The sequence below is a fragment of the Oenanthe melanoleuca genome, chromosome 6 (assembly GCF_029582105.1).
Source record: "Oenanthe melanoleuca isolate GR-GAL-2019-014 chromosome 6, OMel1.0, whole genome shotgun sequence".
NCBI classification, from domain to species: Eukaryota; Metazoa; Chordata; class Aves; order Passeriformes; family Muscicapidae; genus Oenanthe; species Oenanthe melanoleuca.
The window spans coordinates 28,965,167-29,037,255 of NC_079340.1; the positions used below are offsets into that span (position 1 = coordinate 28,965,167).

The 72,089-nt window shown below is 38.2% G+C and overlaps 1 protein-coding gene across 1 annotated transcript; it reads right to left on the reverse strand.

Annotated features, from left to right (window-relative positions):
- Positions 1-19,703: 19,703 nt before the first annotated feature.
- Positions 19,704-51,963, reverse strand: RAB11FIP2 (RAB11 family interacting protein 2). The gene is made up of 5 exons (XM_056494364.1): positions 51,332-51,963; positions 40,184-40,623; positions 39,039-39,498; positions 27,936-27,981; positions 19,704-24,306 (listed from the first exon to the last, which is right to left on the reverse strand). The coding sequence occupies exons 1-5, from the start codon at positions 51,682-51,684 to the stop codon at positions 24,073-24,075; spliced, it is 1,533 nt and encodes a 510-aa protein (XP_056350339.1). The 5' UTR covers positions 51,685-51,963; the 3' UTR covers positions 19,704-24,072.
- Between the last annotated feature and the right edge of the window lie 20,126 nt (positions 51,964-72,089).

Sequence of the window (72,089 nt, forward strand, 5' to 3'; positions counted from 1 at the left end):
CCAGCAAGGACTGTTCACCTCCTGCTGGAGGATTCCTGCTATTTGGGCATGTGCATTTTAAAAACAAATAAATGGCACCAAAATGCACTGCTATCCATGTTTCTGACCTCTCAGGATAGGGTCAGGAATCAGCTACACTGCATAGAATATTAGCTAATTAAGAGGTGTAAAGGGACATTCATTCTGTGTAGATTATAATATTTATTTTCTGAGCAGGGGGAATTAACAAAACCTCTTCATCTGCTATTGTAAAATACTCTGAATTAACAAATAAATTCTGCAGCAGAGAATATTTGCAGCATGTCTGTTCAAGTACACCATCAGAATTGTTGGTGACACACTGGTTGTGGGAGAGCTGATGGTTTTTCTGACTTTTGCTGGTTCCTTCAGCACAGCCACTCTGCAGGCCCCAGATGTTCAGTCTAACAACTCACAGGCCTGATTTGTGTTTCAAGCCCCTCACTCCTCAGGACGGCTGTGCTTATTCCTGTAACGACAAAGTAGGTATTTCTTTCAATAACATTCACTTGCCATTAGAAAAATATCCTAATTATGAATTCAGAAGTGACAGATTGTGAGATTCAGTTTGCAAAGATGATGTCACTGGTGGGGAATTGGTGGGTAACCTCCAATTACCTCCTTGAATAAAGACATCAGTGTTGTATCTCGAGAAATAATGGCTAATGATATGTCTTCCAAAAGGAAATAGTGTTATTAATTACCTTACTGTGAACACACCACTTATTGACAGCTTTGAAGGCCATTCATCCAATTAAGTATAATGACTAAAAGCTTCATTTGGCCTTCATGGTTATACAGATGGGCTAAGAACAGAGAGCAAGATTCTGATTTCATTTATAACCTTCATAAATATTCAGAGAAAGTCACAAACACCCATGGAGCTCCCCTGGTTTCTATTGCTGTGATTAGAGTCAGACTGTGGCAGGTAATGATGGCATAGAAAGTGCTGTAAATTGATACCTCTAATACCTTGAAGACTTATTGTTGTGCAATAATACAATCTGTCATCTCTTCTGATTGTTACTAAGCACTTTGCTTCCAAGTACTTTCCTATCAACATTTAGAGGGTTTTGCTTTCCCCAGCTATCGTCCAGGCCTGCTTACATTTCAGTGACAGATGATTTAGTTGCAAACACCTCCTTGTATAAGTTACTTCTTACTAACTGCAATTTCCACATCTTTCCCCTCCCTCAGATTAATCCAGCAATCATTCTAAAAATCATTCATTGGCATTATACTTCCCCTCAGTTCTACAGATCTGCTTCTGATTGCATTCACAGGCTGTTAAGAGTAACACGACTGAAGCCAACAGAATTTCCTTGGAGAGCAGAATCCAGCCTCATGTATAAAGGATCATTTTCATGGGCCCATCTAGGCATCTCTAAAGTCCTCATTAACGTGGCATTTTGCTGATTAATTGTTTTCAAGGGTGGCAGGACAAACCCTTGTGCACAGGTGGTGTGTCCCTGGGACAGCAGTGTGGCTGCTCACCTTGCTCCTGCCACCACTGCCTTTTATCTTTGAGCAGCAACAGGTTGCTAATGACACCTGGTTATCATTTTCACATTTTGGAACATCAAAAATTCTGGCAGACTAAGGTGGCAACAGTTTGCAAGCACTCAGGTAGAACATCAAAGACCTTACTAAAGGTTTAATACACACCAGCACCAGCAACAGTTTTAGATCTACCTGTACCACGGGTCTAATCGCTCAGAAATCTGATACTGATGCTCACATGACATCCAAGAATTGCTTTTTTTGTTAAATGGAAAGCAACATTACAGCCAAATGGCAAAGTGTCTGCGAGTGCTTTGTTTCTATGCAACACTGAGGAGCCAAGAAACTCACAACCTTGTAACAGCTGACATTGTAGAATAACTTAATGCTGCCAACAGGTCTTGGGAGAATGCAGAATTATATGTAAATATATCAAGTAAATGTTTTTAAGCAATAGGTCTTCACCTTGTGCAAACAGTTGCAACAGCAGTATTTATCAAAAGGGTGCCTGATGCAAAGAAGTCAGATTAATTGTTTATGCAGAGAAGCATTCAGTCTGCATTGTAATGAGTAGAAGCACAGAAAAGAAATGTTTCTAGAAACCACCTCCCTCACAGGAACAACTGTGAATGAAGTAAACATGGTGGCAGCAATTTTAAGCATTGTTTTAATACCTTCTGCCACTTTGCATCAGCTGTGTTCATAGTATTGGGTATACTTAGAGCTGACACATGAATAATTGCTGCTAAGCAGGTCAGAAATGTGACCACTTTGCAGATAAGTGACCACTTTGTACACAAGAAGGCACCAAATGGTGGAAAAACACACCCTTGCCTGAGGAGGCCTGGAAACCTCCCAGCTCAGGCACAAAATTCTTGGTTTTGAGCTTGAAGCCAGTAGAAATGAATCTGTTTCTGCTGTGTTAAATCATTTCTACTGCTAAGGTCTCATACTGTGTCAGACAATGCTACCTGCAGGATGGGCAGGGATCCCAAGGACTGGCCCACTTTGCTATTCCTGGCTATTCTTCAGAAGCTGCATCTGGCCCCAAAATTTCCATGGCAGGGCAACCACTTCTGCTGGTACATTAATGGGATGTGGGGATGGATAATGAAAATACAAATAGAGCACAAAGGAGGCAGATGGACCCAAGTGGAGCCTGGAGGTTGGAGCCTGGCAGTGCTGCAGGGCTGGTTCCTCAGCAGGTTCTGCAGCCTGGCCAGCCTGGATGGGGATTCACACCCTGCTCTGCTGCCAGAGCTCAGGGTTCGTTTGTCTGAGACATCTTCATTATGAAAGCAGGAGAGAATGCCTACCCTGAAACCTTCTCTGAGATTTGAAACTAGTTAAGGCCTGCCAAGGGACTTCACTGCCATGTGCCAAACACCAACAAGGAACAGTGGCTGCACCACAGTGCTGAGACATCCCCCAGCCCTGAGAGCAGCTCCACGATGGATCCTGGACACCAAAACCAGACAGGGACACGAGACATGGCCTTACTCAGCTGGCTGACACTGAAAAATGAGTCTGATCAGCATGACTGGCCCCCAGGGCAAACAGAAATGTCCTGACATCTCCATGTGTTATCCTGCTGCCCAACTCTTTCCACTCAGGAATATCAGAGGAAACTGAGGAAAGCACCAATGATGTCATTTCATCAACACTTTGCCACATTCAGTGTTTACTTCTCTGATTCTCTGTTTAACCCAGAGTGAAACAAAACCAATGACACCATTCCCAATTTTAAATATTATCACTGGATGGCAAAACTCACACCTGAGCTGCTTTTTGGGAGATGCAATTTTAACCATCCTGGAGAAAGCTTGAAGAGGACAAGGTTGCTGTCCTCCATAACTTGTGCCCTAAGCAAATCTGTCTCTTGATCCTGAAATTGGCTACATGCCAGTAGCTGCACATAATGAGGAAAAAAGGTTCTAAAGCCCCATAAAGTCATTAGGGGAACAGCTTTAAATGGATCATATTGCATAAAAAGAAAATCAAAACTTATTTACAAAATTTAAAAAAAAAAAAAAATTCCAACAAGGCCTCTAATTATGACAGCTACCATGATGAGTAAAATTAAAGTATATTGCCAATTAAGATCTAATTTCTTTACAGTATCTTAATACAGGGCCTCATTTTATAAACCTTTTTAATATTGAAATAGTAGTGCCAATTTCATGTTTTCTTTTTTTTTTTTTTTTTTTTTTTTTTTTTTTGTTATTAAAGGTTATCATAAATACAAGCTTTTTTTCAAGAGTAGAATTTAAAGTTAGCAAATAGGTGACAAAATTTAGGGCTGATTCCACAGTACAAAGAGAAGAGTGTAATAACTTTTTACATTCCACAATCCACAATATTAAGGCAAGCTTTATGTAGGCTTTCAATTTCTTAAACCAAGACACTATCAAAGTGCCTTTGGAGCAAAAAAGGATGGATTTGAAGAAAATATTTTAAGTGCCAATGTGTGTGAAGAAGAAATCATTGATAACAGCTAAAAAACAACTAAAAATCACTCAACTCAGTCTCTATGCACAAAGAAGTCTATCTAAAAATAAAGTTAGAAGCAAAGCATAGGAGAAAGAATCACATTTCATGTTATACCAGTGCATGGCATATTTATCATCTATGGCAGGTGTTAAAGCATGGCTGAAACAATAGTGTTGAAAAGATATTCCAATAAATTATCTCTACTGCATCTCTGAGGCAGAAATTAAAATGAAAAAAGAGAGGCAAAATTAAAAAATTTGTCAGAAACACATTAAAAATAAAATCAAATCAGTGTTCTGTTTAATGTTCTTGCCCTGAGAAAATCTCCCAGTGGAGTCAATGAGAGATTATCTTGGGCAGGGAGCACTGAGCTGGCCTTAGCACATTAGAAGATAAATCATATATAGCTGATGCAAGCTGGGGGAAGGGGGAAATGTTACGGGAAATGTTTATCTTCTCCAAATCTTTCTCCAGGGCAGTGTTAAAAAAAGGTTGATGTGATTGAAGCATAATGTCATTACTTGCCAGAGGAAATACAGGATGTTAAGAGGCTGATTAACCTGCCTTCACAGCACAAGCACGTGAACCTGAATTTGTATCATATTAACTTTTTGTCTTCTGAAGTTCTCCAAGTGCAAACAGGTAAACACAAAAGGTGCAGCCACTGCAGGCAGAGGGTGAGATGGGAGCTGTGGGACACACAGCCAGAGCTCAGAACTTCCTGCAAATACAAGGAGGGTCAGCTCCAGGAATTTCATTTAGACCCATGCTTAGCTGAAGGTAACTGAGGGCAAACTGTGGCCCCTTCAGCCAGAGAAACTTCAGAGCAATATTGCTTTTGTCAGCATTGCTTGGGCTTGCACTGAACTTCTTGATGTGAAGAACAGAAGCTGATCTAAAACATGCACATTTATAATCTGCTGTCTATTAACTGTGTGTTTAATTTTTTTATGCTCCAGGATAGACCTACTGCTAAATAACTCTTTTTCTGCTTTGTAACTAACACTTCTCTTTGGTTTACAAAACAAAGTTCTCACCCCTGGTTGTCAGCCTTTCTATTTCAGGCTGGGGCAGCACTCCTGGAATGCTGCAGAGCACGACTGGCTGCTGCACCTTTGCTCCATGAGTTTCCCAGGAGCAGCACCCAAAGGTTTGAGGAGAGCCCAACTGCTCCAGCACAAAGCACCAGAGGCAAAGACATGCCTGCCAGCTCATGTCTCTTAAAACTGTAAGAACAGGCTGTTCCAGACATATATCATGAGACTCCCAACCTTGCTGACACCTCAATGCCTGTTGGAACACCAATGAACAGCATCATTACTCTTAAATTCATTAATAAGGTCACTTATCTCAGGTGACACTGAAAAAGTGTGAGCTAACCCACCTGCTTCAGAGACAGTCCATAACTTCTCCCTGTGCCAGGAGGAAACAGCATTATGGCAAAATTATATTAATTTTTTGATTATAAACGTCAAGAATATAAGTTTATAAAGCCAAATGCTCCAAAGCTGAGAAATAACAGAATTAGTGTTGCCTTATTATTCAATCTGATTTTTTCCACAGGATGTACTGTGAAATTGAGAGCTGAAGTTGCACTTCTTGCCCCACCCCTCTCAGCTGGCAGGAGGAGATGAGCTTTAAAGTCTCATCTCTTGGAGACATTTACAGGTTCTCAGCTGTCTCAGTGTTTCACACTTGTCAACTAACTGTGTTACAACATGTGCATGAGTTGAATCAGTTCCATTGCCTCAGCAGTGGATGTGGAGGATGGATGGATGGATGGATGGATGGATGGATGGATGGATGGATGGATGGATGGATGGATGGATGGATAAACAGATTTTGCAGGGGAAGGAAAAAGGTGTGACACACCTTGGCACTGGGAGAGCATGGCTCTTGAGCCAGGGGACTCAGACTGCAGAGCACATTCAAATTTCATTTTACTTCTCCCAGTCCCCATGGCTATAACCTCCCCAAGACAGCTGTCAGTGTCCCTACAGCCTTCTCTGCCCTTTGCCCTTGCAGATTCTTACCCACCCATTTATAACACCTGCTTGGGCACACCAGTGGGTCCTAATCAAGCCTTTTAAAGATCCCCATTGCAGAGTCCCTGAGATCTGCCATGGAGAGGATAACTTACAAACAATCCTGATCCTCTTCATAGGGACCATCCAGACCTGCAGGGCCAGAGGATGATTTGCTAATTTTGTCCCCAGCCTGAGAAATGGTGGCTTTGGGTCAGTTTTCCTTCTTCATTACAGTTTTCTGCCTGATTTGTGGCAAATCCCCAAAGTCATCACCTGCCAAAGGATTCAAGAGAAGGATAAAATGCACTTCCCAGGTGACACGTGCACCCAGGTTTTCAATAGTGAGAAATGCTGAAGGTTTTCAGCCCAGCACCACCCTCACCCTCTGAGGGTTCAGTGCCCAGCTCCAATACTGTGCCAAAAAATGAGTGGCACTGCCTTTAGCACTGAGCATTCAGCAGAAGCTCTTGCAGCTCAAAGGCATAAAAAAAAAATTATCATTTCATTAGAGAACTGAGACTCTGCCTCCTGCCTTTACTAGCTTTAGCTACAAAGTGGAGAGTCCTTGTGCCCAGGACTACAACCAGTGACAAAAGCCTCTTCCAAAAGCAGATGGTTCTGGACTGCAACACAGTCATGCAGAACACGACAGAGAATCTGAATTTCTTACAGCTTGGCCAAGGTTCCTAATCAATAATGTAGCTTTTATCCTCCTCACATTCCCCTTTCTCTTCATTAAAATTAAATTTTAAAAAGGCCAGTATAACTTCCATTTTAAAAGGAACTACAGAATCATCTTAATTGGAGAAGAAGGTCTAGCTTTATTATTATTTTGTATGTTTGTGTAATTATACACAAAATAGTCATACACAGACACACACACATTATTTTGGCCAAATCAATCAAAATACCAGCTTCAACATCTCATGCTGTCCTTAAATTCATTTGCATCAATGAACAGTCTGCAGTGTATGGCAAAAGCACTTTTCCACATATGCCAGTGAATGTAAGAAAACTCAATAACCACAAACAAAGTGTGTGGCGCCGATTAAATACTTTTAAAGTGAATCTAGAGAAAGAGAAGTGGTGTAATTTTTGTGCTACAGGGTGCATTTATGTTACTTGATTATCAAACCCTTTATTCCATTTGCTGTAACAAAGGTTCCAAAATTGGAGTGCACCCAAGGGAACATCATTTACAAGATTCATTCGGAGATGTATCAACAGTTCAAGTCCACGAGGTAAAGGGGAACATTGTAGAACATTCACAGTTCATAAACCCTAATACAACAACTGCCAAGCCCCATAATATCTTGCTTTCAGAAGAACAATTCACTCCTTTATACATCAAACAGCAATTTTCCTAACTGCAGTAATTTTATATGCAATGATAAATTCGTGTGGAAATTAGCCCGATAGTTTCTCAGGAAATGTGATGCAAAGAAACTCCCTAAACTTACTGCACCTTTTTCAATATGCAAGTATTATTTGAATACTGAACTATAATTGCATTTCTTTGGAAAAACTGGGTACCTGTGCTCTTGACACCAGCACAGGTCTTTTTCTCCCAGGATTAGTCTCAGTGTGGTTTGCAGGATTTACCATGACTACTTATAATCACTGGTTGAAAAATTGACAGGCAAAGTGCTTTTCCAAGAAAAGTACTTTGTAGGGCTTAAGAAATAGATATCTTGGTAATCGAATTCAGGAGGGAATGCTCATACATGGAAAGAAAGGTCGTTGTTGGCTGAAGTGTGACAGACCTAGTCTGTATTAATTCACACTGACTTGATGAAAATCCATGACTTCCCCGAATTTTGGACAGACTCCTGACAATTGCAGATCCCAGCCAAACATAACAAGCTTTTACTACAGTGACTTTCAGGTTGACCCATTTGGGATAATAAGCTTCACAAAAACTGAGAGTGTAAAACTTAGGAGTTCTTCCTGGCTTAAACAGCCACAAGGAAGGAGACCAGCAGCAATTTGAACTCTGATTTGCATAAAACTTTGTGATATCTTGCAGCATCAAAATAAATCCTCAATTTTTTAATTACTGCAATGCTAAATGCCCTAAGTCTTCCTTAGGGATAATAAATTAGTGCATCAAATCCAAATTAGAGTCCATTTCAGAAGGAGTCAATTTTTACTGGACTCTCACAATTAAGGAATGTCCCAAAAACTGGATTAGATATCTTAAATTTCATACCCTTTGTTTTGTTTCCCACTTACCCACTACAAATTGGAATGAGTAAAGTAATTTAAATAAGTAATTTAAAATTTTTAGATTTTAAAAAAAGTCTTTTAAAGGCAGTTACATTTACTAAATTCATAATATTTTTTAAAATTTAAATTTAGGAAATGGTCACACAAGTTTTATTTAAACTTTGAGAAAAGTTAAGGTGCTAAGTTATTTGAAGTCTTGGCCAAATATCTGTATACATTACTCAAAGCCTAATCCACATTTTGACAACACTATGCATTACTGTTGTATAAAAATGCCTTCCTTTTACCACAGTTTATTCCACTAGTTCTGATCAGTAATTAGCTTGTCCACAGCTGAGAAAAAAATCAAACAGGAATTTCAAAATGGAAGAGATATTATTTTCTTCTTTCTGTCTGTGTATAACAATACAATGTAAGAGGAAGAGATTTATCATCTCTAAAATTATGACAGATAAGGATGAATGTAAGTAAATGGATTCAATTTTCTAATTAAATACAATATTCCCTTTGTTTAATAATTGAATTTAGATGAATTTATATTGTTTTCTTATATATCTAGCCTACACAGGATAATTTATTTCAGTAGCATTAAGATTAATTCTTAGATTTTATATCCACTGGAATTATAATTTATATATAAATGAGGATATAAACATAATCCAGCCCATAATAAATGCAAATTGAAACAAATCTATACAAGAGCCTAAATAATAAATACAAGATAAATTGTGGCCTATATATAAGCAAATTATTACAGCCTTAAAGGTGTTCTGCTTGTTTATTGATATTATTTAAATTACTTTTTTATTATTTTGGTTTAAATCAACTCAACATGGTTTGGTTTTTCTAGGCTGCATTGCAACCTCTAATAGCACATCTCCCTCCTTACCAGAAGATTGGGCTGGAGGAACCTCAGGGCTCCCAGTGTGCTGAACTCACCTTTTTGCTTCTGTTCCTGTTGCAGAATTCTCCATTTTTCCCTCTTTAACCTCATTATCTATCATGCTTTAACTATGCCATTCACACTTTGCTAACGAGCATTTGTACATCAAATTTGGGGATTGGTTCATAAGAGTTCAATAATGCTATTTCCATACACATTTTATGTGTCTGTGATTTTTGCCAGTCCAAGGAATGCATTGCTTATCTTACATCCAGAGCTTTAGGAGATACCAGAATGATTGCCCAATTTGCCTCCTGAATTTGTTCTTTCACTTGTGTACAAATAGATTTTAGTTAGACCAGGTCCCTTTGCATCCTCTGAATCTTGAGTAAACACCAATTAAATGCTAATTTCACAACATTTTAAATTATTTCCCAGATTCCAGATTATTATAATTTAATCTCTCTAATATCAGTAAATCAATCACTAAATTGAATATTCCATGTTGTAATCTATTTATAGGCCTTAGGTGATTTTTCATTTTTTTCTCCCTTATTGTTAATGAGAACTTTATTTGACAGTATACTTAAAGTTTTTATCCTTTTCACAAGTCTCCCTTTCTAACTTGAACCTTGAATCATCCAGGAATTGTATCACACAGAATCTTACAGGATTGCATTTTTTTAATAAACTAGCTGTTGTCTTTATTGCTACAGTAATAATTTTGCTGCTAATATTGCTTGATCATTTTTCATCAGACTAAAAACATAAAACTCAATATTTCCTGTTTTTAGAGTCCATATTAGCTTTTATTAAAGTTTGCTCTTAGATTTCTGGAAGTAGTAGTCACTTTTAACCTCAGCATAGAGACAATAGGTACTTTTACACATCTCTGGGAAGTTCTGCAGAGTTTGATTTGAGTTTATTATTGAGTTCATTATTATCCCCCTCTTGACAAACACAGTCCTGTTAACATAAATAGGTCATTGCAAAAGTAAAATGGATTGCAAGGGATTTTTTTTGTTTGTTTTTACTTCTTAAAAGATGTTACCCAGTGCAATTTTGCATTTTGAGATTAAAAAACCCCACAAAACATGAGAGCTGGTTATGTCCCTGTGAAGAAACTATTTAATTAGCAGAGATTTCCTGGAGAGGTGATGTTGCCTGAGGGTATGGGGAGCTGGACCAGATGATCCAGTCTGGGGTCCCTTCCAGCCTGAATTATTCTATGGTAGACATCCCATCCCAGTGACTCACCAGATATTTTTAAAACCAATTGGGAATGTCTTTCCCCTGAGTGCTTTGGTTATGAAGAAATTGTTCAGCTCTCCTGGTTAGACTTGCTAATGGTTTTATTGCACAAACTGGGTCTGAAGAAGAGAGATGCTTAAATTCAGCTTTTCCTCCTGTCTAGGGCTGTGTCCTTGTGTTCCCAGGGGCAGCTTTCCCCAGGCTGGCCCCACACGAGGCACAGGGAGTGGAGGGAAGAGATTTTGACCTGGCAGATCCTGAAGGGGAAGGAAAAGCTGCTGATGCAGGAACAGAGTGACCCTGCAAGCTGTGGAAGGCAGAGGAGATGCCCCAGGGGATGAACAACATGATGAGAGAAGATCCCAGAGGGTGACAGAAGGAGCCAGGGTTTGAATTTACTTCCTTTGTCAATGATTCAAAGGAATTTAAGCAATATTTACAAATGCACAGTCCTTGCATTAGAAGAAGTGTTTGGTGCAGCAGAACTCTTGCAGAATTAACTGGACAGCAAGTTCCCAGGCACTCAGCTGATTACATAAATGCACAAGACTTTCCTCCCAGGTGCCTCAGCCCTGCTTGGTAGGAAGCATCACTGTCAAAAACACTTGAATAGTTCCTGTAGCAAATTTGTCAGTTTTGAAACTCAATTTCTGACTTTTTTGAGAGAAAAGTGCTCTGCAGAAGCAACACATCAGGTTTTTATCTCATCTTTAAGATATTTACAATAACTTACTATTTGTTCAAATGACAAAAATCCCTTTTAATTACATATATTTTTGAAAAACTTCAGAGCTACACTAGTTTTGTGAGTCATTTGTTAGAAAAGACTGAGGTTTTTAAGAGGATCCAGCTGTAACTTGCCCTGAGCACTGTATAAATTCTTCAGTAAGTACTTGTGTCTGAGTGATTGAAAAAAATACCCAGTAGTTTTGTTTATCAATGCAAAAACTTGTTTAAACATATTCAGAACTGTGTTTCTGCTTTTATTGAACATAATCTCTCTGTTTCTCTTATTAAGGATGCTTTCATACAAATGATCAAAATTATGAAACCATACACTCAGATCCACAGAGAACTGGAGAAAATGTAATGGTGGTAAGTTTTGATGTTTTCTGAAGTAGGATGACTACAACATCTCTCAACAGTGTTTTGCTTGGGGATAAGTTCTTTAAAAGCATAGCACACAATGTTCTTCCACCTCCCAAAAAAAGAGAATAAAACGGACTTTTTTGGCAAAATAATAACCATCCCAACTGATCTCTTCATTCCCAGCCTTTCCGGGAGTCACCACTTGGCACCACTCTGTGCTTGTGCTTTCCAGTTATTGGAAGGAAAAGATAAATTAAAAATGAGGGCAAGTTAAGATCCTCTTTTAAGATCTAAAGAAACACCTACCTGTGATGGTGCTTGGTTTAAACATTAAGAACACAAACAGTAAAATCTGGTTTAGTGGGTCACTTGATGTGCCTCAACAGATTTATTTCTGGATTCAGAGGTGTTGCAACAAGGTGCCAAAAGTCTCCCAAGCCTTGTGCTGGGTTTTCTGCCCTCACTGAAATGCACTTACTAATCATTCCTGGGATAACAGTTTTCCTTTGCAGTTACTAACCTCAAAAGGAAAGCTTTTATTCCAGATTGCATTGTTCTCTCTCAAGATAAAGGGAGAAACAAAGGAGAACCCCTCCTGAAATTCCTCTTTTATTTCTACCCAGGCAACCTCCCAGGTCCCAGTGGAGACTCGAGGCTGTAACTCAACACATGATTTTGCATAATTGGACCCATCTTAAATTGCTGTCTCCTCGTGTTGCTAACCCTGGAGTCTGACCTTGGCTTTAATTTTTAAAAGTTTACTTTGCTGAGGCTTCTCCTTCTCAGCTTCAGTGATACTCAAAACAACGACAGAGCTGCTAATAACTACAAAGTGGGCAAACAACAGAGCAATCATCAAACTTTTTTGTTCTCAGATACCATTTTAGACACCAGTGATATTAGGAACAGAGCAGGATTTAAATGTGCTTTGACATGGGAGATGATACTGGGGAAGATAAATGTTTTAAATCAAACTCTGTTTAAGATAAGCACAGCATACAAAGTAGCTACTTGACTCTTGATTTAAAAGTGCAGTTATTCTGATACATACTTAAATATACAAAACTGTCTCTGGAAAATAATTCCAATGAGCTATTATATGAGCAATGAAAACACAACATGCTTGGGCTGAATGCCATTTTATTTATTATTATTTTTCAACTAATTTTTACAACTTGCCAAAATTCGTGCTCTGTACTTATTTGAAGCCAAAATACAGGTACAGGTGCACCAACATATAAAAGTGTTATCAAACAGCTGAAGGAAAAGCTTAAATTCACACCTGAGGCTGTGGCAAATCAACATCTTTGCCTGTTTAGCTGTGTGCCAGATGAGGAAAAAGAGTCAGGAAAGCAAGAGACTGATGCTATTGCCAACTCACAAAAATCCTGGGCTACAAACACATTGTATTTTGTGCAACTTTAATATCAGACAAGCCAAAATGTTTCATTCCCAAGGACCAGGATTTATGTTTAGCCCTAATTTTTCCCCTTTGTCAGCAAAGCTAAGTGCTACTTTGAAACCAGGTGGGATAAGGGTCCACTCCCCTGGATCTAATATAGCCATTAAAACAGGGGTAAAATGGGAATAACTCTTAATATTGGGATTTAGTAGCCATTTAAGCTCTTTTTGACCTGTTATAATGCCAAATTTGTGTACTGATGCCAAAGTTTGAAAAAAATAATTACACTTATTAAGGATTCCACAACTTTATACTTAGTAAGAGTCTGGAGAAAAAAATAAAAGAAAAAAAAGGTTTTCCCTGAACTGAGTCTACTGAGTTTTGCTGCTCATGAGTAGTGGTCTGATAAAAAGAGCTTCATGTTTTTTAGCAGATATGCTGGCTGCCAGCTTTCCTCACAGGAAGCAACAGGCACTGTAACCTCCAGGGCCACATCAAAATAAACACATTTTATACCTGTGGGAAGCAGGGAGATTCACTGTTCCAATAGCCTAAATAATTAATATCCAGTAGTTGAGGGAGTTGACAGATTAGATATTAGGAAGAAACTGTTCCCTGTGAGGGTGGTGAGGTGCTGGCACAGGCTGCCCAGAGCTGTGGCTGCCCCATCCCTGCAGGTGTTCAAGGCTGGTCTAGTGGAGGGTTGGAAATTGATGATCTTGGAGATCCCTTCCAACCCAAACCTTGCTGTGTTTCTATAACACAAGCTGTGTTATAGAGAGCAATAATAGCTGTGTACAAGATAACAATAATCCAAGAGTGTCATGCTGACACCCTCTCCTGTGCAAACTGCAAGGGCTACAAATCAGGAAGATTTTCAGACACTATGATGTCCAAGTACCAGTCCTAGGCTAGAAATGAGAAAAAGATGAAATCCTGCAGATTTTAGAACCTGATGACCTTATCCCTCCGTAATTCTCAACGTGCTCTAAGAGAAAGCATTGCCTTCTAAAATACTTCAGAGAAAGCATCACTTGGTACCTGGGACTGCAGGGAGGGTTATTCCAGCTGGCCAGCATCATGCCAGTAACTCTTCCCAAGCTAGAATGTCAGCTGCTTTGTATGGGGATTTATTGAGGGAAGGACAGTTCCAGGACATCACAAAAAGCACTCCTGGCAGAAGACCACCATTGCACAGAAAGATTTTAATTGTAATAATAAAAACTCTGCAACATCTCCCCTTTATAACTTCATTACTCTTTGCTTATATGTCAGTCTTTGAACAACTCCATTAGCCTTTAGTCAGACTAAAATCCACAATTTTTCTTTCCAAGACAAGTCAAAGGTAGAATCAAATAAAGAAGAAAAGATTTAATATTTTTTGGTCTCTGCTGTGGTCCAAGGGCGTGTACCTGAAACAATTTACTTTGGAAGACAATTTGTGTGATTTTTTTCCCGGGCACTAGGAAAATCTGAGAAACCTGTTACTGTTTGTGTTCACAGCACCCACTGCTCTCCTGAAGAGTGATGCTTTACTGCAGCCAGCCAGTTATTGCCTCCTGGAAGGAAGCAGTTACTGCTTCTCATCCCCTGCCCCTGCAAAACTCAACAAGCTCATTCTCCACCTTTTATATGCTGAGAGAGCTGCTGCTCCCTTCTACAGCTACCTTATGTATTAGTATTTGCTCAGTCTCCAATACAGCAGCTACCCAAACCCCTCCTCTCCCTCTAAAATTAACATTTCTCTTTCCAGCTCCCAACTGCTACAGATCATCACTGCTGAATGGTTTTCTCCAGCTATTTCTAAACATCTTAAAGTCTTGTGACTTTGAGAGATGCCATGATTGTGAGAGAGGCTTAGGTTTCTCACAGAACTCTCTCTTTTTTCCAATGCCAGCTTTTTAAAACATACACCCAACCACAAAGCACAGCCTTCTACTCAGATACAGCAGCTGTTTTTTTGCAAGTCTACATGTTACTGTGAAGGATCCAGGGAAATTCTCCTTATTCAAGTCTCCTCTTTATTCACATGAACTGCCTAAATCTAATGAATCAGAGCTGAATGTTCTCATAGTTCTCAGTCAGATGAGGAACACACTGCATGTATTTAACAGAACACGCCCTCAGACTTGGCAACTTTTCAAACAAGTCAGTGATGTCCCACATGACTCGATCAGTAAATACTACCTTTCATTTTGAATGCTCTCTGGCTAACACACTTCTGTGTAGTAAACCCAGACAGGAATTGCAAAGGTTTGTGGGCTTGCAGAACACCCTGAGCAACCCATCCTGATTGATATTTGAAATTCATCTGCTAATTTGCTTCCTTTCCCCTATGACTAAAGTGACTTTCTGGTCCTAGGGGGGCACATACCTTATTCAAGAAATCTGTTCTCACCTTGCCACTTATTTCACTGTGGTTTGCTCTGCTCAGAATGTGGTTCTGAGTCATCCTCCCAAAGTTCAGGATAGTTTTCCAATGAGCTCCTCAGAAACTTGCTTTGATCCCGGATTTGGCAGTCAGCTCTCGTCACATATTTCATTTGTTACTTTAGACGTAAGTCCCCATCCAAACCAGCCCAAGAGCAAAGAAGAGGAACAGCCTCCAAATATGGTCAGAGCTAAGCCAGTTTCTGGAGTAGTTTAACACAGGGGCGTGCATAAGAATGAAGAGAACTGGAACAAGTTTTAAATAATGCTCTAAATAGACTGTGGTGAAATGCTCAGCACTTAAAACTAAACAGAAAATCCTGAAACAGATAAAAGAATAACCATGAGCCTGTCAGCAAATATAACTGTGGTGATCAACTCCAGCAATAAAATTCTGCTTAAAACCTCTGAAATCATATCCAGTGAAACAAAGGCTAAGCAAAAACGCTTATTGAGTATTTGGTTTATAAAGAGCTAATAAAGTTTAGACCATTAAACACAACAGATGAGGTTTTTTTCCAAAGCAATTATACTGGACAGTTCTAATAAAAATACTTACCAAAAAAACTGCTCTTCAGTATCCACCAACTGAATCTTAATTCAGATCACACAATTCTTTTGCTTTTAATTAGGATTATTTCATTCCTCCCCACTATTGATGGATGTTCCTTTCATCAGTCTCTCAACTTCAAATTCACACTATTTCACAGTACTCTGTGTGTGGATTAGGAGGCCAATTACAAGAGGGTCTCAAACAGCAGTCACATTAATCAAGTGAAATGTTACATGTATTGTAGCCAAATAAAATCTGGTCACTAAGAAAAAAAATCATCAAAGTTTTTAAATCTGAAAATATCAGAAAATAGGAAGTTTTCTATCTGATCCTGGAAACATAAACAAGCCTGGTGCTCACGTGCCCTCTACTTCACTAACACCAAAAAGCCAAGACATCTCAAAGCATCCACATTTTGTAATTTGGTCCTTACAAGTAGCACCCAGCACCTGCTGCAAACAGATTCCTACTCTCTTGTCCTTGATTTATTAAGGAAGAAAGCAAATTTGATGTTATCCTGTTGGATAAAGGAGTGCCTGAAGCTATGTACCCAAATTCAGCTGCGCTGCAGTTCAACACAAAAGCTTGTACAAATTTTTAGGAAAACCTTACTTCTCCCAGAGCTCCCTTTTGACTTTTACAAAACACAAAAGAATCTATCAGATACTTTGGCTTTGTGTACTTTGGAAAATAATAATTTGAAGTCTCACAATATATCCTTACAATTTAAAATATGTAACTGTGGTAGCTTTTGAATCATAACTATAAAATATTGGAGCACATATCTATAAAGGAATTAAAACTATAAATTGCATGAACACTTCAAATTGTTTCTTGTTATAGAAGTTTAATTATTTAGTTTAAAATAGCATGTAAAAACTCCTTAAAAATAGCATATTTAAAATGCTTATCCAAATGCAATTGCTATGCACAAGGCAAGACTTTTCTTTAAAAAAACCCCTGACATTTTGTATTTTGTGCTTCAGTGTTCCTTAAAAATAAGAACTAAGTAATCTACAATTAGCAAAATATAAGCATATTTAAGCTATGAATTATAAGTTAATGAAATAAGCTGCTTTAATGGGAAAACATTTTATTAGGAAATGGAAAATACTCATAGCTGGAGAGTCAGCAGTTGCTTTTAAAGGATGCAATTAAGCTGCCATTATTTTGGCAAAGCTCTGGTCTCAAAGAGGCAGATTTTCCTAATGCATTGTAGAAGTCCTTGGCAAATTACACAATATTCATTAAATTTAAATGGAGACCCTTGATGTCTCCTGTAAAGATGTCCCAGGGAGTCAATTTTCAAGGAATTCATAATGTGAGCAGCAAGTTATCGGAGAAGGAGACACTCAGCACCTCAGAAGGCCCCAGATGAATGATTTAGAGGAGGTGACACGACACATTTTGGCCACTCCACAAGACCCTGAGCCAGACACCCACTTCAAGCAACAGCAGAGGAAACCTGGCCAGCCACATGCTGCATACCCCAAATTTCCTGAGACACTTCCCAGCTTTCCTAGGAATGTGATTTGTTCAGTCCCTGCATTTAATGCCAAGTGTCAGCAGGGCTGGAAAAGCAGAAGTGACAGTGCTGCTTCTGCCCAACACCTGTCCCACACCTAAAACTTTGAGAATTCATCCCTCTGCTAAACTCCCACATTTTGGGGGTTTCCACCCTGCCAATAATTTTATAAGTAAGGGATGCTGTGTTACCTCTTCCTGTTCCAAACAGAACCTGGCACGTGGTGGGCAAATAGATCCCTTAAAATCAGACTCCTAGCCCTACTCATTTTTTTATTGTTGTTGGGTTTTTTGGATCCCAGCTATGGAATCTCCCCAGTGTTGCTTCTACTCATTCCCTGCATGGCACACAGCAGACACTGTCTGGGCTGAAACAAACAAAACACATCCCACAAAGTTTCTTCCCTTTTTAGTATTCAGCTTCATTTAAATGTTGCATGGCCCTAAAACCTTTTTAAGCTGCTTACTTTTAAAGTATAAACATGTCAGTGTTTAGCCATGGAGGGTACTTTTCTGTCCTAAATCATCATCCATTTATCAAAGACAGATCTACATTGCTAAATGCTGTAAAAACACATTATAAATACATTGCAATAATCCCCATGTAATAGCCACTGGCTTCCAGCACTGAATATACTGGTATTTATATAAACATTACACAATCAATGGCATACAGTTTCCAGGTTGGGCTGCTCTCAGTGTGGTAGCCTTCTCTCATAATTACTCAATAAGTAGCACAGAAAAGAGAAAACAGCTTCCTTTAGCAGATAGTCTTATTCCTATCTCTTATAAAATGGCACTATTACAAAACAATCCAACAAAATAATCCCACTTTTAATTCATTAATCCAGAAAAAGAGATGTCTTTTTTTTATCATCATTATTTATAACTTTACAAACATGCCCAGTGTAACACAAAAGGGCAATGAATCTCAAGTGATCTGAAGCCAGAACTTGCACAACATTCCCATAAAAACAAATTAAAATAGGGAAATGAAATCCTGGTTTTTACTCTCTGTGGTTCCATAAAAAAATAACTTTAGTAAGTTCAACTGGAGAGAGAATTGTCCTTAATGATACTTCTAGTTTTACATCTAATTTCAATAGTTCTTTAACTGCTAAACTATATTTAAAATATCCTTGGAAAACCTTTATTGGGTGGTTGAGATGGTTAATAATGAAAACTCCAAAGACAACTTCATGCTGGGGAAACTGGAAGCTGTTTAATCGAGTTGGGATCTCATATCACCAATAGGATTGTGGCTGCTATCAGCTAACAAACATTATGCCTCTGAGGGAGGGAAATGGTGTGGCTCCCTTTTCAAATGGGCACAGGAGCTGGGATTAGTTACCAGATGTGAATTACAGATGGAAACTGGTATTTAACAGGCAGTGAGTGTGGTGCTCTCTGAAACATGCCTTCCCCTCCTGTCCTGATTCCTCAGCTCTCACACACCAGGACAGTTGCAAAATCTGGGATGACACAGCTGATGGAATCTGCAGAACAACACAAGTGGAAGTTCATGAGCTGCTCACAAACTGGCTGTGATTTCCCATAACCACCACATTTCATGGACACCTCTAAGAGAAAAACCCTTTCTAGGTCCATAATATATTGACAAAGGACCTGCTCACAGAGCAAATGAACTGTGAGGGAAGGAAGCACATCCCTGTGGAATTCAAAGCCCCAAGAAACAGTGGAAGATTCACAATGTTCTTCTCCCAAACCAGGACTGTTTTCCATACTTCTTCACCATCCAGAAAACCTGCTGCTGTCAGGGGACAGACTTTGCTGCTTTGCTGCTTCATGGAAGAGGAGAAAAACTTGTGGGAGCAGTGAAAAAAACACTTCTGGGTGATGGGGGAGGATGCTCCAGTTTTCTGTCATTCTGGCTGGGTTTTTACTCTGTCAAGTACTAAGAGACATATGTGCCAGGTTTTCCATATCAGAATTCGCACAGTATTTGTTCCTCTTGCTAAATGCTGCTCTGGCCTGCAGTGCCAAAGATCTCCTGGTAATACTTACACAGCCATGGCATCAGAGAAATAGTGCATTTAAAGGGACTGCAGATACCATACTAAAAAACCAATACAGATTAGGACATTTAAGAATACACCATTTTTTCACTAATTCTAAGTTTTGGACACTATTGAAGAGATTCCCCTTAATGGCTACCCTGCAAACATCTGGGATATTCATTTAGAGCTGTCCCTAAGGAAATACTCCTCTCTGAGGTCTGAGAGCCTTAACACCATGGAGTTTAGGAGTCACATGCTTTGCATACACAGATTAATGTCACAATTCAAGAAATACTGCAGTAGTGCATTGCGGTGCTTTATTAGTGTTAGACATGCAATATTTATTTAATGAACAGAAATTAAAATATTAAGATAACATTTTAATCAAATTAAAGGATCTGAAGTTGCAATAATGGAACAAAAATAAAGGTTTTTCATGCATTCTACGTTTATAGTTCTCACAAGTGCATATAGTTATGACTCTGTACCATTATTAAATGTAGAAAAACTACCATTGATTGCACAAGACAAAATAAACCCTTAAGTTATAAGTAATGTTCCTATCTTTTACAGACTTCCTATATAACCTGGATCTTCAGCTTTCTATAATACACTGTAATACAAGACATCTGGAAGATTCTAAGATGAATAGGAATGGCTCGACCACTTGTAACATACAGTGGCTTCTTCAATGGAGATAAAAATTATAAAAGATAAAGCAAATGCCCACCATGCTTCAGGAGACTGTGACCTTTTCAACAGAAACAAATCTCAAACCCCTTCATGAACAGATTAAAGTGCTACCTATTGCATATTAAATACTTCCAGTGACTGTATTGAAATTTTTAAGTTATAAATCCCTGAAAATAGGGTTTCCTTCCAAAAGTGCTGACAGACCCTTAAATCTAGCATCATGAACACAGCAGTGCTATAATCCTTCAGCAAGTACTTCAAAGAAGGGGAAGTTAGTCAGCATGCTCTGAAGTCACCATTGTAAAAGCCCAGCTTATGCCTCTATCATATCTACAACAGCAATGGTACAGAAAGAGCAGAAAAGCATCAGCTCACTTTACATACTTGATGTAGGACAATAATCTTTCTTTAAAGCTGGAAGCATAAACAAACCCCCAGTGCAGCAGTAAACACATTAAGACAGCAGCTCTGTTTGTTTTAAGATGCATCTAAGAAAGGGCATCCTGTACAGAAAGAAATGCAGGCTAGTATCTAATGAGCATGATTTTCATCAGGTCCCCAAATCATGAAACCTTTCTAAATACAAGGCAACATTTCCACAGCTGGAAAATTACAAATAGTTCAGAGCCAACAGCAATAAATGCAGTTATAATCTAGGGAGAATGCTACATTCATTAGGAGGTGGAAAACCAAGCTAAATGTAAAATACAGCAGCAAGAGGTAACATATATAAATATTAAACATCCTTCTTGAATGGCAGAAAGTTTACATTTCTGAGTTACAACATTAAAGTATGGCCTTCATATTTGTCCTTTTAAAGTAAGCAAAATACATGGCTGAGGTGTTTCAAAGGATAATTTCAAAATATAGTGCATGCATGGAGAACTCTTATACTAATCTATGACAGAAAATATCAAAATAATATGGAGATGTTCAAAGTTTTCTCCCTATATTTTGAAGGGCAAGAAAGACTGACCATAAGTGGCAAGTTTTTATAGGTTTAAAATGATCTGCAAGAAAGGCTACAATTTTATCCTATGGGAAAAACAGAAGTTCCTTTGTTTTCAACATATAAATTACTCTGTATGAAAACTTTTCATTTGAAAGCTGCATAGTTCAAAAGATACATGTGGGGTGAAGATGCTTTTTAAAAATAATCACAGAATCCAGAGAAATGCTGAAATTTTCTTTCTAAGCAGAAAGTGATGTGTATGTAATCTGTCAATAATTGCTCCAGAAGTAGCCTGTATTTTCACCTATCAACTCTATAAAAATATCTTCATAATTGTTAATGTCCCATTCTGCCTCTCAGTAACTTTACCTCTTCCTAAATTGCATTTGTTGTTCTCCCCTTTTTCTTGACAAATTGTTAGAAACAAAAGGTGCTTTTAATTCATTTAAAGATCAGATAAAGACTAGATAACACATTCAAAGCTTCACTAAATTTCTTCACTAATGCACAAAAATTGATCTTTTCGCTACCTTTAATCTGCTTATCGTTCTTGGTATGCAAATATGTCAAATGATCTGCTTTTAGTCAATTATGCAGTTTGATATTCTACATTTACATTCTAAAAGAAGTGATTTCAGAGGTGCTAAATATAGTAGAGTTTCATTTTAATAATTGTAAGTTGGCTTGCATGTGAGAAGTCATTGGAGCACGTTCTCTGGTTAGTGCAGTTGTTAATCCTCACTGGTGTGGATGATTTCAGCACTGTGGATACTAGAGCTGGTCTCATACCAGTTAGCTGAAAATAAGTGTGGAATTCAAAACAATTGCAGAACATTTCCCCATCAACAACATGAGAAAACCACTGCCTTCAGCCAAGCATTTCAAAATGTTTAAGAACTTTTATGGAAATACTGAGTAACTGAAATACATCTTGGTGTATTTAGAAAATGAAAATCTAATTGAGTGTAAACCCCAAATTCCAACAGCAAACGTACCATGAACTAGTACATAACCTTTGGCACTTTGAATATATTATAACAAATTTACAGTCATGGAGATTTAAGTGGGTCAAAAGAACATTCACGTGGTTTCTGAGGTACCAAACTTGATACATCCTTAGGCTGACAAAAGAGAGACTGCCTGGTGTGGGATGGATTTCTGCACCACAAAATACAGATGCAGAGCTCTACAGCTGGGCAGGGCTGGGATCTCTCAGGATCCATCCAGGCATAGGGAGCCACACTAAGGGATCCCACTGGTGGGTTGGGAACTCTGGCTGCACACATTTTAGGGACAGCCCTAAATGGGGTTGGGAGGTAGTTGCTAAATAAAAGAATATAATAAAGGAGAAAAAGCCAAAAATAAGTAAGTGAAATCTGAGAATATTTGTACAAAGAAGTTTTTTTGTAACTACAATAATTCTGTGCTGTCCTACAATACTAATGATGTCAAAAGCAGTCAGAGAAAACTTTTCTCAACCCTTCCACATAGAAGTATTCAAGATACTACAAATTTCTGGAGTTTTAAAAATGAAAATACATTAAAATCTTTTACAACAATTAAAAAAATAAAAGGAATTTAATTCCAAGCTTCTTTGGTCACCTCAGCAGCAGCCATGTCCCGGTGTTGTAAAAAAACCCAACAGATCAGGTGCAGAAAGAAAGGAAAAGAAAGTTATCTTAAATCCAAATCTGAAATTTTCTCTGTACATGTTTTAAATAACATTTTACTGTCTCACAGCAACAGAAAATCCAAGTAAGACTCTCATTAAGGAAATTAAAATTAAAATCTATCAATCTTAACATTTTGAGGATTATCCTACAGTATTCTCCCATTACACCTTCATCAATATATTTTTCCAATTAATTGAATAACAGATACCTTTTTCATACATCATTTTACAAACAATTATTAAATGATCAGGAAGATATTTACTACATTCTTCTTTCATTTGCCTCAATGCAAACTGACTTTTAGAACTATTTACATGGAATACAGACATTTTTAATGAAAAGCCTAAGTACTCTATATGTGTTTAAGCAATATGACCTACTTCTAAAGACATATACTTTGTTGTTATAAGATTTAAAATGTTAAGACACATATATAATGTAAAACTCAACCTTAAATTGATTTATTGTGTCTATTTAAGTCAGCCTCTCCATTACTGCTACATTTTCATCGTAGTAGACTTGGATTGAACAAAAGTATTCATTTCTTTATTCCATACTTGAGTTCTCCAGTTGCACCTCTGACTCTGTGAACACTGTTCAAAGTACCTTTAACACATAAAAAGGCATGCAGTAACTTCATACCAAAATATCCTCAAAACAACCTTATGCCATGAGCTCACTACCAAAATTCACTCATTACACACAAAATTCAGCATTTAAGTGTAAAATAACTGGTTCCAGCATGTGCCATGACAGAAATGGCACAGGGATTTTTTTACATTGTTATAAAAAAGCACATTGTATAGAATACAGCATTTACTCTGCAAGGACTGTGCATCACTGTTTTCCTCTCATATGTGCAGAACTACATTCCATTGCAACCACCCACACTTAGGTTTAGTAGAGTACTACACTGGATTGAAAACAGTGGTCTTGATGGCATGCTGTAAAAAAAGAATACCAATAATCATTCAAGATAACATTCATAACAGCACAGGCCTCCCAGCTGAAATTGCGACATGGTGAACACTAAGCTATTATATAAACTGCATGGACATATTTAATATGTATTATTAACTCTATTTTAAGTATTCTGTACCTAATGTGTTTTCAAAAAGAAAAAAAAAGTTACCTTGGTAACCTAACAGAAAACAACTTTTGGCAGCCCCTGCTAGTGTTTGGATTAAAAAAAAAAAATAAAGGAAAACAACCCATGTCATTGTCTCTCCTCTCCATTTTCCTGGAATTTCTTCAGACAAAAGGAATGAAGAGAAGTCAGACTATTAAGGTGTGATCTCCTTCACTAATGTATTCAGCAGAAAGTACCCTCAAGTAGCACAGTGTCAGCTTTTGGAAAATTTGCCAGCTTTGCGAGAAGGTTCGTATGGCACTCTGAGAATGCTGGGGGTTTCCTCCATCACTCGGACCAGCAGATTGTCAATGTAATCCTCAAGCTCACGAATGTGGGTGTCCTTCTTCTTGAGCTGCTCCTTGTGTTTCACCAGCTCCTGCAGAACCTCCTCGTAAGTGAGGTTTCGGTATCCTGCAGTGGCATCGAAAGGATTTCCTTCCTGCAGCTAAGTGCAGAAAAACACCAGATTTTATTAAGCAGTTCAGTATTCCCAGAAAATTGATTGTTACTGCTTTTTATGTTTCTCATGTGTATCTTTTGATACAAAATATTTCAGCAACACCTCAGTTTGCTGCAGTGCTTTTCCCTCCAACACCCCCGCTGGAGAAGACAACTGGAGATGGGTTGTCCAGTTGGATGAATATTTCCCACTCTGTCATCTCAGAAAAAAAATCTTCTCAGTGAGGTGGACACACAGTCAGTGTGTCAGAGTTAGTGACCATATGAGCAGTGATCACAACTGCTGGCAAGTCCATTTTGGGAAACCAGCCACCTTAATTACATAACAAGAGAAGAGCCTTGAGAATTCAACTCCTACTGTAACTTCTCTGAGTCTTTGCCTCTGGAGAGCATCACAGCAAAGCATTTACTCAGCTCTAAATGACATCAGCCCTCATCTGTCTTTCATATTCATATTTTTAGTCATCAGTGGTTCTCCAGGCCTTGGCTTCTGAATCACATCATAAAACTTTCAATTTTAAATTGCAGGTGAATGTAAAAGGTTGCATCTTACTTGCACCAGAGCACTTAAGGCAGAAATAAATGTGTACTTGTAAAAGACGTTGCTTGCTTTAAAGCAGGAAAGGCCCAGAATTAGGCAGTGGGGAAAACAGAATTACTTCTGTAATGATTTCTGATGACTCAGTAAATGCAGGTATAAACAGAGATGGACAAATTAGTCATCTTAAGAAGGACAACATGTGATCCAAAAGACTGTAAACTTGCATATATTATTTTGAGTTGGTTTATAAAAGTATCAGCACTGTTAGACATGTTAAGCAATATGCTTCATCTCATTCAGAAATGAAAGCATTTAGAAGATATGGAACCCAAAAAATCCTGCACTTCTAACAGGGCACACAGGATAGCTTTTATTTACAGTAGAAGCATGTCATTAAAATTATAAAGCTTGCACAGCTAAGAAGCACACCACATAATAGTCATACTCATTCCTTTTCCATGCCCCATTCTGTTCTTTCCATACAGCTCCATATTTGCACATTGGCACATGTCGACCCATTAAAATATGCAGCTGGCCAAAGTTTTCAAAGGAACCTAATTAAAAGTGATGGTGCCCTGCAAATAGGCTGAAGTGTGACAGATCAGCCTCTCTCCATCAATTATACTCCACCAGTAGCTCTCAAAAATATGTGCTTTTAAGGGTTTCTCTCTGCACTTGAGACATTTAATGTCACATTTATGAACACATATTCAGTGTTTTAAATGTACCAATTTAAGGGATTGTAAGTAATCAGAAACTCCCACTTCATTAAAATGGCTAACCTGATGAAACTTATAAATTGGTTAGTAATCGATTTTCAGCAAGTATAGAAGAGAAAATAACTTCATTTGTGATCATATTTTTAGCACCTTTTTTTTCTACAACAAGGAAGTAAAACTTTCTCTTTATTAAACTTTTGTACACACTGGAGAAAATACCATTAACACTTATATGTCTGAAATAGAGGTTTTGCCTAATTTTCTGATTTGTCAAAGGAACAGGAATTAAGGTGCAATGATGACTTTAGTTATACAATCAAGTTTACTGGGAAACTGTGTGCAATATATATGCTTTAAAGACATTTTATCATACACATGCTCTGTATACATCTTGGAGGGGATAACCTATCACATTAATTATGCAAGAAAATTCTAGCTGAAATATGTTGGTATTTGGAAAATTCATATTGTTAAAACTAAGAAGATTTAGTATGTTCAGCTTGAGTCAGTAGGTGATATTTAAATGTATTAGGAACACTTATTTCTTAATACTATCACTTATATTATCACTTATTTCAAAAAGAGATACCAGAGTTTTAATGCATGAAAATAATCTTATAATGAATTATAAAGAATGAATTAAAAAGATTCTAAACAAGCCATGCAAAGAATGATTGTCTCAGCTACAAAAGCCTGTTGAGGTACACACTGCCAGCCAGAGGAAACAACATTAGATAAAATGAAGGCCTGGCAATCCCTGATCATCTCCTCATTGTTCTAATGAGGAATTCTGCTCTGGGAATATCATCTAAGCTACTTTCACATCTTTTGTCCTACTTACTTCATCTTCCTTTCAGTTCTTAATTAGGCCTTAAAGAGCTCATGCTGCCCTTTCAACTGGCTACTGCTCCCATTTAAAAATTGCTTTCAGAGACAGGTGTTGGCATCAGAGGAGAAGACATACAAACATAATTACTAAATAATATGCACAAGGAAGAAATATAATAACTTGGTGAGGGCTAATATTACAGAATCTAATAATAAATTACTTCAAACACCCTAGAAAGCAATCCTGAATATTTAAAAGAAATTCAAATGGTTTCATTCAAAACTATGGTTGAGATAGAGTTTCTTCCCCACCTAATTTGTATTTTGCATTAAATGAGCACCACCTCATAATCCTACAACTGACATTTAGGTTGGCTGGTGTTCCAAAAGAAAAATCATCAAGGACTTCTTTTATCACCTTTAAATCCTTTAAATAAAACAATTCACAGTCTTATATCTTAAAAGAATTAAACCAATGCTTTTACTAGCAATAAATTACATGATTTGCAGCAGTACATTTGCAAGCACATAGAAACTGTAATTATGGTTACTTTACAGACAATGGCTGCTAAGTTAAATCAATTTTTTGATGTCTCTTTTTGTCAGAGATTAAGTAACTGCCTGGTAGAATTCAGTTTACTATCTGATCAAAGGCAGCCTTCAAATACTGTGACATCTCCCACCAGCTACTTACATTATAAAAACTTGGGCATTTACAATAACATCAAATGTTATTACAAATCATTTACATAAACCAGCAGAAAACAAACAGTACAAAGTCATATTTGCTTGTGAAACTTGTTTTCTATATATTTTAGAGATTGAAAACAAACCCACTTTTAAAGATGTCATCTATTCACAGAACAAATTCTAGTAAGACCACATTTTCCTTCAAACAAAGACAATCAGATTGCTCAGGCAATCTGTGGATTATTTTTTTGTCTTTTCTTAGTACACACAAATTCTCAGTACTTTTAGAAACAAGAACATTTGAATAATACTTCTAGTATTTTTATTTTTTAGTGTTTTCATCCGTTCATTTGTTATGCGTATTATTAATTCTACGATATATCAGGTCATAATTTCAATTTTGATTTGCCTTCTGAAGACTGTCCCCAAGTCTCTGACTATAGTGATGGTAAACTCCTGTCTAGTCAATTAATACATCACAGCTTAATGCACAGTTCCTTCACATGATCATTACTTCTCTAGAGTCATCTAAACCACTCCCAAAAATTCAGGTTTTGGGTTTTTTTTACTTTTTGTGCAAATAACTAAATATTTCCTTCTTCATCTTATCACAGCTAAACTCCATACTGAGTGCAAAACTTTTCTTTATTTCCAAATTTACATTAAGCCTGTGCTTTTCTATTTAGGTTTTCTGGATATGTTAAAATAAAAAAACAAGCAAACAAACCAACCAACATTTCCATATAAGAGGCTAAAAAAGAAAAAAGCTTATAAGCTTATACAAGCACCAATTAGTTGGCATTTACTAATGGCTTTCCATAACATTTCATAACTCACCGTTTTTTTCCTGAGATCCTCAGAGGCAGAAGGATTCACATTAAAACTGTGGAGGATAAACCACACCAAACAAATATTAGCAGTGCAAACTTATTTGACCAAACATCTGCTAGAATACAGTACTGAATTAGACACACAGCTTCAAAGTATTTAATATGGTTTATTTTCTTGATTTGTTCAACTTAAGAAAATATTAGAAATTAAAGGAAATTTTAATACATTCTTTGTTCACAATTTTTCGTATTTTTTGTATTCTTTTTGTCATAAAATTTGAATAACTAATTAAGAAACACAAGAAAGGCTATCATGGATTTGGTTTCCTTATCACTTCTCTGATCTCTAGACTTAGTTTGAGCTTTTAAGCATGGAGTGCTACTTTAAATGAAATATCCTATAAACAGGTCCATGGGATGAGATTGATAAAAACCAACAACCAAACCCTACAAACTAACACGTATTCCCAGCTTTCATGGCAGCTCCTAGAGGACAAAGTTCCTCCAGAAATTCCAGTGCAATCACCAGCTTAGGGCAAAAAAGCCATCTTCTGTCAGCTACATTTATTTTGTACTTAAAATTGAGTAAATAATCTATTATTTTATAAACCTAGTGATTATTGTGCATATTCAGAAAGCAAAGCTCTTTCATAATGTTGCTGATACTGGTAAAAACAGACACTGTCTAAATGTCAGGCTTGAGAAACTGTCCACTCAGGCTGCTGTAATTATTAGCAAGTATCTTCAGAAATCAGTGATGCTGTGTTCTTATGTGCTTGCTACAGCAAGTTTGGAGAGAAAACATTCTCTGAAAATGTGTTCAGAATCTGGATATAGCTCACAAATATTATTTACTGGGTAGCCCTACAGCAGACACATTCTTTCACATCACAGAATAGGTTTTCTTAGACTGCATGTAGTGGCTTTGAGGGTGATGTGTGACTGAGACCTACAAAAATATATGTATTTTTTTCAATTTTAAAGATTTTTTTTTTTTATATTAGGGAACATATATTTTATTACTGTTTGCCACTCTGTTATCTGAATTTACAAGCCACATATTTGTAAAAGCGGAAGGGCAAAAATTTACGAATAAAAATATGTAAAATATAAATGATGATGTTTTTCTGTAATTTTTTTTTTTTTGTTTTAAAATTTCTTTTTTTTTTTGTTTTGTTGTGGGTTTTTTTTGGTTTTTTTTTTGTTTTTTTTTTTTTTTTTTTTTTGTTGTTGTTGTTGTTTTAGTCTGTACATAATTTTTAATATTCAAACAGGCACACAGAAGCCCTGTAAACCATCTGAGGGTATTTGACAGAGACTGGAATAGAGGAACAGTGTCAACCAGAAAGCCAGAGGTGCCTGAGGAAGCAAGCCTGGCTAATTCCCACTCCACCTGTTTGTAACAGTGATCCCCAGCAGCCTGCCCCAGTTTGCTGGAGACCCCTTTTGAATGGGGGCCCTTTTCCATGGGGTATTGTCAGCCCAGCCAAAGGCAGGGTCCCTCCCTCCCTGCCTCCTTTCAGCCTCCCAAGGATGTGTCAAACACATGATGAACTCGCTCCATTCATGGCTGCCTTCCCTGATCCCAGCACAAAAAAAATGAGTTAACTGAACTGGATCGAATTAGCTTGGTGAAAACCAAGAATGTCTCTATTTAACGAAGTGTGGCGTTAATTTGGGATATCTTTCTTTTGGGACTGTTTCCTCATGTTAGACAAGATATAGAATAATACAGCCTGACTGCTCAACTGGGTGACTTTCTGAAAGGTTAAAAAAGCAGGATCTTTCACTGCCTTGAATGACTTTATAGTTTCTGTGAAATAAGTTCTGGGGCTCTTTTTTGTAGTGGCAGTTTAAAATGAAAGCAGCAGCTCTGACTATGAGAAGCTGGATTGCAAAATTAGAAGTATAAATCACTGGCAATGTGGACTAGTTGTTTGGGTTTTTTTAAGCAGTAAAAACCTGCAATCGTTTCTGTAAAATTGTGAACATCATAACTGTAATTATAAAAGAGAACATCTGTGTATTTTGCAAGAAGAAATTTGAATACACTTGCAAAAAAAAAAAAAAAAAAAAAAAAAAAAAAGAAAAAGAAAAGCTATTAAAATATTCCCCAATAAAAATCCAAATGCTATGAAGATTCTTATACTTTAAGGAGATCTGTAGAAAATATACTGCTTCTCGAGGAAGAAACAGGTGCTGAGGTTGCATATAATAACATTTTTCTAAATCAGTGTCTGCTAAGTAAGGTGGGAGCTTGTCAGCCTTGCTGAGCCCTGCAAGTTCCCTGCCAGTGCTGCCAGCCCGAGGTGAGTGTGAGCAGATGCAGACTGCCACCACTGCACCCCTATTTCACTGTCTGAGGAGCAGGCAACACCTCAAAAGAAAATACTAGAAAATTATGAATGCAAATAGTTGGTGGATTTGTCTGTTCAGTGTATTGAAATTCACAACAGCATTTATTTTTAAATTTAAATTTCATCACAATAATAAACCCTCTCACTTTATTCCTGGCAATAATTCTATAAAACAGGCCTCTAGGACTGCAGCCCACACTGTACAAGCAACACAAGCTTCCTTTGAGCAGCCATTCTCCTGACTTCCCAAAAGCATTCTGAACTCATTGATCAAAACAAGTATAAAAAATAACATTGTTTTCTCCTGTGCTACTGTCACAGTTCACAGTGATAGTATTAGTTACAATCCAGCCTATGGGTTTTTTTCAGGGTCAGATAAACTGGCAGGGAACTCCTGCTAGAGAAGTTCACATGTTCACAGCTTGGGGGAAATGTATCTTCTTGGATTTTTGCAGGGATTTTTTGAGTGAGACTTACTGTAAACAAAACTGGCACTGAGGGATTCTCTAATTTTTGTTTATTAATTATGCCCAAACTAAATTTGATCAGTTTAAAAGTAAAAAAAGACATTTATTTTCTAACAAATTGACTTTTCATGTGCCTTATGTGCTTCCAGGTGATGTCTCATACTGATTTTGGACAGTTTGTCTCTCACAAGTAATAAACTCTCATTCTCTCACATCACCTTCAAGACAGGAGCTACTAAAAGGGAGGTAAATCCTACCAGCACAGATTAAAAATCAGCTGCAGTAGGATCATGGAAGTGACACTGAGACACCCAACGTGCACATCACCCTTCTGTGGGTAGAACAGACTTCTTCACTCCAGCACAATTAATCCTGTCCCCCATTTTACCCATCTGGAAATTTAATTATTGTCTCTGACAGTTACTTTATATAACAGACATTTTTACCAGATTAAATCATATCCATTATTTTATTGTTCCATAGTATTTTACAGCTTTGGATAAAACTTTCTTTTTACATTTTTTCTTAAATAGTTTGTTTGAATTTCTGGGGTTTTATTAGCTTAGATTTCAATTTTAGCTCATCTGAGAGAAGAACCCTCTTCTATTGTCCTGCTCCTGAGGGGAGAAAGTGATGAGAATAAAAATAGTATAAACTAATAATGGAGACAAATATACTACAGTGCTGAGTCTTTAGAGTGGTTTGGGTTACTATTTCATATTCATAGCAAGTATATTATTTTGTACTTTATTTTCTCTATTGAAAAATATTTCATTAGAACGACATGAAACTTTTTTTTTAATAACACTTTTTTTTTTCTTTAAATGGCAATTAAACACTTTCATTGCCTGTTGATAATTTACAGTTTGTATAGGAAGAATACAGTGGAATTGAGTTCAGGATGTGCCACAAGCTCAAGTTTATGACTGCATCTTACAATTTTGTCTATTGAAGTTTAATGGTAGTTAAAAATTCAAACATCAGGTCTAGTGGCTGCTTAAATACTTAGCTTCTCAATGTCTAGAGATTAAAACAATCTTTATAAAATCTTTCCTATAACTGATTTAAACATTTTAGTGCCATTTAGTCTGGCAACATAATGAATGGGAATCAGACTCCTAAATTATGCTCCATGGAAAGAGTATTTTCTTAAGGAGCAAAAGCTTTTCACTTATCTTTTACTATTCTTATTAGTTACATGATAGTAGTGTATACTATTAGAAATTAAAATTAGGATATTTACATTAATCATTACTATTCAAAGTATGAAAATTTATGTTAACTTAACATTCTGTAAAATATCCATTATACCAATGAGCTAAGTGTGAGCTTTCAGTTTCTTTCCTTTAATATGGAATGTCTGCATACAGGTAATTAGCAAAGCTCTGCCATATTCATTTTTCATTAGAGTTGAAATTCCTACCCTACTTCTTCATCTTGGACTGATTCTTACTACAATACTTATGCATTTTTCTTTGGATTCTCACAACGTATATCAAAATTTTGAAATATTAGGATGCCATTCAGGTTATTACTATTGCATTACGAAAAAAAAAAAAACAAAGAAATTAATAAAATCAGATATAGTTAATGAAATTCAGAAACTTAGCCTTCCATAGAATACTGTCAGCCTGCTGTGCCTGGCACTGCAGAGCTCACTTTATATTCTGAGAAGCAATGACTGTAGTGTCTGGCAGCCAAACAAGTACAGAATAAGCATATTACCATTTATTTTGCAATTAGATTCTGAGCAGCATCACTTAAGACACTTCACTGCATAAATTGCTCTGCTGTCAAGCCATGCTCTGTGCCCTTTTGGAGCTTGGGTAACCCCAGGGGGACGCAAAGAGAGGATCAGGTTTTGTGGCTATCACTGCCTTTGCTTGATTAGTTACAATTTTAAGTACATAAATATTTCTCCTTTTACTAGGAGTTGTGCTATAGCAAAAAAGTTGGTTTTTTTTTCTCAAGAGACCACTAAAGAACTGTTAGGCTAAAACTTGTGCTAGCATCTCCACTGGAAGACCCTATTATTAGAAATCTCTAAGTAAACAACAAACAAACAAACAAATCAAACAACCTAAAATTAAATTTTACACTGAAACTTACAAATCCATTTCTGCATTATTAAAAGACTAGAACTAATCCTTAGTTCTTATAATGAAACATTGTGCACAAAAGCACATTGCTTTTACAGAGTTTCTGCATTTATTAATAAAGAAACAATAGAACAAATTATTCTTTTTAAAAATGAAATAGAACAGGCAGTGCATTTTCCCTTGGGAAAGATAAAATGCCTCATGCATCCTCTCAAAAAAGATTTCATATGCCCTAATGTGCACCAAGAGACACTGAAAGCTTGAAAAAATCTTGTCATGCAGCCAGCAGGATGAACTTTCCTAACAGTATTCCTAAAACAGTCAACTAATTAGGAGTGACTGATTGCTGGTGAGGAGTCTGCAAAAGTCAAGATTAATACCAAGTACTTCTACAATATCCCTCCAAGAATTGACTGTTCCACCCCACTTTAGTCATGTCCCAAATGCTGTGACCATTGCTTTGAATGAGCTTTGCAAAAGATTTCATTATTCTCTTATCACATGCACTGATCTTTTAAATCAGATGATAACAGTCCTAGCAGAACAGACTAAGACTCTCTGCATGACTTCTGATTGTTTTGTAATTTTTCTTTACCTCTCATGTACCAGAAATTTATTTTATCTTGTAGAAATAATGTCCCCCTGACAGCTTTAACACCCTGAATTAACAAATATTAACAGTCTAGAGTACAATTAAAGCACTCTCATAGTCCCTCAATATTCTACCTAGACTGTAGACCGCAGTTGACTAAAGTCTAGTCAAATTTCAGTAGAGAACTGGAAAAAAATTATTCATTTCAAGAAAAGTAATGCAGAAGTACACTGTTCTTAAAATAAGACATGCTAACACTGACAAAGGAAACAAAATTCTGAAAATACCATAGTTCATCTGATGTCATTTTTTTACTAACTGAGAAATAAATGCGCTAAAATGTCTTAACAGACCTTATTGCTTTAGCAAGCACAGCAATATCTGGAGAGCAACATTTCTGGAAAAGGCATGTGAAAAGTAGAAAGAGTGAATTGCATTGTACACTGGATTTCCTATTTGGCAGAGAAACACACAGCCACTACAATCCGCTGCTCTCATCAGGCAACTTTTGGGGTTCATTCCAATGGAGCTGCTGCCAGTAACTCTGCAAGACTGAAACCATTTAGCAGTGACTTTGATTATGTCGAAGTTATTGCACTAATAACTCACCCTCAGTGTGATTTGGGATAACAGGTTTTACTTTACAACTTCAGCTGACTCGAGACAGGCACCTGCTCTACTGCCACAGCTCATGTGACAAGCAGGAACCCAGAGGAGCCAGGATGTTGCAAAAGCTTCTTTAACCACCTGGCCATCACACATTCAGAACATTAATGTTTGCTGAAATACAGCAGACATCAGCTGCTCTTCAGACTTAACAATTTAAAATGATCCAAACACATTGTTATCAAAAGCCTCCTGTTTTCATGGCACCTGACTTGTTTTTTAACAAATCTAAAAATGACCATATCAAAATGCAGGGACATTGCTTATTTCAAACATTGCTTCCATTATGAAAAACAAAACTGCAGTCTCTGATTTGTGACATTGAGGAGACAGGCAGGTCTAACAGCCACATGTGATGAAAGTGGGAGAGAGGCTGAAGAAAATCACCACATTAAGAAATTACAAGCAGAAAGATGCAAAAGAGTTGAAGGATTTGGTTTGTGCTGTTTTGAGTTGGAAATTTGAAAAACTGCTGAAGCAGTAAGAGAATACAGAAAAAAAATTAAAGTAATATTTTAATAATTTATGCTCCAATTCACCAGTGACTACTATTATAAATATGAGCATTATTCATAATTGTTACAGGGAATCCCCATAAGACACAAGTTTCTTTATACTCCACTGTTCCATCTCCCACGATGCTTAGAATGTAACATACTTATGGCCAAAACTTGAGATAAAGTGTAATCTCTATGTAGACACAAGCTATATCTTCTTTTCTCTGAAATATAACAATAGTTAGGTCAAGGAAATGCTACTTTAGAAGGGTTTTTAAATGCCTCTCTCTATTCATGTATACATATGTGTGTGTATACACAGACACAGACATTATTCCTGTATATATATATATATATATATATATATATATATAATATTTAGTATTATTTACCAATCCAGTTTCCTGGATCTGGAATTTGATCTGACTAGTAACAACCTGTCAGCTTTAAATATTGGACTATTTGTCTCCCCGTGTCCAGTGCCTAAGATCTTGTTAATTACCTAAATTCCCTTTCTGTAGGTCTTGTTAATTACCCGTCTCCTGTCTCAGAGGACCTTGTTAATAACTTGTACAATCTCTCTAAAAAGGTCCTAATAACACATTAAAATTAAAGATGCTTTTCTTTTAGCACTTGTCAAGTGGTGTAAATTGAGAAATTTTCACATCAGTTTATTAGCCTGTAGTGTAGTGTCATGTATTTTCCTAAACAAAAACAATTTCAGAAAAATGAAGCTTTGGTTATGGCACAAAACTATCTTTGTTTTCCAGGAGCACCCTCAGTTTCTTTAACTGTGTTCAACACAAAAGCCACGTGGCTTCTGACTGCAAATTAACCTCCTGAGAGCCATGACAATAGCAGTAATTGTATGAATGAGTGCAATTTAAGGCAATGTTAGGTAAAAGTTTCAAAACAGAGCATTGAAAAGTACAAAATCAGAAGTATTATTGGTAAATACTGGCTAAGAGCACTAGACATTGCTTTCTTAAAAATTTTTCATTGGCTGTATGATGCAAAACCTCTGGAACTAACAGATTTTATAGTGTTTGCAAAACTAGCATTTTTTGTTTCACTATGAGACTCCTGCATTTTTAAATTGTCATGGAATCAGCTTACATATCACCACTATGCCTGCAAGAGAAAATGGAACCCCCAATCTTAACACTTATGTAACACTGAAATCATATTTATAAAAACATTTTTAAAATACTCATTTATCCACTCAGCATTTGCAGGAGATAAAGTATCATCCCTATTTTACAGATTTAGCCAAAGCCAGGGAACAAGTCTGCCAGATCAGAGATTAACAGAAATTAGGGGTCCACATTTTGTGATTTCCTGTCTATAAATATGATACGCAAACCAAATTGGTTTTGTTTTGCTTTTCCAAAATACTTCTAAAACCTTCCTGAAACATAAATAATAGCTATAAAATAAATAATAATTTTCAAATAATCCTGGCATACTTGCTTTTGGAAAAAAAAAAATCCTACAAGTGTTGCTGAATCACTTCTATAATTTTTGGATCAGCAGCTGAGCAACACGTGGAAGATGTACTTATTTTCATTCATTTAATTAGTCAGTAAGAGTAATTAGTGACAGAGCATGCAGACAGCCAGCTAAGCACTCAAGGACTCAGCAGCTCACCCAGCTGATGCTATGAGCTGCTGTTCTCCACATTGTTACTGCTCAGTCAACATTACCAACCACAATTAATTAGGATGGACTCAAGCCCGACCCAAAGTTCACCAAAGTCACTGAAAAGCCTCCCACTAAGGTTACAGATGTGGCTTCCTCTGCCCTGAGAACGTGACATTCCCACTACAAACATGAAGGAGCTGGGTTTGGTTGATTTTTTTGAGGGCTGGGAAAGAGGGCTGCTATGGGTTGGGTTTTTTCCCTTCCACTCTGCTCTGTGTCCAGGCTGGTCCCACAGACTGGATGTTTTATGGCTACAATGTGCTCCTGGAATACATCCCCCAGCAGGATTGCATCAGACAGGAATCCAGCTCAGGATGTTCCATCACCCAAACCAAGGCTTAGCTAAGTGGGGTTAAGTGGGAGATCCACCAGCAAAACACCTGATCCACAAAGAACACTGATTTTGGACACACCTTAATAAAAAATATACTGGTTTACTAGCAGAAATGGGATTCATCCAAAAGAACTTTACAGCATGTTGAGTAAACAAGAAACAACCCAAAGCCTAAATTTCCAGTCTATGCCTCCTGCATACTGGATTTGTTACCCAGCCTCATTTATTTTGTGCCCATATATTCATAAAAATTCTTTCTTCAGCATTAATGGTTCAAAAAATTAAAAATGGATTCCATTTGAGAAATCCTCCACAGATAAAAGGTAAACTTAAACTGTAAACTTATTAAATATGCACATTTTGTATTAGTTTCTACTTCAAAAGAAAATAATTGTATAAGATACATTTGAATGTAAACTAAGTCTAAAAGGTTTGCATGGAACATCATAATGGAACATATAAAAATCAAGAGCTTCTAACTAAACTTATTGCATGCCAGATATTATACCATAGTAGCTGTCTCACAAAAAAAGGTCAGAATGTTTATTATTTTTGGCTTTTTGAAAATAAAATAATATCTATTTGTCTTATCAAAAGTTTATGTTTACATAAAAGTCAAGATCTAGCAAAAGGACTCTCATACAAAGACAGAAACAGATGACTAGAGTCCTTCTGAATGGGCACTGTGATGAGCTTTTTAATCACAAAACAAAGAAAAAAAGTCCATCATGATTACCATTAAGTTTTATATTTATCAAGATTCCGCTGCATTCAAGAACTTCAAAAGATTTCACTACTTATATCTAGCATCTGCCTGAATACAGTGTTTCATTTTACAAAAATTTAAATGCTATGCAATTTTAACTGTTATTTGAATTATTTATCTTTAAAGGAGCTTATTGAAATGGAAGTTTAACTTCTGACAAACCAAGCTAACAATCTAACCTTACATTAGTCCAGAGAAATAATTCATTAAGTAAAAAATATTCTAAGATTGTCTATAAACATGCTATTTAAGACAGTAGGAACTGATTGGACTCAAAGAAGGCACTAAAAAGATAATTTGTTGAGGTAGGATGAGCTTCTAGCAACAAATTCTTTTCCACAGCAGTTTCCAAAGTCACATCCACGATTAGTTTTGTTAAGAAAATGATTCTAAGTTTAAATCAGGAGTGCATGGATTCTAACCCATGAAAAAAACTGAGCTGAGACACAATGAGATCCCTCTGTTCTAAGAGAACAAGATAACAAAAAACTTTTTTTTTTTTTTTTAAAAGAAACTACTCTTGTGTCATTAATTAAGAAATAATTACACAGGAAAAGGTGAATTTTTAGAACCATGTTTTCCATTTAAAATAGTGATTGATTTTACAGCCTTTAGATTCCAGTTTGAAGCATTTTAATTTCAAATGCATTTTCTACCAAATTGAAGTCATTACATAGAAATGAATCATTACCTTGAAAAAGCAAGGACTGCTAATTTCTGGCATTTATACATATTTTAAAAAAGCAAAGGAATGAAAGTTAATTAACTTCTTAAACATTTATCTATTGTGAACAGTATATGTGGGTGGCAGTGTACATAAATAAATATATATATATTTATACATGTATAAAGAGAGACAGCCTATCTTTCTCACTAGCAAACAAAACCCAGGAAGAAAACTAACTGTGGGTTACAATTTTTCTTAAGGAAAACAAGAAAAAGCATTGATAGACAAACAAAGATTAAAATGGATTATTTAAATCAAAGTTCCTTATCAGCCCTGGAACTTAATTCATTCTGCTCAAGACAGAAACTGCTGCCTTGTGCAACAATTTCAATACATAGAACTCAGCAAAGCTGCAGCAAGCCAAATGAATTCAGGTGAGATAAGAGTTCATGTGGGTGCTCCCATTTAGAAACAGAATGTTCTTTAATTCTTTAACATATACAACCTAAATACTCTGGGTTTTTTTTTTTCTTTCCCAAATAATGACATCCACAGGATTTCTTTTCACTACTCCCATTTCCACCATTCTTAGTTATTCAGGTTCCTCTACCCCTTACACTTGAAACCTTTCCCTCTCAGAACCTGACTTAGGGCAATGTAATAAATTGGCAATGAACATTCAGTTAAAGCAGAAGACTTCAGGTAGAGCCCATTCTGAAGCACAAACAAGGTCTTCCACAAACACAAGAACCCATGAACCTTCACAGCACATATTAGTAATAAAAAAGTCACTTCAAAACAAAGTAGGAAACGATCAAATTATGTAAAAAGTTCTTAACATACTTAGAAACAGACAAGCACTGATACAAACGTGTATAAAGCACAAAGATGTGTTCCCCAACATTTCACATTTCCATTTATATAACATGTTCAAGATATCAGATTGAAAAGAGCAAAAACCTACCTTGAAGATGGCAACATGCTTGTAGGCTTGAAGTTTGCCACGAACGGATTAGTCGACTCATAATCAAAACTCTCCTGACGAGCTTCCCCAAATGCACCCGGTGATTTCAAGTCAGTAGAACTCTCTGATCCCCCATTGCTAAGTTTATCTGACCTCTTGCTATCTTTTTTCCCAGTCACTCTTTCAAAAAGACTAACTTTCTCTTTTTTCTCCTTTTTAATTTCTTTTCTGATCTCGCCAGGTTTGGAAAACAGACTTATGTTTTGATCCCACGTTGCTGGGCCTTCTTCAAATGGATTCTTCTGTCTTGGCAGTGTAGCAAATTTTTGGGGCAACGAAGCACTCACATTAAATGGGTCATTTTGTGCTTCAAGTGAAGTTTCATCAACTGTGCTGTCAAGTTGGCTCATTTTGGAAGTATCAACACTTAATGTCCTTCTGTGTGGAGATTTTAGACTCCCTGCAAACAATCTGTCATTAGTATATTATCAATGAGACACTATTACAGCTTATGACATGCAGAAAACCCATTTTAGCTTAGATCTAGAAGCTTTGCAATCGAGCCTCAGTTCAGATCACTGGTGAGCAACTAAGCTATTAAAAAGAAATTAACAGCTGTGGCCTTGATTTCATGTTTCAGAAATGTTTACAGATAGGCACCACAGGAAATTTTTGTTTCTTGCATGAAAATGAAGTTCTGCAGAGAAGACAGCTATGACTGGTGTGCCATTACAGAAAGAGACAATAGCATATTGCTGTATAATAACTTTGAGCAATGAAAAGTATTTTCAGTTCTTTGTATAAATCAGGTTTAAAATTTGCTGACAGTTTTTGACTTCTTAATTAGACTTATTTCTCACAAGATGCTATTTTGCCTAGAGTCCCCTCTGGAATACAATATACTCTCAGATGAGGAAATAATAAGAGAAAATGCTAGATTATCATAAATCATGAGCAACATAAGTTACTTCTTACGCTCAGAAACAGCAATTATGAGTTACCAGCAATTAAAGAAAGCGTAAAAAATAGTAAAGCAATATCTCTTAACATTTTGGCCTTGTAAGTGCTTCATAAACTAAAGTAACAGATTCTGAATGCCCTAAGAGCAGTGAGGTGTAGCTGTAATGGTCATGAGTTATACTTACCCCCTTCATCCACCGAACCAAAGGACTCCAGCTGACGCCTGAAGAGGTGGGTGTAGCCAGTGCTGGATTTCATTTTCTCTGAGGAGACGTGCGCTCCTGTTAGATCTGACATGGAGTGAGCTGAAGACAGCCGCTGAGGTCCCAAGAGGAAAGGTTTTTTTGGTTTTGATTTCATTTGCACTTCACCACTAGACAGCTCTAGATTTGCATCAGGTATGTGAGTGCTTGGGATGATTGCAGAGGATGTGTCTGAAAACGTCCCATCGTTTTTCCGACCCTTCATTTTGTCTTTTAGTTTAGCAAACGGGGATTTGGTTTTGTCCTTCATTGACAAATCAAACATACTTGCTGTCATGTTATTCCTCATAAACTGAATATTGACATTTATTTCTCCTCTGTCTTTAGTTCTCTTCCCTTGTCTGGATTCTAGGGGAAACCACCTTAAAGGAGAAAGAGAGCAAATTAAGTTGTGTTTTCTGAAGACTATCATTACACTCTGGTTAGCTGGTTAATGCATCTGGCTAGAACAATTTAAAGTGTGAAAACCCAAATCCTATATCAAAGATTCAACCACTCCTGTACTGAAAAACTTCTTCATTTATATTTGTTTTCAAAGAGAAAAGTTAATAACTAAGCAAGGAAGCTCTTTACAGTGCTCACCTGTATCAAAATCAACTCTGGAAGCTGACCAAACATCATCAACATTTAGGGCTTCCATCTTTTTATGAAGGAGACTTTGTACTTAATTATAAATACAGATACATTTTCTTTTCTTTTTTTTTTAATATTTTTCAAGTGTCCTTTATTTAGTAGTGATGTATATTAATGTATTCTATGTGGCAACTACTTGACCTTTTCTCTTTGAATTTTGCTCAGGTTTACACACTAGCAAACATTTTCCCCTCTTTCCTTCCTTTGAAGCACTGGTTAAGATTTATGACACTTGCAGAAACGCTGGCTAAGAAATATTTGAGAGCCCTGAACAGTCAGCTACCATTACAATTCTGCAATTGCCTCCCCTCTGGATGCTGACAGTAACTCCACAAGCACAACTGTGAGCACGTAGGTGTCCAACAGCATCCTCTCTTTTGCAGGTCACCAGCAGGATTAACTTCAGAAATATTTCCTTTGGAACCATGACATAAATCCCCACTCCTTGAGAAGAGATCAAAGGTGTGATCATCTGCTTCAAAAAGCCAAGTGTGCTTCTTTGCCAGGTCCAGCAAAAGCTTTATCATTATCCAAGTGTCTTATCCATTCCCTATTGTGCTCCATTGTCCCAAGGAAGCATCTGCAGAATTATGGCTCAATCTTCCCTCCACAGCTTCACCTACATGAATGACCAACACACAATCCCTTCTCCACAACCATCACCAAGAGCCTTTCCGTATTTCAGAAGGTCACAAGGGCATATTTTAGATCCACCAGCTGCAAGGAAGTGTCAGGAGAAATCCTTGCACTCATACAACAGTGTATCACCACCAGTAACTTTTGAATTGGAGAGACTAAGAAATTAAACTGCTTATTAACAGAGATACAGTATTCAATCCTGCCAAATATATAAAAAAAAGGTCAGAAAAGGAGAACAATAGCCCTCAATTTGTTTTCAGATCTCATAAACATATTTTAAAGGTGACAGCTGTGATCAAATTTTCAGGCATAGATTACATGTTTTGAGTTGAGAAAATACTTCCAAAAGTGACACACTAAAGACATGACAAAAGGATAAAGAATATTCAGATCAGTAGACCTAGAAGCTCAAACCAACAGAAGGATAATTAAATCTTTATAAAATAAGCTTTTCTTCTGTTGTGAGGTAACTTCATTTATATACTTTAAATGAAATACAAAACCAGGAATATGTGTCTGAAGAAGATGGATCATTTTTCCTTTTAGTTAATATTGCTTCACTTCTTTGGTAACTGATTCCAGAAACACTTTAAGTCATCTATAGAGCTGTTACAGAAAACAAAAACAGAACCAAAAGTCAATTGCCTTTGTGCTATACAATATTGCAGAAACTTGAAGATAAGATAGCCTACTTTCATTAAAACTCTTCTTTAAAAGAAAATACAATCACATATTCCCTTAAAAAATATAAACAGTACACCACCATAATGAGAAAGCCTTGCTTAGACAACTCCTGTGCAGATTAAAAAACCCAAACAAAAATCATCCCAGACCTGAAAAAGTCCTCCCATGGCTCCTCAGCCACACTAAACACACACACCAGCACAAATCAGGCTTATGAGTATTTTAAGAAACAAAGGAGGCAGAAAGGACTTCACTTTCTGACATTCAAATGTAATGGCTCAGCCTACGCTGTAACACTTTTCCCCCTCTCCTCACAGGGTTCAAACATTAATACTCTCTATCTCTGACAAACCTGGTGAATTTTTCTGTTTCTGCTTCTGAATGATCAAAACCTTAAATTCATCCTCAACACTTGTTTTAGAACAAGAAGACATAAATTCATAAGCTTTTGCTATGGGGAAGAACATCTTCTATTTTAAAAATTCATTTAACTCAATTATTGGCATTCTTATCACTCAATCAACAACGCTGTGTCATTGCCAGCACTCACCTGCTAAGGGCAAATGCCATGTACTATTTTGACATTTACCTCTTCCTAAAGAGGAGCCCACAACTAATAATATGCCTTCAGAGCTTCTACATTTCTTTTCAAAGTATATCTTGAAGAACTTGACATTAAAAGTAAGTTCAGCTGGGAAAACAAACTCTCCGTTCCCTAGGAAGACAACAGAAAGTCCTGCTGGAACCAGGTTCAACACTGCTACTGATTCCAACAGAATTTAATCATAAACTCTTTTACTCCAGCAAAATTCCTCTGGTCTTCAGTGGAATTTCTATTTGAATAATGATTGCTGGATCAAATCTTTGTATGAAAGACAGATATTTAATTTTCATAGGCATTTCAAGGAGGTTTCTTTGTTACCTTGGAGAGTTTATCTTGTTTTACTTATAATGAAGGTTCCATATGCTTCAGCTCATAACAGGACAATATGAGAAGCAGACTAAAATCATGATTTTCTTCAAAATTCAAAGGCAACTAATTACTTTTTTAAACAGATGAGAACAAATGCAGGCAATGCATTTATGTGGAGCTGCACGTGAAGGAGCAACTAAGTCTGTAAATGTTTCTTATTAGAATCTGTTTCGACAACACATGGGCGTGAGCAGCAAATAGAAAAAACAGCTCTATACAGGAGAGAAAAAAGAATGGGGAAATGAAGTCCACTGTTTTCAGATAACAACATTTGGGTCCTAAAACACCAAATTCCACTATACTACTGCCAATTTAAAAAATTGAAATGCATTATAAAAGCCAATAAAACTTGCTATTTTGGTTTTGTTTACAGTACTTTTAGCCACAATAAATGCTCCATTTGTCAAGCTGCCATGAGCTTATTCTATAGAAAGCCTGTGCAAAGTAGGAAAATAGCCAATAACATACATGAACAAAACAGGGTGGCTTTTATGAGAGCAGATGCCCTTTTACTTAATAACCAAATATTACATCCAGTCTTGCAGACAGTCTTTATTTAAACAGACCTTGTACAAAGTCTGGCAAATTTTTCCAACTTCAAAGGAAGCCCTATTGCCTTTGGAATCACATTCATTCTTCTTGCTCTCACCTTCAAATGTTCTGTAGGGCAATGTCATCCATACAACCTCTAATTTTGCCTTTTTCCCTATGGCTTCCAGAACAACCCTTGCTTCCTGCTCTCATCTGTTTTTCAGTGTGCTAATGGGCTTTGCCTGTCTTGCACAGTTTCTGTTAATTTATGCTTTTAACTATTCTATAAATTGCCACTCTGCATGAATGTGCAAAGAGAAGCTCAATGTGCAAGGCTAAGAAGGAAAAATCCTGCTGACCAGGCAGCCCTGAAAAGCTAAACCCCTACGTGAAGCAGCATGGCCACTTTCTACCCATGACAAAATTAATTGATTTTGGCCACACCTACAATTAGGGGTGGAAAAAACAAACTCTCCTAACTTGTGCAGTCTCACCAATAATGAACCTTTCACCTTGGAGAAGAGACAGGAAGGGTGAAGGGGAAAACTGAAATAAGCTACTATAGATGAGCATGTTACAAGACCCTGGCCTGTCTATTCCATTTAAATAGCTAGTGATCCACCAATCTTTCAGCTGTTTTTTTTTCCTCCCCTTTTCTTCTTGCCCTCCAAATCTGCCAAAGAATGTGACTCTTCCAAGTCTAATCCCTCTCTCTCCTCTGAAGAAGCATCACTCAGCCTGTTCTGCTCACCATGTATCAGTGAGCAGGATGGGCTGACAGCATGGGTAAGAAAAAGCACTACCTAATTTTAATTACATTTTAATTATATGCTTTGACAGCCTCCAAAAACACTAGGTAACTTATCTACCAATTTCAACAGGAATTAAGTGTCCCAGCCAGGACACTCATCCTGTGCATGATGGATGATCTCCCGACTCTGTCTTCTGGACAGTGCCAAAGATGGAAAGTATTGAAGGAATTTTCCCATTTTCTGCTTCTCAAATACACCACTCTGCCTTTACCAGTAATTATCTGTTGAGCTGATCTAGTTTTAGTTTGCTGAAAAACCCAAAGTATTTTGCAGATTTTTTATTTCAATTCACAAATTACTGAAGAAATTCTGCAAAAAAGCCACATAATCACCACAGCATCTGCCAAGGGTTCTGTCCTTCATTTTACAGGCAAAAATCAGCTTCATGATCTGCTACACATCAATGAGAATTTTCTATACAGGCAGATACTTCTAAACTTACCCCTATAAAAGACCATCAGAATCTCAGTGATAGATCATATCCATCAGCTGTCACAAAATCCAAGCTGATGACTCCTGTAAAGCTGGATACACTGAAGAAACTTGCTTCACAAAAGCTCACTAACATAAATGGCCACAGCTAATTGATAAAAAACAACATCCAAAGCCCAGAACTATCTGACATTTTCATTTAGCAGCGTATGCACTTTGAAAAATGAAGAAGCACGTTTTGTGATAAATCATTCCAACACCATACTGAGAAGCTGCCCCAAAAGTCAATAAGCAGGAAAATTAAGGCAAGGGGCTGAAGGGAAATTAAGAAGAAAACAAATTATTTATTAAAGTAAGTGATGACACTCACAAAGATGAATACTTCTACTTTCTAGAAGCCAACTGAAATGAGATATTCAAAGCAGTTTCAAATAAATACTAGAGAGTGACATTGTAACATCACAAAACATATGGGAACTGACAGCTGTCACAACACCCTCACTCCGGGGTTTGCTAACATCAATTGGAATCAAAGTCATTAAAGTGCTCTTAGTTTACTTATTATTTTGGCTACAGACTAATGGTGAATACTTCTATGTTAGAAACAAACTAACTGAAGGTATGAGAATTAAGGCCAGTTATTTGAGTGTGTGTGTGAGCATGTGTATGTGTGCACAGAAAATGGAGAAGCATTTCAATCCACATGACACTTTGACTCAGAGTTATGACTTGTTGAGAGGATGTGCATAGATTTGTTGTCAAAATATAAATGCTGGGAATATTACTAAATAATTTGAAAATATCACTCTAAGTCCATAAAGCTACAGAGGAGCAAAACTTTGTTTTCTCCTGTAACCATCTCTCCCCTTTTTTTTTTATTATTTTTTTTTTTTTTACATTTAATGAGTGGTTACAAGACAATCCATATGGAATCTCTAGGCTGCCCTTTATTTCTGTGCCTTTAACAAATTTCTCAGTTACTACTCTTCCCACTTTTGACTTAAGTGGAACAAGTTTTTTCTCTTGCTTTAACCACAATAATTTTCTGTTACACCCCGCCATTTCCACTCTTATTGAACTTAATCCCTTAAAATGCATTTTTCTTGTTGAAACCATATTTAATTTTAATTTTAATTTTAAAATAATTAATTAATTAATTTTTAAAAATTAAATTAAATTTTTAAATTTAAATTTAAATTTAAAAATTTAGTAAATTTTTATTTACTAAAAATGAGTAAATAATAGTGTGCTATATTTTGTAGAAATATTATTAAAATGGTTCCCACTCATTAACAAGCACTATTTACTAGGGGTTTGATTGTTCATAATTCCAGAAGTATTTGACGCCTCCCTCTTGCTTGTGCTGCTACAGATGAGAGAGGACAGAGCAGAGGCAGTTGAAGAGGGAGTTTGTATCCAAGACAGAGGCTGCCAAGAAAGAATGCACATTAATTTGGAAAAAGTCACACCACTTGCATATCTTCCAGGAAGCTCAGCAGCACTAAAGTCAGTGCCCACAACACAGGGATACTGATCATGGTCAACCATGAGTCCTTTTTGTTTGCTTGCTGAGAAACTGGTTTTGACTCTTTTTTTATGATCAATATAAGTCAAGAAGTATCTTCAGAAAAGGCCAAGTTTCCTTCACTGTATTATGCTCAAGCAAGCATTTTTTTTAACAAGTGCTGCAATCTGTGTGTGTGTGGAGGGGAGTGCTGTTGAGGTATTACAGACCCCAGAGAGAAGAGGAACTAAATCACAAATAAAAGATGTCTCCTCCAACATTTCCATGAGAAATAATAACTCTACATCACCTGCCTCCTCAAATTTATAGCATTCCAAACAAGTGTTACATCTTAAATCAGCTGAACATACAATAAAATGAGCCGTCCAGGAATGGACAATAAACAAAGTGGAATTAGAAAGTAACAAGGATGAAGCAAAAGCTGAGGAAATAAAGAACATCAGGAAAGTAAACAGCAATTTGTTTTTCTATTGCTGTGTTCATTTAGTCCACAGGAGGAAAAAATCTAAGTTCAGTCATTGCAAAAAACAACTGAAAAATGCTTCAATAAATTAAGACATGTCAGCAAATGAGTATTTTTTTATCCATGGTAACCCAAGAATTTGTTTTGATGCTATGCAATCAGATTATCAGCAGCATTAAGGCAACTGTGAATTATAACTGAATTGAAATTATTACAAAAAAGCATATATGCTTTAAAGCAATACATTCATTGATCATAATTTACATTTCAAATGGAAGAGTAGAAGAGGTATATTTATTTTGCAAGAGCAGATGGAAAAAATTGTCATGTACTTCTTAGGATGAGTTTAAAAACCCACGTGATGTTATTGCAAAAAATAAAAGCCATGTCAGAAATGCAACATTTGAAAACTTATGCTAAATACACTTCCATTAAAGCAGCTTTTCCAAAGCTTTTTGAACTGTTAAAAAAAACCTCAGTAAAACTTTTCAGCATCTGGAGCCTAGTTTTCAGCTCTGGAAAAAAGAGCAGAAGTTAAAACTCCCTGTCCATTTCCAACTACAGCAGAGATGTCAGAGACACAAATTTACGAACTTTCAGAGCACAATGGGCATTTCTGCACTAAGACAGAAAGAAAATGAACTGGGATCCTGCAGATGCTTTGGATGAAGTCTCTGGAAGAGATCTAGTGAGGGACCATCTGAGCCACAGCTGGATCTAACTGTTCCAGAAATTTTTACTTTTAAGAATTTGAAAAATCATCAGTTTCAGAAAGGAAAAGGACATCATATGATGCTGTGTACAAAATTCTCCCTATTAAGTTATAGTAAATAGACTACATTGTTTCATTAAGACCTGAGCCAGAGCAAGTTTCTTAGAGCACAAGACAAATCCTATCATGAGGCCTCTGCTTGAAAATGTTACTGCAGGGAGTATTTGTCTTAAGATGTGACAAGTAACAAAAAAAGCTTCACAGAAAAAAAAGAGATTATTTTTCCCTAACATAATGTTCCTGAGTCTGCAATGATTTTTGAAATTTATTTCTTCCAAATTATAAAATATTAAATTAAAAAAATATGTTAAAAGCCAAATGTCACACACCCCATGGTCTTCCTAGGAGTTCAGAATCAGCTGGTAGCCTTCACTTCTCATACCTCCTTACTAAAAAAGCACTAGGGAATTGCTGACAGGGTTCAGCATTGTGCAGAATATTAAATATCTTTTTTGCAATACCCTGGTGACTCTTGAGTCTGTCTCTTACAGCACCATATGTACAGCTGTGTTGGAAAGAGGAAGCTATTAAATATATTAAAAAGTAGAAATATTACCAATAGACACTTCATCAAATAACTGGATCTCATTCATCCCCAAACAAAGCAAGAAATGTTAAGGTTACATCAACATAAGAAAATAACTCTGGATTTAATAACAGCACAAGCCTGTTGAACATATTTGAAAGTAAAAACATTGCTTAATAAAACAGATTAGTGTTTCTGAAACAATGAATATAGCTTTCAACCATCAGAGTGCTTTGGTAACAAAGACATTGGACTTGGTTTTGAAAGGTGCTGGGTGTCTCAGTTCCCACACCATAGTCACAGTTAGAAGGTCTTCAGGTCCAAATATATTACCCTTAGTTTACTGCCAACATAGGACTAGGAATATTTTCTATCAAAAAGGATTTAATAAAAAGGGAAAAAAGAGTATTCTGTTTGAGATTACATTCGTAAATCTACTCTTGAAAGTTTGCCCTCGTCCCACACACACGTACAAATCTTGAATCCACATCTCCAACAAATGCTTAAAGGAGATGGCCACGACACACTCACATGGCACACAAAGCACACAGCCACGAAAACCCAAAAACATGGAAACTTAGGAACTCAGTGTTGCTTTTGTTCGAAAGTGAATTCCAGAAAGGACGTTTTTGAGCTTTCTAAGCACCTCAAGACACCAAGGGGAAAACTGGACTTTCAGTGGCTCCTTCCTCATAAGAATTTAAATCAGCATTAAGCGAGAACGCGCTGCCAAAAATCCCACTTGCCGCCCAGCCGCACTTTTACACTTACATAAGACTTTTACAAGTACGGCTGTTCGGCCCTAGAAGCCTAACACCCATCAACTTTTAATAAGATTTGCAATCTTAAATGCTCAAGTAACTCCTGAAGAAAGGACTTGGGCTGTTTGTAAAGCTTTCCCCACAGGCCCCCATCTTGTGCAGCAGAGCTCGCAGGCAGCGCTCCCGGGGAGCGGCGGCGATTTCAGCTGCTCTGGGTGGAACTGCTTCACAGCCACATTGCAGGAGTTCCTCCCTCACACTTCAGAGAAAGAAATGAGCAAACAAAGAACACCTATGGAGCATAACTTCCTATAAAAATACTGCAGATCTCAATGTTTGTTTAACTACCACAAGGACTGTGTTACTTACCCCACTTAAAAATTTCTGGAATAATTTTTCAAGACTCCAGTGCTACTTTTGCTAAAACTGGTGCAGGAGTCTATATTTCTTCTTCTAGGGAAAAGAAGTTTTTTTACTCACAGTAATAATGGAATAATTTAGATATTTTACTCCATTTTCTGAACACGTATTTCTATCTAGATTCACAGTTTTTACTTTTAGTAGCATTCCTCCCTCATTCATTCACCTTGTTTTTCACCCTTGTTGCTAGGTGTTGCAACTAAGGCAGTTGACTACTGACTTGCAAGATAATTACAACTAATGATTCAAGAATTTTTGAGATACATAAGAGAAGTGAAATTTCTTGAATCAAGTGTTAACAGAAATGAAGACCCTAAGGCTACAGGCACTTACCATCAAGATAACTGGTTTGTCCCTAAAAAGGTAAGCAATTAAAAAGTGTAATACTCCAGACAGTGAACCCACAAGAGATTCTGCACAGACTTCTTTCATATCATATGGTTTGTGAACATAATGTTTTGCAAAAAATTCAGTTTACAAAAACAAACACCAGGGCAAAGAGAGCTTTGACTTGTCTTGGGTGCTCTTCAACCTTGGCCATGCATTTAGGCACCACCAGTTTTTGAGGTGGTTTCAGCAGAAGCAAGAAGACCTGCCTGGTGTTAACCATACAGATTTCCACCTCCAGCTGCCAATGCTGCTGGAGGTTCAACCCAGCACAGTCAGAGACTGTGCAAGACAAGCAATGCCAGTCTTTTAGTGGCTTGGATGCAAACACCAGCACCTCACCACAGACCCACCATCACTATGGATACCAGACTTTAATTTTAACAGCTGAGATTTGGCCACAGGAGCCTTTGTACTCTACTGAAGAGACACTAGAGGAGGAAAGGCACCTGGAACAGGAACTTTTTAACCACTGCAGAAAGATCTGTCAGCCTTCACACCTCACTGCCAACACAGAGCTCACCTGGAGGTCTCCATGCTCTTCTGATTCAGCCTCTGTGGGACAAGCATAACAAACCCAAAGCATGGAGTCATAGGCATGCCTGCAGTACTCTCACACCTACAGTCTGAGTTACACATACACATGGAGGATAAATTACTGGTACCAAACATCTTTGTGCAGCCATGTCCTGTCTAGGAACTACAACAACTTTACTCATTTAGTTGAAAAACTCAGAGAATTAGATAAGCACAGTTCAACTTAATAAACTGCTATGATGCTTTTTCTTTCTTTTTTTTTTTTTTTTTTTAATTCCTTTTTTTGCATTCCAGTGCCTGAACTTCCTGGGAAACACAGTTTTATTTGACAAAGGCTTCTGTAGGTAGTGATGGAAGCTACCACAAAAGCAGAAATTTCTCTTCTGTCTTCTCAGCTGAGGCCTGCTGTACAGTGTAGCCTGTGGGATCATGGCCTAGGATTAATCAGGACAGCAAAGCACTGTGCTGTTATGGTAAGCCTTCATTAAGTCACAGCTCATTGACCACTAAAACATAAATATAAAATATTTAAACACACGTGGTTGAAGCAGCTGAAGGAAAACAATTTTAAAGAGAACCACACCAGGTTTCAGGGAATCTGGGTCTCACGCATGGTTCAAACTGAGGTAGGAGATGAATGGGGATATGGCCCTGTGCAGAATAAAGAAAAATGCATAGAAAAACAGACTGTAATGAGTTCATGGTACACACAAGAGTTTGTCAGAAAAGTTAATGTTATTGAGAGTCCTTCCCTGTGCACAGTAAGCACTTTGATTACAGTAAACTTCTGTGGAAGAGGTCAGGCCACAATGACATAACTGTATAGGTTAAGAGATTTGAACACAGAACCAATGACAGAAACGTACTAATTTCATCTCAAAGTACATATGTTCACAATGCCTTATGTCCCACCCTCCCCAAATGCAACTGTCCAAGGAATACAAATTATAATGTAAAAAACCAACCATCACTTACTCTGTTTTCCGCCTTTGCTTGTCTTCAAATACATCATTCAGACTTATGGCCACCTGTCCCAAAAACCTGTCCAGCCCCACCAGCGACCTGTGCATGACAATCAGGTACAGGATGTATTTTTCTGGATTCTCCTGCATGAGCAGTCCAGGCAGCTCGAAGGAGGCCTCTTCTTTCCAGATGGGATCCAGAGTCTTCTCAGCCACCGAGGTTGAGTACTTCTCCCTGCCCAGCTGTATGATGGTGTAGGCATCGTTGCTGCCATTTTTACCTTTTGGCTTCAGACCTTTGGCTTGAAGGACCGTAACTTGCACGTGAGTTGGGAACCACTTCTGGGCTTGCTCCGCCAGCATCATCTCTGGAGATCGCAGCAGCAACAAACGCAAAGTCCGTCAGTCCTCGAGTGACTGCGTAAGGGCACTTACGGCGGAGACACCTGTCAGGGGCTCGGCTGCTCCTTCCCCTGGCGCTGCTGGCCGCGGGTGGCCCTCAGCGGCCCGCGGGTCCCCCCCTGCCCGGCAGCCCCAGCTGCGGCTCCATGGCCGGGGGCTGCCGGTCCCGCCGCAGCCGCGGCCCCGCCGCCCTCCCGCGCCCGGCCTGGCCCTGCCCGCCGCCGCCGCCGCTGCCGGCCCGGCCCCGCGCCGCCCCCAGGGCATCCCCCGGGCAGGGCCGCTCCGCCGCGGGGCCCCGCAGGCCGCCGGCGGCCTCCCCCTTGCTGGGTGCCGGCGGGGGGCTCGGTGCCGCGCTGCCCTGCCCGCCGCCGTCAGCGCGCCCGGCCCCGCCGCGGCCGCCTCAGCCTCTCGCCGCGCTGCCCCCCCGCCGCCGCCCGGCCTGACGGGCCGGCTCCGTCGCTTCCGCCTTCCCCATGCTGCCGGGAGGGCAGAGGGCAGGGTTCGCCGCCTCGCTTGTCCCCTCGCCGCCGCTCCGCGGGCAGCGCTGCCAGCGCCGAGCGCCCCGCGGGCAGGGCCGGCCAGGCCGCGGCTCCCCCGGGCGTGACGGAGCGCTGGGCTCCCGGGGCCCCCTCCCGGCTGGGATCCCGGCCCGGTAATTAATTCAGCGCTATTTTTGTTCCTGGAGCGGGCACAGAGCTGAGCGGGAGCTGCGGAGAGGAGAGAACCCGGCTAAAGGCGTTGTTGTTGGTATTATTATTCGATATTAGGGGCCATGGAGCCAGCCCGGCCCATCCCGCTCACAACCGCTTCGGGAGCTTCTTTATTTTTCAGCCCCATCCACCCGCCCTGGCAAATCTGTGGGATTTAAATGAGTGAAAATTACAAAATTTCAAAGTGTTAATAAAATACTACACAACATGTTTTGAGGTCCCATAATTTTGCTTGGAGACTGCACACGTGTTTACATGCTGTAAGTGCAGTCACAGGTATTAACATAGTTTCTACCAAAAAAAAAATGAAGCTTGCAAGGCTGTGTATCCCACCCCTGCAAACCACAAAAAATAGGGAAACCAGCAGGCAGGTCAGATAGTGAGCAAAATAATCTTGGGAGACCTTCTCATACTGTTGAGATCTACAGGAAATTAAAAACTTAAAATTGCAGGCCTTTAGGGAGAGTAAAGTATGATGCTGCCCACAATACCTAATGCCAAGCAAGTTATCATCCAGGTTCTGAAAAGGGGGGTCACCAGTCTACACAGTGTCATTAGCTTGAGTCCCAGCTCTTGTCATCTCTGTGCACAATTTTAATAAATACTTCATTGATGAAAACTGATGCTCAATTTTTGGCTGGCAATGATAGCTGTCTGCATGCTGTGATAGTTAACACAGAGCTGGCACTTCTTTGCTCTTCTGCATTCTATATGATTTTTCTTCATAGGAAAATAGATCGCCCAGTTGGAAATGGTAACTTCAATACATGTCCTGGGATCATACTTAGGCAAAAATGTGTAAATGGATTATCCAGGATGGTCGTTTCTGAAGGCATTGTAAATGCTATTGTTGTCTGCCTTGGTTTGTGATGCTGAGATGTGAATGGTTAATTAAGGCTGCAGGTCAACTCTTTGGGATAAATCACCATCCCCCTCACCTGAAAACCCCTTCCCTTACTCTGCAGCTGTCATTCTTCCACATCCTCAGGTATCTTTCCCAAATGTTTCACAATGAAGCTCCCAGGAGGAGCTGATGTTCTTGGGGAGGATCCAAAGTATTTTGGGCTGGAAGAGCCAGAAGGGATTGTGGTGCCAGTGTTCTGCAGGAGACTTAGGCCATGGGGGAAAGCCACAGGGTTCTTCTTGGAAACCAGAGACACTTATGTACATCCGAATATTTCTGAAATTAATTTTACCACATACAAATTCTGTTATAGTAGAATAATCTTCACTGCACTAAATAGAAACCAAGCATGATGAACTCATCAAATCAAAACTAGAAATGAATTTTAGGTAGGCAGAATGTATTTATTTAATAGAAATTTAAGTCAAACATCATGTGTTGCATGCTGCTGCTTAGGAAAACTTTTATGAGTTTTTACAAAAGGCAGGTTTTGTGCTTTTTCCTTGCCTTTTATTGGTATTCTCTAATTTCTTATTGTTGTCTCTTTCTAAACAGAAGCTGACTGGAATACATCTACACACAGCTGAACAGGGGAAGGTGGAAGAACTTTTGTACTGCTGCAGACCATATATCAATGCAATACCCAATCTGCCTTTCCTGCTTTCAAAAATAAACAGATTATTAGTCCTCTACTCCTTATGTGCAATCTGGCATGTGAGAAGAGGAGTGTGGAACCTTTCCCCTTTCTCATGTTTCTGCTCTCTGTTCAGCTGGTGGAGCAGGCACTGGGGAGATGCCCCCTCAACTCCTCCCCCCCGTGCTTGAAGAGAATTCTGCTCAAAGGTGCACCAGATATATTTTATTCCCTCTTACACCCCTCTAGGGTCAAGCTGAAAGCTGGCCTTTTGATTCTGTCCTCTTTAGAATAGGGTAATTGTCATCTTCTGGAATGTAACGTGGGATATAAATGACAAAATGTTTCAGAGAAATAATGATATCTGCAGCAACACAGTGTCCCCTGGCACTATGTTAGAGCATTAATCCAGAAATGACTCAGATTTTCATTCACTAAGCCACCACGACTGCTCAGTGCCTGTATGCACTGTAGGTTTTGCTCATCACTGTCCATGATTTAGTGAATATTACATTAGTAAATCCATTTTATTTCCTATGCACCATTTTGGTTACAGGACTGCACCATTCCTTCAGTGCACCATAGATATCCATTGTTGTTCTGTAATAATAATATTTTAAACTCACTGTTACTGCTGTATCATGTTTTCTGTCCAAGTCCACTCACTCTGAGGATGTCTCATCACAAATTTTCTAGTCCTTAGTTTCTTTTAGAGGATTTTGAGCTCAAAACATTATATTTGGAGCTTGTAGTCAAATCTAGCTCCTTTGTATACTACACTGTGCTGAAAAGGATTCTCCCTGGGTAAGTGGCTCCTGTAGTGTTGTGTTGTGCCCTTTTTCCCTGTTCTGCCACTCCCTGGGTAGCATTGGAGAAAGCTGAGAAAAGCAAGCCCAGAATTCTTGCTGATGAAGAAAAAGCCATCAATGCTGTTATATGTGGCCTCAGAAAATTGTTTCTGTATTTCTCATTTGCAATAGCTGTCCTGTATTCCTGATGGCTACAGCCCATCTCCTTGTAGATAGTGATGAGAGCTAGTTTAAAAAACAATTGTTAATCACAGAACAACAGTGGATACCTATGGTATATTTAATGCAAAACCCTAGATGTGTGCCATCTATTTCTATTAGACACTCTTCCAGTCACTTCTGATCCAGGAGATCAATATTGGGGTTTTTTTAAAGAGGAAATTCCAAGAAATATGGTGGATTTTTTTTTTTTTTCAATAATTTGTAATTCCCTCTCATTTCTCCTTCCTGAGCCTACAGTACATCTGATTAAACATGAGCCTTGATACTCTGACTGCCTTTTCAAAAGAAAATGCAAGAAAATCTTTTTGCCTGTGCCACTGTGACAGTTCCACATTCTGCTTCTCGTTTCCAGTTGTGTACTTGCTAAAGAGGATCAAAGCAGTTGTGTTTACACTGGTAAATTGTAGCAGGTAATTTGGTGATTTAATTTCTCCCTGATTTCTGTTTATGAAGTAGGAAATGTTTTGTTACTTTTTTATGAAAATGCTATCTTCTCTTCAGAATTATTTGCTGAATAATTCTTAGTTGGTAGATTGTGGGTGATGTGTTTGCTTTGAACATTACATTACTGTGAGGAATAGGCTGGTTTTGTCTTGACATGTGACAAGCTTCTGCTTTCTGCCATGCTGAATAACTTTCAGGAGCTGAAACTGCCAGCCTACTGTCCAGACTGTTTTTTGGAAAGACTGCAATTTTTGAGACTGAACATTGTTGCCTGTTAGCTTTATCTTAGCTGTCATTATTTTTTCAATTAGTGACTTCTTCAGGAATTCAGTAGAATTAATTGACTGCAGAAATCAAATAGCTGGGCTCAAACTACTGTGAATTGGAAGGTTTTTCTCAAGCTACTGGTTTTATCTGCTCTCTTGGTTTGAGAAGAATTCATTGTACAGGAAGTATTTTGATGTAATTATTAAAAGCTAGAAGAATATTAATGAAATTTCTGTTCTGACCCCAAATTTTGCAACCCAAAATGTTCAAGGTTTGCTGAGGCTGGGTCAGTGAGGCCACTGTCCTGCTCTGCATGCTTTTTTTACCTTTCACTTTCACTCTTGTGGAACATCTGCTGGGCTGGAGGAGACCTTTGGCCTCGACACCAGGGCTGAATTTTCTCTGGTAGGTTTTGAAAGCCCTACAGACACCTCAGTGATCCTGAACTTTCAGGAGCTCTGCCACTGCCATTTCTTCTGTACTGTTCTCTCTAGCCAACTCTGGGTTTATCTGCTGGGGATGCAGTCTGTGTCTGCCCTGCCTCACTCTTCACCTGTCTTTCTTGCATTACTGCAAGGAACGGGATCATACAAGAAACAACAGAGGAAATGTGTCTCTGAAAAGAGGAGTGGGGGCTCGAAAAGGCAAATGCCATCGAATTGTCCATTGTTCTGATATAAATCCAGCACTTTCGACCGGAAATCTGGAGCCCTGGATGTGGAAGTCCTGTGTGCAATATCAGACTTCAAATAAATGCCAGGTACCACTAAGAGTGTTGGAAGCATCATCTTTTTTGTTCATTTTTAGCTGAACATGTTTCACAGCCTTTCAACACTCTCATCCATTGTGAAGTTCAAAGAGGCTTAAATGCTGTAAAACAGTCATCAAATGCTATAATTAAACTTGCCAGTCACCCAGATTTGACCCAAACTGCCTGTGTCTCAAGATGTTAGTCAGCTGTCTGGGTTAGATTTCAGTTCAGCCTTTTAAAAACATGGAAACACCTCGTTCTCAGCAGCTTCTGTGCTCTTCTGTCAAAGCCTCTCTATCACGCAAACTCCTTCAGCACTTCCAGCCTGACATAGCCATGCCCCACACCTGGTAGAATTCAGACTGTCACCAGCAATATCTCCACAGGGGACAGCACCAGTGACACAAAACTTTTAAAACTAAACTCCAAGGGCTAAATTCAAATTTGCTCTTGGCTCATCTAAAATTTCATGGAAACCTCCAAACTGACCATTGGAGAAGTACCTGTTCAAAAATCATGGAAACACAAACTGAGGCTCAAACTGAAGAGTTAAATTAGAAATTAGAAATTAGACTTAAATATAAACTTATTTTCTTGTTTTCGGTACATGTCCAATGATTGAACATCTTAAAGAACTTTTATGCATTGGAAATGGAAATAAGTAATATAGGGAGAATCAAGGATAATTTTGTCATCTTTGCAAAGAATAATATTTTTTTGTGCTTGGCAAAACCTGAAAAACGTTAGAAAAAGACAACTTCAAAATGATGACCTTTCTGGTCTCTTAATGAACCAGGAGAAGAATAAAATAAAAAAAAAGATTTCTATTATTGTTTGAGTATGAGGCTTCTTCAGAGGTATTTTTCCTGTGTTTAAATAACTCCTGCAGTTATTCTCTAGGTCATTTATTCTTTATGGGTCTCCAAGGATCTGAGACCATTACCTCACAAATTCTCCAAAGTTATCTACTCCCTTAAGGAGAAACTTGGCAAATACCAGAAAATTATGTTCTGAAAAGAGTTCTTTATGAGATAGGTTCTGAACTTCTCTAATTGTTTTCCCTCTCTAGAACCTCAAAGGGCTTTATAGGACCCACACATTCAACATTAGGTTCCTGTATGAGGACAGACTAAACGGAATTATTGGTACGAAGATTAAATTGTTATATTTACATTGTTTGTGCACCAAGGTACCAGTCACATCAAGTGGGTAAAACACCTCCCCACATTCAAGCCTGGTGTACTCCTTTAAATGAGTGAGCAAATGAGTCCTCACTGAAGTCTGGTCTTATCTAAAACACCACACTTGAAATTCCTGCTCATTCCCAAGACTTGTTCCCAGGCTTAGCTGCCCCCAAAATCTCTTCTCAGGGATTTTGTTCTACCAGAGGACTGTCCTGTGTCTCTTCTGTTGTTGAAGTGTCTAATGGAATCCACCTGCAGCACTGAGGCAGCCGTGATTAATCTGCATTTAACCACAGGGTCTCAACACCTCCTGCGTGTTCAGAACAGAATTCTTCTTCCCTGATGGTACAAAAAAACCCACACCCCAACCAACCAACCTGTTAAAAAGGAAGGAAGGAAGGAAGGAAGGAAGGAAGGAAGGAAGGAAGGAAGGAAGGAAGGAAGGAAGGAAGGAAGGAAGGAAGGAAGGAAGGAAGGAAGGAAGGAAGGAAGGAAGGAAGGAAGGAGTTTGTTGCACTTAGATTTAACATATTTCCTCTGAAGTCCAAGGTACAGCAGGACATGAATTTTCTAACTCTTCACATGCCACGCTGCTGTGCTTGTACAAAGCCCAGAACAATACTTGGTATTTTGGCAGAATTTTTTTCTCTTGCCAAGCTGGTGAATAATTCAGATTTTTATACCATATTTCCTGTGAGCAATATCAATTTTAATTTGGCTTCAGCAAGGTCTTAACATAAATATGTGATTAGAGAAGGAATCTAACTTAAATTACTGTGGTTAAGTTTTATGTGTGTTAAATGTATGTACTCCAAGCACTCTTCTCCAATGTTACTTAAAACCCTTGCATCTTTCAAGTGTGGTTTATTCTTAGAAAACTCAAGCTGCTCCTAGAATTCTGCTCCCAGTAAGAGACAAATTAGATAAAAACAACTTCTTGAGAGGAGAGAGCTTGCAGAGTTCTTGCAAGTAGACATGGAGTGCTGCTTAACAGCCTGTTATACACTTTTGGTAAGAATTATCCAATAACTAGTATGTAGCAGATAGAATTTCACTTTTCCAAAATGTGTGTAGTGCATCTTCTTCCCAACCCCAGAAGTTGGAAGGATTGTGAGGGCTTTGGGAATACTGCAGATTTATTTTGGCACTGCCTAGTGCTTTAAGCATCCTGGAAATCAGCACTGGCTATGTTCTCATAGTCTGGATGTAAATTAGCCATATGTGCATTAGAGGCATTATTTACAGATTGAATTGTTCAACTAACTATACTTAGGGCCTTAGATAAATTATTTCTATATTGGGTCCAATTTTTGCTGTCATTTACAGTAATATAAATCTAGGATCACTACACTGAAGTCAGTGGGGTAATTACTTTGAATTTTCTCCAGTGTGATGGAGAGCAGAATTTGGTTTCTGGTTATTACTTGCAGCTCTGAAGGCCTTTCCTCTACACTAGAAATCTACTGAAGCTCTTCTGTCACTTTGTCCACTCTCACTTCAGAACTATGCTCAGAAGGTATACCTGCATGTGAAAACAAAGTGACACAGGCAGAGTTAGTTGGTTTTGGAGTCTGAGTAAATAAAAATGAGAACAGTTGCCTGGTGTTAAAAATCTCTTGTTGCTTTGCTTTTCATATTCTTTGTCTTTGCTTCGAAAAGTTTTCAACCAGAATTCTTTCTGGTTAAACCTCACTAAAAAAGTCTGTGTTAGGATATAGACATCACCCTCTGAGCCTCTTCACCACCACTTTAAAAGGTGCTTTAACAAAGGTGATTTGTAATGACACTGTATCTTCATGGTTTAAACCAATGATGCATCCTCGTTTTCTGTTGTGTTTGACTGCATTGCCCATCTAAATGTGAAAAAGCAGTGAGTAACAGTAAAAGCTCTCTACAGCAGCTCTTTTGAAATTCCTATCAGCTAGAAAATTATGAAGTCAAAGATGGAGCATACTAGTCTCTATAGAAGGATAGAAACCATGCTAACACATCAGCAATTGTTCTCTAGAAAACTCTCGCTGATGCTGGGGTGTTGTGATTGTCCATATAAGAACACAGATGTCTCATCATCCAGCAACAAATGATATTAAGGCACACCAATGTTGGATGCAACTTCGTAGCTGTGGTTCAAAAGCTCATGTTAGGGGAACACACTGGGATACTGGTTATATCTTTTTCAACTCAATGTTTCTAATGAGAAGAAGATGTCTGAATGTATTTTCTGTAAGTCATAATCATTTGAAAAAATGCATTAGCAGGCACAGGTCTCATAAGTGATTTTAAATCATCTCCATATTTTGTTTTCCTTCAGCTTCTCCTTTGTTTCTTTGCTGCTGCTGCTCAATCTCATTTTTTTTCTCCTCATATTACTGTAACAGCATGTCTGCCTTCATTTCCAGTGATAGAAAAGCCTGTGTGATTAAATACTTTACTTTGGCAATCAGATATTCTTGGTGTTTGTTTATTGAAGGGTCTTTTGTGCAGTGTCCTGCCACTGCCTGGGTCCTTCCATTGCTAGTGGCAGTACCAAGAGGTCACAGAAGCTGATAATTGCACCACTGCTGAGTTTGAGCAGCATGGTAATGGCTGGACAGTGCTGAGTAAAGAGGCACAAGACTAATATTACTGTGCAAATAACCTTTACTCAGCAAAACTCACAGGCAGTTGTAAATTCTAACTTAAATATCATCCCAGCCAAGATATGACTTCTCAGGGTCATCCCTGGAATTACTTCAGCTGCAGAAAGAGATTCACTTCAACATTTAAGTATCCAGCATATGTTCCCATTTCTTTTACCCAATGGCAAGCTGGAAGTTTTGAGTGTGAGAAAAAAAGAGGCAAAGAGGTAAAAGAAAGTTTAGAGCAGTTGGTTTGTGCATGGCACCAGGGGGGTTGCACAAAGCAGATTACCTGGATCCATTGTTATGTTTTCTACAGGAAAGCACTGGCAGGGAGGGAATCAGGATGGGAAGAGGGGGCAGCTCACCAAGCCAAGCACAGGTGACGTGGCTTCCCGGAGCATCAGTGAAGAAGGAGCTCTTCAGGCAGGTTTTACCTTGGTTCATGTGCTGATGTTGGCTTTGCCAGTTAGTTCAGCTGAAGATTGACCTGCCTCAGCACATCCTTGGTCATGGGGACCATCATGGTTAATACATTGTCCTGGTCAGGATGCCTCTCCTGGGAAATCTGCACCCAGCCCCCTTCCCAGCCCTCCTTAGTCAAAGAGACATCCAGTCTTGACTGAAAAGCTTCTGGGGTGAGGAACCCACAATCCCTTTGTAAAAGTTTACCTGATAACTAACTAACTTCACTGTTAATAATCCAATATATTTCATCTATAATCACAATTTGACCATTTCCAGCTTCTAGGTCTTGATTCATTTTTATATTTTAAATTATGGAGTCATTACACATTTTCTCCACATGTAGGTATTAATATATCTATTGAGTCTTTTAACTTTTTTTCTGATAAAGTAAACAGATTAGGCTGCAAACATCTATTCCTACATGGCTGATATTCCAAATCTTGAAATCATTCTTTTCTGATCTATTTTCAATTTTCCATGGCTTCTTTGAAGTGTGAACACCAAGACTAGTCATGATATTCCAGTAGTTTTCCCACCAGCTCACACACAGCTGTACTTCTTGTGCCAGAATCCCTGGCCCAGTAATTCTGCTGCTAGCTTAGGTTTAGGAAATTCAATCTAGGGTATTAAAACACTTGCAATATATTTTCCCTGCATAATTGGAAAGCAGTGAGAGATCAAGCAATGGATCAAATCTGTGGGGGGAGAAAAAAAATATTCCAATTCTCAAGTTAATTGTCCTGAAAAGTTTGGAGAACTTTACTGCAGAGATACTCTCCCATAGAGCAATCAAGTGCTGACTGTAAGTCTGTTTATGCTTTGGACACATCTGTATGGCAGCAGCATAAAGAGTGTGGCATGCTGTTTAATATCTGTCAGGCTTCTTTTTTAAACCACTTAATAAGCATGTATGTAAATTCTGCGCAATAAAAAAGTTCTAACAACTAGAACAAGAATAACCTTTTATGTGGTGGCTCCCACCCTTAATCCCAGCTTCTACATGCCAGTTCCTCCCCCCACTTTCACATCCCCCTTTCTTGACAGGTGCCAGAATGTTTCAGAATTTTCCTGCGGCTTCACCATGGGAACTGCCATTTCACCAGGAATGAATTTGACCCGCTGAGCAATAAAGCTGAGGCAAAACACTCACACTCCAGCCAGGATGGGGGAATTGCTTGTTTTTTCTCTTGGCATGTTCTCCTCTGGCAATTTTTTTTCACCAAGGAGCGTTCCATGTTCATTCAACCTTCCTCTAACTTCACCTTGAGAAAGAAACAGGGCTTTGAAAGTGTCGTTTTCCCAGCAACAGCTGCTGCTTTTAGCATCCAACAGTCTTTAAATCCATAGAAAGCTGGTTTATATGGACAGGGAAGCATTAAATGCTAGGAAATGAGGGTCTTTAGGTAACTATTCCAGATCTGCTATATCTGCAGTTACAGCAATTGGTGGTGTAGGTGGTGTTCTTTTACTGGCTTTTAATGAGACACATTTATTACTGCCTTGCGATAAACCAAAGTACAGCCATAAAAGTGACTTTCATTGAACATTTGTTTGAGTTCTGCCTGGGTCTTATAAAGCTTCATTTGTTCAAGACTTCAGTTTTTGCTTTGCATGCCTGCCACCTTTTTGGTAACAGCTGTTATCTCCTTCCCTAGCTGCATACAATAGGCTTCCCTTCCACAACACAACAGGAACTTGTTTCATGACCTGTGTGGGACAGAGTTGGGATTTGATCCTTCATAATCTGCTAGATCTGCAGAGAATCCCAACCCCTCCATACAACCAGGCAGAATGTGGGTTTGAAACCGCTCATGTTTATTTGTTAAAATTTCACAACAGTTGGAAACACTGTCACTGTGCATGTTGGAAGTGAAATTTTAGAACAGCATCAAATCCAGCAGTCTTTGTTCAGAGAGCTGAAGACCCATTGACTTGAGAGATCCTTGACAGACCCAAACCATGAGTGATAAAAATAAATCTGCTTTTTTTAGGTCCAGCAGTGAATTTAAAGCTTATGCATTTTCTTCATCTACTGGGCTAGTTCACATTTCACTGAATATAAGTTCCAATATTGCAGCTAAACTCTCTGGAAATATTCTGCAAGAAATGTTCTTAACAATTCACCTCCGTAAGTTAATACCTATTAAAACCTAAAAATGAATTAGATTTGGAATTTCCTGGATTCTTGTGTTTGTCATGCAAATTTTCAGTGCTGTTCTTTTTATGATAATATGAAATAAAGTAGTTTCTTATAGTAACATTGTAAATCATTTGCTTTCTATTACATGCAGCTGGTTTTGTTACAGTAATGATTTTGTATGGGTGCACACTGCAGTGCATATTAAAGGCAATGAAACATTCTTTTTTCAGGGCTCACATGCAATTGATGTTTGTGCAAATATAACCAGATAATGACAAAACAGTAATTTATTATAATATATTAACGAGGTTGTTTTTTCTCTCTTCTCCCAAAACGCACCTTCTTCTAAGCTGCCCTTCCCCCCCCAGAAAATCCTTTTTTCCCCCCTTGTTTACAAAAACGACTCCCCACCCTTGCAGATGCAGATTAGAGTTTTTCAGCTCACTAGAGATCCAGAATCAAAATCTAAACCAGCTGCAGCTTTTACGCGGGTGTCTGACTTTAGCTTACTCAAAAGAACACAAGATGAACGGTAAGAATTAAATAAACCACAAATTATTTTGGGGACTGTCTGGTTTATATTAGAAGTAAACTTTTCACTGCTGGCTGTTGTTTCAAAACTATTGCCTCTATTTTTGATATTCATCCTTGGGATCTAACACAAACTATGTCTTACTAGTTTAATCCATTGTTAGGCCATGTTTAAATATTTTTTATTATAGTCATGTGCTATAAAATAGTTCTCACTGGAGTTTGCTGGCTCAAAGCCAAAGGGTAATACAGCTTCAAGTGGCACAGCGCAGTATTAAAAGAAATTTTTTCCTTTGGTGTTGGTACTTACCAATTTCACACCTTGAAAAGAGCCTAACTACATCAAAATGTGATGTATCTACTTTGAGTGCAGGGACTAGAAAAATATTATAACACGAAAGGAGAGCAAAGAAAACATTTCAACTGTATCAACAGTATATTCATTTTGGTGCCTGATTAGCAATTTGTGTAATTTCCTTGCTGTGGAGCCTAGAAATTATATACATAGGTTTTTCAAGCTTCTGCTTTTAGAAGCAACTTTGTTTTTAACTTCCTGCAGCAGGACCACTTACAGGATTACAATGACCATTATTTAGCACATAGTTAACATTAAATTAAGTCATTTGTATTTAGAAAGGTTTTTTTCCCTCCTCTGAAATGATAATTGGATGAAGTGGGTCCAGCTCTGCCTCTGACAGTATTTTTTTCCTCATGGAGAGCCACAATCGTGCAAACACTACCAAGAAAGTGAATAAAGAAGGATAATACTGCTTAATAATGTGGACCTTCAATTCTGCAAGCATTTTGGCAAGAACAAATTGCTTCCCTGGTACATTTAAAAATATTTCCAGGTATGGACCGGGTTCCACTGGGGTGACCAAGGATTAGAGCAAAAAAAATTCTACCATTATTTCATCACTGTGATCTGCACCAGCACCTTCATCCTAGGGTATTATGACATTTAGTTCTGTTGTTTCAAATGTTCATGGGGAAAACATGCCCAGAAAGGAAGGAAAGAGACTTTTAGGAGCAGTTAACCTCTGCAGCTTCCAGGGAGAGCACTAACATTCAATATATGCCAAAGCCAGCCCATTAGGTTGAATAATGAGTGAGTATATCTGAAACTTTGTACCAGACAAGATGAAAACAGATTGGGCAGGCTATTGTACCACACTTTATTACCTAGTGAAATGTAATTTGATCCATTTGCAGGAGGAAGAACCAGAGATGCTTGTTTCAGAATTCAATTGTTCCAGAAAGATGTAAGCACCCCGGTGTTGTTATTTTTATATCGATTTTTATGAAACACGTGTAGTTACATTTTTACAAGGCAGGAGGTTCTCTTAATGATGGCAGCAAGACAAGCAGTGCAAATGTTCGGGGGCTGAGTGCATTCCTCTGTCAGATGACAGAGGGCAAGAATATATAGTTAACTCCAGTCTTTCAGGAGTAAAACCAGAACCAGACACTCCACACCAGACAAGCTGCAGCCAGGTTGGTTCCTGGCAATGTGACTTTCTGCTGTCGCTTCAATCTCCCACCCCCCAGGTGGGGATGTTTGGTAAAATGGATTTACAGACAAAAGCTTGGGCTGGATTCACCACACAGAACCTTTAGTGCTGGAATTTCAGCTTTGTGTCTGAATTAGGCTGTTGATTTCAAGGTGTGGTGCTCTCTGCTGTGATTTAGAGATTTTTGCATATTGATTTTATTTTTGAAAGTGAGAATAACTTTAAATTTGGGTCCCACGTGCCTAAATTTGCAATAAGCATGATAGCTAAAAATTATGCTTGTATCTTTAAAAAGGAAATAGAATTTCATTAGCATAATTTCCTTTCCTTTTTTTTTTCCCTGAGACCATCTTGAGTTGAAATTAAGAAGAAAAAAAGAAGATACTGTCAGAGAAACAAAAAAAAAAAAATAAAAAATAAAAAAAAAAAAAAGAAGAAAGAAATGTTCCTGAACTTGGCCATTACATAAATCACAGCAGAAATGCTGTTGAGCCCAGGCACTGTTGTGTTTGGGAAAGAAGCCATTAAGCCAATATCAAATGAGACATATATATTTGGATATAAAATTCAGCTTGCTGCATACCTTTGGGAAGAAAAACCCCAAATGTCACATTCCATAGTTATTATGGAAATATTTGATGTGAAACAATAGACTATAAATAAATTAACCCAGGAAATCACACAGGTACCAATGTGTCTTAGACTATCACTTTATATTGAAGGTGTACGTGCAAATGGACATTTACATTTTTTAATATACAGTCATAGCTACTGGTGCTTTTCTTTTGTATTTCTTTTTCAACATCAGAAGATATTATACTTTTTTGGGAAGCCCCTTCTGAGACTGTGTGGAAAATAACAGCAACTTCACAGATTGAGGTTGATTCATTCACTTTTCTGTCTTGGTTTCTTTTTCTTTTGTTTAAAAACTGTGGCCTTTTTTTTTTTTTTTATTTTGTTCCATACAGACTCTACAGAGACTCCTGAAATGTCTAAACTCATATTAACTGGCACACCTTTTAAAAATTTAATTTTTTTTTTAACAACATGATATCTGTGTCATCTTTTGTAGTGACTCTTTCAAACACTGATCTCATATTGTCAACAGCAGCCCTGTCCCTCCAGGAGGCTTAACCTCTTCCCAGTATTTCTGATTTTATATAGTCCTGTCTTGTCCCTATAAGAATAATCCCCATCTGAATTTCTTCACCTGTACTTGGATATTGTCCTGTCTGGTGCTCCTTCCATCACTTTCTCCATTCCTTCCTACAGAAGACCTCCTGCTTTCATCCAGCTCCTTTTACCTTTGTGTTTATAACAAACAGTGTTACCTTTTCCCTCTGGTCTCAGCTGCTGCAGCAACCTGGAACATGAAAGTCACACACCTCCTGCATTTTTACTCAAGCTTTTTTTGCTGGGTTTTGGCTCAGTACAGGCTTCTCAAGCCAAGAGCAATCCCATTTTGTGGTATACAACAAGCAATGCTTGTTTCCACTGGGAGCTGCTGGAAACATCATCTGCCCCTGCAGCCCAGCCTCCAAAACAGCCTGAAAGCTGCAGCTGGAGGTTGGCATCCCTTCTTCCCCACTGCAGCTCCCAGAGGTCACTGATATTTTACAAAGGTAATGAGAATATTCAATCCTGGACATAACAGGGAGTGACCTCAGCTGCAAAATTCAGGAGGGGATGCAGTGCCACAGGCTGGCAGAAGAATATCCAGAGTAGGGCTTTGTGCACAACATTTGCATGAGGAGAGACTTTTCAAAGCTCTTTGAAATGTGTCTGAATGGATGAAGAGATTCTGATGGTTTAAACATGTTTGAAAATCCCAGATGCAGAGCAATTGTGGTGCATTACACCTATCACTTCCCCACTTCCTTGTTTTTTCAGTCTGCTTTAAATGAAGAAGCATCTGAAATTCATAAATTTTATTTCTTTATCCTAATTTGAAAGCTACTGTGGATGCCATTAAAATACCCATACATTGGAAACCTCAAGAAATATATCTGTATAATATGTTTAAAGATTTGTCATGTTGCAGTAGTGGATAGAGGCAGAAAAACACAAAAATCATTATTTAGAAGCATGAGTTATATTGAAAAACCTTACCTGTGGTGAAGTAGTAGTGCAGTTTTGTCTCTCATTTGCCCAAATATGTCAGCTAAATATGTAAATAAATAAATATTGTTTTGAATCAGAAATCTGTGCTATTTTTGTTACCTTCTTATTTAGAAGATATCGATTGTCTTTGCACAAAAATTGTTTTACTTCTGTCCCTAGAAGCTGAGTGTTCTTGTGAACTGATCTTTCCAGAATATTTCTGTATGTGGGCTGATCACAGCTGCTGAAATCAGGCATAAAAGACACTGTTACCCTAAAAGGAATAGAAAGATCTAAGTCTGCTAACTTCTGTCCAAGGAGAAGAAAAAAAAAATTATCAGAGGACATCCTTCTCCCTTATTTTCTGAGCAGAAATGGATACAGAGACAATAGAGAGGTGATATTACACCCTAGAGCCAGATCTGGGGACACTTGTCAAGCTAAATTAATCCTTTGCTCACACAATCATCTCCCTCTGTCCTGAGGGAGAGAGCATTCCAAAAAATAATCACGGGATCTTTATTCAATAATCTGCCTTTTACAGTGATACAGGATTTTTAGGGCAATTGATGAATGGCAAATTAAAAAAAAAAAAAAAAAAAAAAAAAACACAAGGAAACAGCAACAATTGAGAGTTTACATGGTATTAGACTCAAGCAGAAGCTTCGCCCTGGGGATGAAGGAGCCTTCCCTGGGAAGCAATAACCTGGAAGAGCTGGCCCTCTGGACAGAGCACAGCAGAAGGGTTCTGCAAACTGAGGCCATGCCTGCAGATATATCTGAGTTATCTGAACAGCAGATAGCTTTACAGCTCACCTGCAGCAGTCACTGTTAAGGGTCAGACAAACTCCTAGCTCATAGTGGGAAAAAAACCCAAGCACCCTGCCCAGCCCAGCACGAGATGAACACATCTGACAGACATATGGACAGGAGGGTGATCTGGAATTTAGCTCTTCACAGCACAGGGATAAAAACAACTTCCAGATGAAATCACAGGTGTTCATCAAATTCTTTTTTAAAACACCCCAAAATCTAAAAAAAGCCCCAGAGTGAGTTTCTTAGCCCTGTCAAAATAAGGAAGAGCATTTCATGGTGTCAGGACAGTAGAACATGAGAAGGGGAAGGAGCTGTGAAGTGAGCAAGACTAATGGGTTAATTAACATTATCCCTATCTGCAGTGGAAAGCTTCTCTCTTTACTGAGCCATGCTGGAGATTATTTGAATGACAACAGGGCTTAACCTGGCACATCCTCGAGGCAGTGCCAGAGGCTGGTTAAACACTGCCCTCCATGCCATGGAACAGAGTTATTTGTTCCTCAGTTATTTGGTGCCTGTTCTGGCTATGGACAGATTTCCCCCTGACCACAAACTCTGCTTGATTGTTCTGGTAGTTGCCACTCTGGGGATTTAGTTCACAGAATTCACAGAATGACAAGGTTGGAAGATCCTTCAAGATCATCAAGTCCAGCCCATGCCCTAACACCCCAACTAGAGCATGGCACCCAGTACCACATCCAGTCTTTTTTTAAACACATCCAGGGATGGTGACTCTACCACCTCCCAGACCATTCCAGTACTTTATCACTTTCATGAAAAACTTTTTCCTAATATCCAATCTGTATCTCCCCTGGTGCAGCTTGAGGCTGTTTCCTCTCATTCTGTTGTACTGGTAGAGGACATCAAGGTTCTTTAGAGCTGAAGATTCCCCAACTGGAGCAAATGGGACTGCTGAAAACATTTGCTGGGGAGTTGTCAGTGTTAATGCTGAGAGGATAGAGTGTGGCTTTGGCTTTGCTGCTTGAACTTCTGTGGCACAAGTCAGTGTGATGTAACTTGAATCTTAGACACCTCCTTTTACAGTAGCTTTGGCTCTGCCATCTCTGAGGAGCAAATCAAGGCATCCTGAGAGCAGTGAGCCCACTTCCTGCTATCCATTCGATTTCAATAATTTCCTTGTGCAGTTGCCTCACCTGAATTTTATTTCCGAGGAGCTGCTGGTAGTTTTCAAGGTGATTTACCAATGGCCCAGTGATATGAGAGCAGGTGGGGATGTGATCAGCTCATGGTCACCCCAGGGTCCCCTTGTGAGCCACAGGTAGCTGATGGCTGGGAGTGATGGCTCTGTGTGCTCTGCAGTGCACTGTCCCCCTGCAAATGGCAGAGCTCCTGCTCGCTGACCTTTGCTGCAGATCCTTGCAGTACATCAAAAAGATTAATGGTGCCAGTTGGTAGTTTCAAGACCCAGCTCTCCAAATAAAAGATATTTTTTAATTACTGTCCAACCCTATTAGGCAGAGGATTGTCTAACATGTGTTTCCTCTTAGGGATGAACTGCCCCAATGGCAGTCACAGAGCACTTTTGCATAACTCTTTCCCCCTCCCCCTGCCCTATCCTTGTGCTGATGTGTGAATGTGCAGACATCCTGCTAATGCCTTGGATATGCTTAATCTTAAAAAGCAATTTTGAGGACAGGGTTGCTCTCTGCTACATCCCTGGGGGGGCTGTTTCCCGAGAGTGGGCAGCACTGCTAGGTTTTGGGATCTTAACTCCTTACTGCCAGGTCTGATTTCCCTTCAAAGACAAATCTCTCTCCCTTTACCTCACCAAGTACTATCCCTGTTTTGATTCAAAGGGTTTGGTTTATTTTCTGGTTGGGTTCTCATCAGTTTTATCCATATTTTTATCCTTTGATGAGGATATCACTTCAGAGAGGTTCACAAGCATTTGCAGAAACAAATTAGCATTTGTGTTTTAGGGCACTTTCCAGTATTGTCTGAGGTCACTGTGTTAGGACAGTGAAATCTATTTCTTTTCCACAATGTGTTATTTCTGGAATTCAAGTAATAGTTTTCATGTGGACAGAAACATTTGATAAGGTCTCTGCCAAGCAAAGCTTCACTCACTGGCTTTTTGCTTTCCATTGAACTGGGATGAATCCTTCAGCCTTTACCTGCAGGTGTGATTTGGAGCCCTTCAAGCAGACTTAGATTACCTGGATAATGACAGGTTTTCCAAATGTGAGATGTTTTAGGATCAGACCCACCATTTCCAGTGAGTGGGGTTTGCAGGGTGAAATATTCAGCTGTGCTACAGAAACTATCTGGTCTTCTGCTTTCTTTGCTATCCAACCCTGCTGCTGGTCAAGCAGAAACGTTTCACTATTCAAATACCTGGCAACAACTATTTAATTTGACAATTTGTAGATGGTATTCCTGTATTACCCTTTAGGACCTTAATAATAGGTTTTTCTTTAGTGAAGCATTAAAACATTAAAGGCCATAAATTCCACAGTCACCTGTATCCATTTATTGCTAATTTATTATGGAACATATCATAAAACTTTGCTTGACATATAGGCCTCTTCATAACTATAAATCTTTTTTCAACTGTTTGGATAACTTACGCTTAAGTTCAAGGAAAGGCCTCTATGAACAAATATTTTAAACATCTATTTATTATGCAACACTAATACGTACAAACTATGTGGCAAATTCTGAGAAATATTACTCTATAGTCAGATTTATTACTTCAAGCTTTTGGGGGATATATCTATTATAAAAATAAAATAAAAACTTTGTGTCAAGTATCTGCTTTATTAAAAGGTTGAAGAGCTCTAACTGAATAGAGCTGTTATTGTAGTTAACATCAAATATATAAATGTTTCTCTTCAGATTACGTTTGCCATTTGTAACCTGGAACTGCAGAAAGGATTGTAAGTGTGTTTCATAAAGGAGAGCAAGACCAAAAATTATCTGACTTAGTAATTCTATATCAAAATAATATCAATAATATCATTGTTGCTACAGAGCTTGACCTTGCTCTCTTGAAGCCATTTTTAGACTCTCAGTGATGCTGGATCATATATATGTATATAGAAATAATTTGGGTATTTAATTTGTTCTTATCTCAAATAATTGCTTGGGATTGGCACTGTTTATATTTGTTGCTTTTAAATTACCTGCTGCTGTTTCATATGCAAAAAAGAAAACATTTTCTTCCCTGTGGTATATAAATTCGAGTTGCTTGGATAAACCAAACCAGCATTCTACAAAATACTACTCTTTTTTTTTTTTTTTTTCCTCTCTTTAAAATTTTTACTCTGGCTGAATTATTAGCATATGTATTTGCTAATCATACATATGTATTATTAGCATATGTAGTAAAGTAATTGGTTTTAGCAGCAGTGCACGTGCATACACCCAGACAGCTTCTTTAGCAAGAAGTTGATTTGGAAAAAATATTATTTGGGTGCCTCATTAAAAGGTTCTGTTTCATTAGTCCTTTTCCTGCAAATGAGTTTGTTTGCACATGGAAGGTCATTTTTATTTTTGAAACAAATTCCCCTCCTAGTGCTCTCCCCATCAGTTCAGCCCAGTGTGTGTTTGCAAATGCTCTGTGGCCTCAGGATTTTCTTATAAATTGTTAAACTATATGACCAAAATCACAGTGTAAGGCCAAAACTGTGCAGCAAGCACAACTCTTAATTGGTATCTTAAAGTCAGAAAAAAGGGATGGAGATCTTCTACAATCTTTAAAATGAGATTGTTCATAGCAAACTAATTAAAACTGTGCAGAATTTTGTGTACTTGAGAAAACCCAAACCCAGTTTACTCTAATCACAATCACAACATCATTAGCATCCAAATGAAAGTGAAGCAACTGATTCATCCAAAATATACACTAATTGTTCACCAGTTTTCTGCTGGCTTCATCCTGGATATTTTAAGGATTGTTTCTTGGGACAGGACAGGGAGGATTAATGCTACATGACCATTCTATCCAGTCAGCAGCCAAGCAGGGAAGAGGATCAATTGTCTGTTGCTGCTTTGGCCCTGTCTCAACCTCTCAGTCACACTTGCTGATTTCTGCTTTCAGAATATTTCTATATTTCCCCTTCTCACATTTTCTCCTTGCCCTCTCTTTATTCTCTTTTCCTCATCCTCTTTGCCAATCCTTTCCCTTTAGTGTCCTTCCACTCTTCCCCATGTCCCTTCTCCATTGGAGAGAGCTCTTACAGGCAGATTCCTGCTTTATCCTCAGTGCAAGAAAATCACCAGCTACTGTTTGATAGACTT

Coding starts and splice junctions, on each gene's coding strand:
- RAB11FIP2 (XM_056494364.1), bottom strand. CDS start 51,684: ATGATGCTGGCGGAGCAAGCCCAGAAGTGGTTCCCAACTCACGTGCAA. Junction 40,624..51,331: donor AAGCAAAGGCGGAAAACAGA/GTAAGTGATGGT, acceptor TTCTCCTTTAAG/GTGGTTTCCCCTAGAATCCA. Junction 24,307..27,935: donor AGGATCTCAGGAAAAAAACG/GTGAGTTATGAA, acceptor TTCTGCACTTAG/CTGCAGGAAGGAAATCCTTT.